This window comes from Oncorhynchus tshawytscha, linkage group LG22 (assembly GCF_018296145.1).
Source record: "Oncorhynchus tshawytscha isolate Ot180627B linkage group LG22, Otsh_v2.0, whole genome shotgun sequence".
In the NCBI taxonomy this organism is placed as follows: Eukaryota; Metazoa; Chordata; class Actinopteri; order Salmoniformes; family Salmonidae; genus Oncorhynchus; species Oncorhynchus tshawytscha.
The window spans coordinates 24,230,852-24,291,799 of NC_056450.1; the positions used below are offsets into that span (position 1 = coordinate 24,230,852).

The 60,948-nt window shown below is 42.4% G+C and overlaps 4 protein-coding genes and 1 non-coding gene across 11 annotated transcripts in view; 3 read left to right on the forward strand and 2 right to left on the reverse strand.

Moving 5' to 3' along the window:
* Window positions 1-690, reverse strand: part of LOC112221449 (neurexophilin-2-like) — a 6,220-nt gene extending 5,530 nt beyond the window's left edge. The window contains exon 1 of the mRNA XM_042303964.1: window positions 441-690. Coding sequence (XP_042159898.1) covers window positions 441-494 — 54 coding nt within the window. The 5' untranslated portion in view covers window positions 495-690. The remainder of the gene's footprint in view (window positions 1-440) is intronic.
* A 7,650-nt stretch (window positions 691-8,340) lies between these two features.
* LOC112222454 lies at window positions 8,341-8,453 on the forward strand. Its single transcript, XR_002949151.1, has one exon. It is a non-coding gene; the product is annotated as a U5 spliceosomal RNA (small nuclear RNA).
* A 387-nt stretch (window positions 8,454-8,840) lies between these two features.
* On the reverse strand, window positions 8,841-23,093 carry LOC112222143 (SH3 and cysteine-rich domain-containing protein 3). Of its 2 annotated transcripts, none has more exons than XM_042303966.1 (15): window positions 23,002-23,093; window positions 21,334-21,498; window positions 20,532-20,893; window positions 19,984-20,045; window positions 19,651-19,729; window positions 17,388-17,541; window positions 17,180-17,277; window positions 16,993-17,053; window positions 16,816-16,913; window positions 16,625-16,688; window positions 14,901-14,953; window positions 14,683-14,777; window positions 14,505-14,556; window positions 11,890-12,027; window positions 8,841-9,882 (listed from the first exon to the last, which is right to left on the reverse strand). In XM_042303966.1, the coding sequence occupies exons 4-15, from the start codon at window positions 19,998-20,000 to the stop codon at window positions 9,784-9,786; spliced, it is 1,008 nt and encodes a 335-aa protein (XP_042159900.1). In that variant the 5' UTR covers window positions 20,001-20,045; window positions 20,532-20,893; window positions 21,334-21,498; window positions 23,002-23,093; the 3' UTR covers window positions 8,841-9,783. The 2 variants fall into 2 exon arrangements, with proteins under 2 accessions (XP_042159900.1, XP_024240548.1); XM_024384780.2 differs by lacking the exon at window positions 23,002-23,093 and having other exon boundaries at window positions 8,841-9,639; window positions 9,761-9,882; window positions 21,334-21,453.
* On the forward strand, window positions 21,478-32,894 carry LOC112222144 (methyl-CpG-binding domain protein 5). 4 transcript variants are annotated; one of them, XM_024384783.2, is made up of 15 exons: window positions 21,478-21,665; window positions 22,540-22,746; window positions 23,084-23,192; window positions 23,544-23,683; window positions 23,870-23,972; window positions 24,056-24,224; window positions 26,137-27,212; window positions 27,297-28,278; window positions 28,627-29,534; window positions 29,648-29,765; window positions 30,003-30,148; window positions 30,432-31,112; window positions 31,325-31,377; window positions 31,551-31,617; window positions 31,731-32,894. In XM_024384783.2, exons 3-15 carry the CDS (start codon window positions 23,154-23,156, stop codon window positions 31,800-31,802), a joined length of 4,554 nt encoding a protein of 1,517 aa, XP_024240551.1. In that variant the 5' UTR covers window positions 21,478-21,665; window positions 22,540-22,746; window positions 23,084-23,153; the 3' UTR covers window positions 31,803-32,894. The 4 variants fall into 4 exon arrangements, with proteins under 4 accessions (XP_024240551.1, XP_024240549.1, XP_024240550.1 ...); XM_024384781.2 differs by having other exon boundaries at window positions 26,137-28,278; XM_024384782.2 differs by lacking the exon at window positions 23,084-23,192 and having other exon boundaries at window positions 26,137-28,278.
* Window positions 32,895-33,332: 438 nt separating this feature from the next.
* Window positions 33,333-55,777, forward strand: LOC112222145 (kinesin heavy chain). Of its 3 annotated transcripts, none has more exons than XM_024384786.2 (29): window positions 33,333-33,912; window positions 35,524-35,611; window positions 35,891-35,964; window positions 36,247-36,351; window positions 36,496-36,544; window positions 36,657-36,712; window positions 36,876-36,963; window positions 37,564-37,688; window positions 38,017-38,121; window positions 38,440-38,588; window positions 38,878-39,026; window positions 39,753-39,937; window positions 40,128-40,196; window positions 41,400-41,606; window positions 41,834-41,980; window positions 42,425-42,613; window positions 42,862-42,979; window positions 43,360-43,421; window positions 43,523-43,632; window positions 43,804-43,905; window positions 44,046-44,106; window positions 44,428-44,499; window positions 44,610-44,714; window positions 47,670-47,886; window positions 48,150-48,315; window positions 48,444-48,529; window positions 53,336-53,363; window positions 53,518-53,603; window positions 53,771-55,777. In XM_024384786.2, the coding sequence occupies exons 1-28, from the start codon at window positions 33,784-33,786 to the stop codon at window positions 53,594-53,596; spliced, it is 3,120 nt and encodes a 1,039-aa protein (XP_024240554.1). In that variant the 5' UTR covers window positions 33,333-33,783; the 3' UTR covers window positions 53,597-53,603; window positions 53,771-55,777. The 3 variants fall into 3 exon arrangements, with proteins under 3 accessions (XP_024240554.1, XP_024240552.1, XP_024240553.1); XM_024384784.2 differs by having other exon boundaries at window positions 33,334-33,912; window positions 43,520-43,632; XM_024384785.2 differs by having other exon boundaries at window positions 33,334-33,912; window positions 43,520-43,632; window positions 48,447-48,529.
* Window positions 55,778-60,948: the final 5,171 nt, after the last annotated feature.

A 60,948-nucleotide genomic window follows, 5' to 3' on the forward strand; every position in this document is an offset into this window, starting at 1 on the left:
TGTCAGCTGGATGGATTATCTTGGCAAAGGAGAAATACTTACTAACAGGGATGTGAACAAATTTGTGCACACAATTAGAAAGAAATCTGCTTTTTATGGAACATTTCTGGGATATTTTATTTCAGCGCATGAAACACGGGACCAACACTTGACATGTTGCCATTATATTTCTGTTCAGAAAGGTTTGGTGCATCAAAGTGGTCACTGGTCAGGTTCACAGTTTACTCACTCCTCTTCTCAAATAAGAACCAAAAGCAATTGGGCAACGTCACAGACATATGGACGGCACCTAAGCATGAATGGGCACAGAGCCAAGTACTATTGTTATTCTATAAAAGACACATGGAAAAAATACAGCCACACATTTTTACTTTAACTCTCTGAATAGCACCTGTTTATCTGAAAATTATTGCCTGCACTTGTCATGTGAAATAGCTTACCGTTGGTAGAAGCCACAGACTGAAGGTGGCAAAGTTGATTAATAGTACCCTCATTTCTTCTCTGAATGTCTTATGTTGACGTACAAATCTGGACACCGGGGCAATCAATCAAAGTCTGACAGCAATCCACTTGGAAGAAAACGTAGAACCCTTTAGACTAACAAGAAAGTCAAATCACATTTTGTTAGTGGCTTCAATAACATTTTATCGTGAGGTCCATGGCTCTGTGAAAACAGGATGAACTGGGAGGAAAGAGAACATCAGGAAATTGTTTGAGAGATCCACCCTGCTTATATTATTAGACAGCCCCTGTATTTTCATTTGCGCTCTCACGCTCTCCCTCGCACACTCTCTCTCCCTTTCTGTTTGTGCCATACATGCACATGTCAGTTTTCTTCTCATCATTGTATAATGAGAGCAAATTAGAACTCATGTAAAAGAGCATCATTTCACAAACCACCTACACTTTGTAGCTGGCATTCTTTTGAAATTAACCATGGTAAATTATAGATCATGGTCCAAAAATTACAATTGTGAAGCTATTTGGGATTAATTATATACTCCAATATGTACGCTATCAACTGTGGGCAGCATGTGAGAGCATTAAAATCATAAAGACCCTCTCATGAATCTGGTAATAAATTCCAGAGGAAATCTTACAGGATGGTGGTATGGAGGCTTGTTACCACTCTGCTACTGTCTATCTGTCACCAAACCTCCTGGCTCGTTACGACTCTTACCCAGAGATGTGACTTCTTAAGCAGCACAATTTGACAGCCTACCCCTATGTCCCTGGTTCTGCCACTGGGAGGCTGACACAATGACAGGAAATCTCTCCCTGGGGAGTGGGGAATATAAAGACAGTACCAGCATAGTGTCAGTATGTGTGCAGAATGTGGATAGTTTCTGTAGACTATTGGTGGTTGCTGCTGATTATCTTACGTACAGTCTTGGTATGTGTGTGTGTGGAAACAGCCTGATAAGGCAGGGAAATTATCGTTTCTCAATTGCCCTTGTCTTTTTTTTTACCACGTGGTCCAAATTCCTTTGTCAACATGCACTGAACCAAAATCTAAGCGCTGAAATAAAAGATCCCAGAAATACTCCATTTGCACAAAATGCTAATTTTGCTCAAATTTTGTGTACAAATTTGTTTATTTCCCTAGTGCGCATTTCTCCTTTGCCAAGATAGTCCATCCACTTGACAGGTGTGGCTTATCAAGAAGATGTTTAAATAGCATGATCATAACACAGGTACATGTTATGCTGGGGACAATAAAATGCCACTCAAAAATGTGTAGTTTTGACACACAACACAATGCCACAGATGTCTCAAGTTTTGAGGGAGCGTGCAATTGGCATGCTGACTGCAGGAATATTCACCACAGCTGTTGCCAGAGAATTTTATGTTAATTTCTCGCAGTGGAGCAGGTAGACAACTTCAAGTTCCGTCGTGAAGAAGGCACGACAGTGCCTCTTCCACCTCAAGAGATTGAAAAAGTTTGGCATGTGCCCTCAAATCCTCAAAATTCTACAGCTGTACCATTGAGAGCATTTTGCCTGGCTGCATCACTGCCTGGGAAGGCAATAGCACCACCCTTGATCGCATGGCACTACAGAGGGTGGTGCGGACAGCCCAGTACATCACTGAAGCCGAGCTCCCTGCCATTTAGGACATTTATATCAGGCGGTGTAGTAGGAAGGCCCGGAAAATCGTTAAAGACTCCAACCACCTATGCCATTGACTATTCTCTCTGCTTCCGCATAGCCAGCGGTACTGGTGCATCAAGTCTGGCACCAAAAGGCTCTTGAACAGCTTCTATCCCCAAGTAATACGCCTGATAAATAGCTAACAATATAGCTACACTGACTAGCTGAGTTAACCTTGTACAGTGAGGGGAAAAAAGTATTTGATCCCCTGCTGATTTTGTATGTTTGCCCACGGACAAAGAAATTGTCCGTCTATAATTTTAATGGTAGGTTTATTTGAACAGTGAGCAGTGAACAGTGAACAGTGAGAGACAGAATAACAACAAAAAAATCCTGAAAAACACATGTCAAAAATGTTATAAATTGATTTGCATTTTAATGAGGGAAATAAGTATTTGACACCTCTGCAAAACATGACTTGGTACTTGGTGGCAAAACCCTTGTTGGCAATCACAGAGGTCAGACGTTTCTTGTAGTTGGCCACCAGGTTTGCACACATCTCAGCAGGGATTTTGTCCCACTCCTCTTTGCAGATCTTCTCCAAGTCATTAAGGTTTCGATGCTGACGTTTGGCAGCTCGAACCTTCAGCTCCCTCCACAGATTTTCTATGGGATTAAGGTCTGGAGACTGGCTAGGCCACTCCAGGACCTTAATGTGCTTCTTCTTGAACCACTCCTTTGTTGCCTTGGCTGTGTGTTTTGGGTCATTGTCATGCTGGAATACCCATCCACGACCCATTTTCAATGCCCTGGCTGAGGGAAGGAGGTTCTCACCCAAGATTTGACGGTACATGACCCTGTCCATCGTCCCTTTGATGTGGTGAAGTTGTCCTGTCCCCTTAGCAGAAAAACACCCCCAAAGCATAATGTTTCCACCTCCATGTTTGACGGTGGGGATGGTCTTGGGGTCATAGGCAGCATTCCTCCTCCTCCAAACACGACAAGTTGAGTTGATGCCAAAGAGCTCCATTTTGGTCTCATCTGACCACAACACTTTAACCCAGTTGTCCTCTGAATAATTCAGATGTTCATTGGCAAACTTCAGACGGGCATGTATATGTGCTTTCTTGAGCAGGGGGACCTTGTGGGCGCTGCAGGATTTCAAACCTTCACGGCGTAGTGTGTTACCAATTGTTTTCTTGGTGACTATGGTCCCAGCTGTCTTGAGATCATTGACAAGATCCTCCCGTGTAGTTCTGGGCTGATTCCTCACCATTCTCTTGATCATTGCAACTCCACGAGGTGAGATATTGCATGGAGCCCCAGGCCGAGGGAGATTGACAGTTCTTTTGTGTTTCTTCCATTTGCAAATAATCGCACCAACTGTTGTCACCTCTTCACCAAGCTGCTTGGCGATGGTCTTGTAGCCCATTCCAGCCTTGTGTAGGTCTACAATCTTGTCCCTGACATCCTTGGAGAGCTCTTTGGTCTTGGCAATGGTGGAGAGTTTGGAATCTGATTGCTTCTGTGGACAAGTGTCTTTTATACAGGTAACAAGCTGAGATTAGGAGCACTCCCTTTAAGAGTGTGCTCCTAATCTCAGCTCGTTACCTGTATAAAAGACACCTGGGAGCCAGAAATCGTTCTGATTGAGATGGGGTCAAATACTTATTTCCTTCATTAAAATGCAAATCAATTTATAACATTTTACATGCATTTTTCTGGATTTTTAAAATTGTTATTCTGTCTCTCACTGTTCAAATAAACCTACCATTAAAATGATAGACTGATCATTTCCTTGTCAGTGGGCAAACGTACAAAATCAGCAGGGGATCAAATACTTTTTTCCCTCACTGTATCCTCATTGACCTTTTTGTTTTTCTCTCTATGCACACTCACCGGGCCCTACACACTCACTCCATCTGCTCACTCACCGGGCCCTACACACTCACTCCATCTTCTGCTCACTCACACATAATAAGCACATACATTTATATTGACTCTACACACACACGCACACCCATTCACATACAAGCTGCTGCTACTCTGTTTATCTTATATCCTGATGCCTAGTCACCGTACCCTTAAACATATCTACCTCCATCACTCCGGTATTCCTGCACATTGTAAATATGGTATTGGATTTGACTCTGTATATAGGGTGCTTGCTTATTTATTGTGTTGTTCATATTTTTTCTTATTTCTCATATGTTTTTTTCTCTAGGATTACAATGTTCCTGATTCTTGCATTGTTGGATTTTGAGTTTGGAATCAAGGCATTTCACGTACATGTGAACATTTGCATGTGACATTAAAACTTGAAACTTGAGTTGGACAATATTCCACAAGCCACAAACAGCCTGATGATCACCTCTAAGCAAAGGAGATGTGTCACCTGAGGCAAATGGTGGTCACACCAGATACTGACTTGTTTTCTGATCCACGGCTCTACCTTTTTGTTTTACGGTATCTGTGACCAACAATACCTGTTTTCCCAGTCATGTAAAATCCATAGATTAGGGCCTAATGAATTTATTGTAATTGACTGATTTCCTTATATGAACTGTAATCTTTAAAATTGTTGCATGTTGCGTTTATATTTTTGTTCAGTATAGCCTAACGTAGACTCCCGATGGTAGGTGCTAGATCCTATGTAAAAAATAAATAGAAAACAGGGTAAGAAAACAGTTGAGTAGCCTACCTGCTAAGAGTACTTTGTCTGGTGTAGCAGGCCAGTAAGTAGGCCTATTTATATGCAACATTTTCTACAAGATGTATTGTTACAATTTCTACGTATAGGCCTGCTATTACAGTAGCTATTACAGAAAGGAAAAATACAGTGCTATTGTTTGTTTATAGTACACAACAACAACTTTTATCATGGCAACTGGTTTGATACATTCACCTCTGAAGGTAAATAATGTACTTATATTCAGTAATCTTGCTCTGATTTGTCATCCTGAAGGTCCCAGAGATAAAATGTAGTGTAGCTTTGTTTAAAAAATACATTTATGTTCAAATGTAGGAACTTGGTTCTACAGTTTGACCCCACTGCTGTCTCTGGCTCCACACCCACCCCGCCCGGCCATCTAGATATGTGAAGGTTAGTGTATTTTCTGTAGGGAAGCTAATGATCCATCATGTATGACATTCCTGGGAGTGTGTAAACTTAATTTTTTTATTACCATAGCAATTTTGTGTGTTCTCTATAGTTATGTACTTAAAAATGCATACATTTACCATACATTTGGGCAAACTCCTGGCAGACTTGATGCAAAATATTGTGTAGTGAGGAAATTCTTCACTGGATTAGTCTGAAACTTTGCACACACACTGCTGCCATCTTGTGGACCAAATTGAAGTTATACCTAGGATCCTATCTTTTAATGTATGGCCTTTCTCTTGCATTTCAAATATGATAAAAACACACGTTTTTGGTTTGTATTATCTTTTGCCACGTCTGTGTTATATTCTCCTACATTCATTTCACATTTCCGAAAACTATGCATATCATTGCTTCATGTCCTGAGTTACAGGCAGTTAGATTTGGGTAAGTCATTTTAGGCTAAATTGAAAAAAAGGGTCCGATCCTTAAGAGGTTTTTCAAAGTAGGCTACACTTTTCTGTGAAACTGACAAATTCTGTGAAACTGACACTATCACAGCTTATTGTGAAATAGACACAAATTACTTAATGGAAATTCATGACAGGCACAAGAAAAATAACTTTCTTGTGTATTGCACAATTTCTTCACAACGCATTTCTTTTTACACACGTTTCTTTTTTTTGTAGCATATTTGTGTACATTACTCGAATTCTAATTAGTTTTGGCTAACGTTAGCTAGGGTAGCTAGATGGCTAACATTAGTTAGGCTAGGGGTTACGGTTAGCGTTTAAGGTTAGGGTTAGCTTTAGGGGTTAAGGTTAGGTAACAAGCTAGGTAAGTAGTTGAAGAGTTAAAGTTAGGAGTTAGGTTAAAGGGTTAGAGGAAGGATTAGGGGAAGGGTTAGCTAACATACATTCTTAGCTACTTTGCAACTACTTTGTAAGTAGTTGCTAAAATGCTAAATTTGTCAATGATGAGATTTGAACACATAACCTTTGTGACACCCATCCAACCAGCCAACCTCCATCCTATCGTTTGTCTTAAGTAACCTACTGTCTTTATGTTATTGAAATGCACAGTATACAAAATTGGAGGTCAATTATTTCCTCCCCTAATTCTGTCTGCTCCCCAGCTCAAATCCCGGCTTCAGCATGAATTGTGGTGTCTTTGTTTTACCCGGTTCTGACACTGTTCCTGTCCAGTTCCATGTCTGTGCTAAATTAAATGTTCAACTCTCCGTAGCTGCTTCTCATCTCCAGCGTCGGTTCTTACACCCACATTATATCAGAGTCCTAATTGTTTAAAAATATATATTTTGGCACTCTGATTAAAGCCAATTTATCATCTTGTGATTTCTTTATTCTGTATTAGCTAAAAAAAAGTTTGAAATTATACAGCATGCAGGCTTTTAGCATAGCCCCTTTTACACGCCTGCTGGTTTACCCCTGTGTAAAGGTAATTCAAATTGCAAAAATAGAAGTGTATAATTAGATTTATCAACTTTTGCATAACGACCATTTAGATGGAATATAATCAATCTATGTTATTAGATTTGTTCAACATATATTGTGCAACCTTTTACTTCATATTATGAGGCATGTCTTTAACTTGCTTCAAAGTAGCCTATAGCCAAAATCCCACCATAGAAACATTGAGGCAATTATTTTATAGACTTCCTCATATGCATTCTCCTGTTCTATTAGTTTTCTTTCAACTTTCTTTAATTGTCTATCAGCCAACGGCCTTATCCTAGTCATATTAACAACCCATGATAGTTGTTGCATCTTTAGATCTTCCCTGTTTCAAAATCTCTAACAGATATTTCCATCTCAGATATTTCCCGCAATTGCATTTTGGAACATTCGCGCATAGGCCTACTGCCATGTGCACATTGCTGTGCTTAAAATGTGAAGAAATAACAGTTTATCAACATTTTAAGCTAAATGTTCTGATCAGTTCCATCAGCCATATTAACAGATGCAGCATATACCACCACTACACTACTTTGACACGCATTTTGGGGTGAGTATTAAGAAGTGAGTATATACACAATGGCCACTGAAAAATAAGTGGGTATATGGCGTTTTACCCACGAACACCTGCTACTACACCATTGAGAGATTTTTTAGGGTGGCAGGTAGCGGTTAGCGTGGCCAGTAACCGAAAGCTAGCTGGTTTGAATACCCGACTGACAAGGTGAACAGTCTGTTGATGTGCCCTTGAGCAATGCACTTAACCCTAATTTGCACCAGGTGTGCCATACAACTATGGCTGACCCTGTAAAACAACACATTTCACTGCACCAATCTGGAGTATGTGACAATGCAACATTTTCATTTATTTTTTTATTTATCCATTATCCTTCACACCGTCACGGGCCACGGCCCTCTTTTCAGAACACCCAAGAGTGATTTACATAATTTGATAGTTCAAATTGACTTATGATAGTGTCAGTGTCACAAAAGTGACAGGGCCATCTCAAAATGGTTGAAGCCAAACTGCCACCGTGCGCGCTGTAGCGTTTATGTTGTCATGGTGGTGTGTAGTACTTAGTATTGACCAAGGCGTGTCGCTATAATTATTTGTTTGATGAAAACAGTTTGGATCATATCGATTTTGCATGAAGTTGATAAATTACCATATACAGAATGATGCTTTATAAATATACACTTATGCATAATAAAGGCTTCCAGATCTAATGAAGTTAGTTAAGGTTACGACAGACGAGTTTAGAGAACGTAAACTTTGTTTGAGAAATGCACGCACTAAAGCGGGGAGAGATGTTAGCTACACTACATAAGCATGTAAATGTGTTGAACGCAGTGGCTCAGTAAAATGTAGACGTAACGCATTTGAATTGATTTTTTTCCCCCTTTTTGAGTTAATGACCTTTATTGACAGCTATAAAATAATTCTCCAGGCATATTTCGATTGAATAAAAGTCGTTGAGTATGGGCACTGTACTATAAATATTCGAAAATTAGGAAGCGGGTGTAATAATTCCCAGCATGCCTTTCGCGCATACATTTAGGCTATTAAATATATAAATATAATAATTGTATTAAAGTGATATTGGTATGTAAACCATTACCGGGTTTTATAATAAATTGAAGTGTGAGGGAGCCGTTTCCTTTGTTTTGTAGTACACTCTAGTTTCTTTTCAGATCCCTTACATTTTTCGCCTTTTACTAACGATTTCCGTGGAAAGGAACATTGAGTATCAACACATTTTTTGATGTCCGGCCGTATGGTTGCACATTCACTCTTGTGAATAAACGATTGGTCGTTTGTTGAGGTATATATACATATGTGTTCTAACCATACGATGTTCTGTTGTATGTCCGTCTATTCAAATTGTCACCATTAGAGCCATGCTTGCGTGTGAATATATAATAGTATTAGATATCTATATATTAAAATATTATATTTTGAATAAATGTAAGACACTATTTACAATAATTCCATGTGACACTGCTAGCATTCACACAGGATAATGAAGGCTGCATTGTCCCCATCACAGGATCAATACATGACACAAGTAGTATCTGTATTGACTATTTTGTAGACAAGCTGAACTGATTCCCTCTTTAGGTTGGACACAAGTCATGAATCATGGTAGACAAAAAAAATCAGTGAATGCAAAATACTGATTCAAAAATAGAGGACTTTATTTCGAATTGTGAATTGATTTCACCACTATGGTGGTGTCACAGAGGATGCATATCAAGTAAGACAATAAATGGGAAAAGCCTGCACTCCGCTGTTAGTACATAAATAGTAAATTCATAACAAATGACTGTTGCATAATGTTACAATATTGTATCAATGAATTCAACTTAATTTGTCTGGCAAAAGTTTGTGGGTCTCTGTCAGCCAGGCTTACATTGTCTATTGCTCTAAAAATACAACGAATACACAGCACACTGTTATGTTAAAGATGATAAAAGATCGGCCCAAGCTAAAATAAAATTACAACATGCACTTTAACAAGCCCTCTTGAACATTTGCATCAAGGGGAAAATGAAGCACTGGAATTTCAGCTGACTATATATAAAGGAACTACTACAATAAGAGTAAGCAATACATTAGCCTCCAAGACAATTAGGTTTGCATAACAAAAACAATGTAAAAATCCTAGTTACTTAATAGATACAGTCAGTAGTTACAGCCATTGGGTTTAGAAACTTTTTTTGCTTCAAGTTTCTGAAGATGTAGTTTCAGGTTGTCCGGTTTTGATCACATTAAAATGGCACAAACATGTTCACTTTTTAGGTGTCCACCACACACTCCTGGTCCTTACGTCACACGTCTCTGTCCAGATCGGATAGCATGGATAGCTGATCCAGTTCACTAGGGTGGGTAGGCTGCAGTATTAAGTTACACTCAACACAATTTACAGAGCTCAAACAGCTTACACATTCACCAGATCAGCTCTATAGGCCCCTAAAAGTGGAAAATACAAGTGTTAGTGTAAATGTTGTGTTAGAAAATGTTGTGATCATGTGTTTAGGTCTTGGGTTTGGTGTTATGTGGTTATGGTCCTGGTGACGGTGTGACTCTAGACCTGTGGTTGTGATCTGGTCAGGCTCAGATCTCCTGGAGCAGGTCAGTGGGAAAGAAGCCCAGCTTGCGGCCTGTGCTGACCTTCAAGTAGCCATTCACCTCCTCTCCCTTCTTCACCACGATCTGCAACACAAAGATAATGGAGGACAGTGTTATGGCAAAGTACTTAAGTAAAAAATACTTTAAAGTACTACTAAAATTTTTGGGGTTTCTATATTTTACTTTATTTTACTATTTCAAGTACCAGCCAAAGGTTTGGACACACCCACTCATTCAAGGGTTTTTCTTTATTTTTTGCATTTGAGCTAATCAGTTGTGTTCTGACAAGGTAGGGGTAGTATACAGAAGATTTGGTAAAAGACCAAAAAGACCAAAGAGAAATGACTGTCCCTTTAAGACATGAATTATCTGGCAACAAGGTTTCTTCAAGTGCAGTCAAAAACATAAGCACTATGATGAGATGAGGACTACCCAAAGTTACCTCTGCTGCAGAGGATAAGTTCATTAGAGTTAAATGCACCTCAGATTGCAGCCCAAATAAATGCTTCACAGAGTTCAAGTAACAGACACATCTCAACATCAACTGTTCAGAGGAACCTGTGTGAATCAGGCCTTCATGGTAAAATTGTTGCAAAGAAACCACTACTAAAGGACACTAATAAAAATAAGAGACGTGCTTGGGCCAAGAAACATGAGGAATGGACATTAGACCAGTGGAAATCTGTCCTTTGGTCTGATGAGTCCGAATTTGAGATTTGTGGTTCCAACCGCCGTGTCTTTGTGAGACGCAGAGTAGGTGAACAGATGATCTCTGCATGTGTGGTGCCCACCGTGAAGCATGGAAGAGGAGGTGTGATGGTGTGGGGATGCTTTGCTGGTGACACTGTCAGTGATTTATTTAGAATTCAGGGCACACTGAACCAGCATGGCTATCACAGAATTCTCCAGCGAATACACCATGCCATCTGGTTTGCACTTAATGGGACTATCATTTGTTTTTCAACAGGACAATGACCCAAAACACACCTCCAGGCTGTGAATGGGCTATTTGACCAAGGAGAGTGATGGAGTGTTGCATCAGATGACCTGGCCTCCACAATCACCCGACTCAACCCAAATGAGATGGTTTGGGATGAGTGAAGGAAAAGCAGCCAACAAGTGCTCAGCATATGTGGGAACTCCTTCAAGACTGTTGGAAAAGCATTCCTTATAAAGCTGGTTGAGAGAATGCCAAGAGTGTGCAAAGCAATCAAGGCAGATGGTGGCTACTTTGAAGAATCTAAAATAAAAAATATATTTTGATATGTTTAACACTTTTTTTGGTTACTACATGATTCCATGAGTGTTATTTCATAGTTTTGATGTCTTTGCTATTATTCTACATCACTACATTCCTAAAGAAAATAATGTACTTTTTATTCCTTACATTTTCCCTGACACCCAAACGTACTTTAGAATGCTTTTGCGTGACAGGAAAATGGTATAATTCACGTACTTATCAAGAGAACATGCCTGGTCATCCCTACTGCCTCTGATCTGCTGGACTCACTAAACACACATTCTTTGTTTGTAAATTATGTCTGAGTGTTGGAGTGTGCCCCTTGCTATCCGTAAATACAAATGACAAGAAAATGGTGCAGTCTTGTTTGCTTAATATAAGGAATTATAAATAATTTTACTTTATGTTTACTTTTGATACTTACGCATATTTAAAACCAAATACTTTTATTCAAATAGTATTTTACTGGGTTACTTTCACTTTTACTTGAGTCATCTTCTATTAAGGTATCTTTACTTTTACTCAAGTATGACAATTGCATACTTTTTCCACCACACACGACCAGACACACACGCACAGTAGCAACAGTCATTACAGTCACTGTCCACATGCACACATTCATCCATACTGCTCATGATCATTAATCAGTTGACATCAGTTTCCTGTGCAAAGAAAAACTAAGAAACATTATTTTCATAGACAGACAGCTGACCTGGGTCAAATACTTGAGCTGGGCTTGATTCAGTGTGACCAGCAGTAGCTAAATAAAGCACACCTCAGTTACACTACTTTCAACTGCTGTATGCGATAGTATTTGACTCAGGTCTGATACAGAGACATCCGTTTCTTACCTGGTCTTTTTTCAGTGTTATCTGACCCATCTCTCTGTTTCCCACGACGGAGCGCGTCACCTTGAACACCCTCTCTCCTGTTTTTATTCTAATGATGTAATTGGTGGGGAGGTAACCTGTCTTCTCCCCAATCTTCCCCTGAGAATAAAAAATTGCCCTTATTTACCATGGTGACAATAAAATAGAAACTAGATCTCATGAGGCAGTATTTTTTTTTTTTTTTTAATATTTCACCTTTATTTAACCAGGTAGGCCAGTTGAGAACAAGTTCTCATTTACAACTGTGATCTGGCCAAGATAAAGCAAAGCAGTGCGACAAAAGCAACAACACAGAGTTACACATAAACAGAGTCAATAACACAATAGAAAAATCTATGTATAGTGTGTGCAAATGTAGAAAAGTAGGGAGGTAAGGCAATAAATACAGTGGGGCAAAAAAGTATTTAATCAGCCACCAATTGTGCAAGTTCTCCCACTTAAAAAGATGAGAGAGGCCTGTAATTTTCATCATAGGTACACTTCAACTATGACAGACAAAATGAGGGAAAAGAAATCCAGAAAATCACATTGTAGGATTTTTAATGAATTTATTTGCAAATTATGGTGGAAAATACGTATTTGGTCAATAACAAAAGTTTCTCAATACTTTGTTATATACCCTTTGTTGGCAATGACAGAGGTCAAACATTTTCTGTAAGTCTTCACAAGGTTTTCACACACTGTTGCTAGTATTTTGGCCCATTCCTCCATGCAGATCTCCTCTAGAGCAGTGATGTTTTGGGGCTGTTGCTGGGCAACACAGACTTTCAACTCCCTCCAAAGATTTTCTATGGGGTTGAGATCTGGAGACTGGCTAGGCCACTCCAGGACCTTGAAATGCTTCTTACGAAGCCACTCCTTCGTTGCCCGGGCGGTGTGTTTGGGATCATTGTCATGCTGAAAGACCCAGCCACGTTTCATCTTCAATGCCCTTGCTGATGGAAGGAGGTTTTCACTCAAAATCTCACGATACATGGCCCCATTCATTCTTTCCTTTACACGGATCAGCCCCAAAGCATGATGTTTCCACCCCCATGCTTCACAGTAGGTATAGTGTTCTTTGGATGCAACTCAGCATTCTTTGTCCTCCAAACACGACGAATTGAGTTTTTACCAAAAAGTTATATTTTGGTTTCATCTGACCATATGACATTCTCCCAATCTTCTTCTGGATCATCCAAATGTTCTCTAGCAAACTTCAGACGGACCTGGACATGTACTGGCTTAAGCAGGGGGACACGTCTGGCACAGCAGGATTTGAGTCCCTGGCGGCGTAGTGTGTTACTGATGGTAGGCTTTGTTACTTTGGTCCCAGCTCTCTGAAGGTCATTCACTAGGTCCCCCCGTGTGGTTCTTGGATTTTTTGCTCACCGTTGTTGTGATCATTTTGACCCCACGGGGTGAGATCTTGTGTGGAGCCCCAGATCGAGGGAGATTATCAGTGGTCTTGTATGTCTTCCATTTCCTAATAATTGCTCCCACAGTTGATTTCTTCAAACCAAGCTGCTTACCTATTTCAGATTCAGAGGATAAATAGCAATATGGGGATGAGGTAGTTCGGTGTGCTATTTTCAGATTGTCTGTGTACAGGTACAGTGATCGGTAAGCTGCTCTGACAGCTGATGCTTAAAGTTAGAGAGGGAGAATTAAGACTCCAGCTTCAGTGATTTTTGCAATTTGTTCTAATCATTGTCAGCAGAGAACTGGAAGGAAAGGTGGCCAAAGTAAATGTTGGCTTTGGGGATGACCAGTGAAATATACCTGCTGGAGCGTGTGTTCGGGTGGGTGTTGCTATGGTGACCAGTGAGCTGAGATAAGGCGGGGCTTTACCTAGCAAAGACTTATAGATGACCTGGAGCCAGTGGGTTTGGCAACGAATATGTAGTGAGGGCCTGCCAACGAGAGCATACAGGTCGCAGTGGTGGGTAGTATATGGGGCTTTGGTGACAAAACGGATGGCACTGTGATAGACTACATCCAGTTTGATGAGTGTTTTGTAAATGACATCGCCGAAGTCAAGGAAGTCAGTCAGTTTTACGAGGGTATGTTTGGCAGCATGAGGGAAGGAGGCTTTTTTGCGAAATAGAAAGCCGATTCTAGATTTAATTTTGGATTGGAGATGTTTGATGTGAGTGTGGAAGGAGAGTTTACAGTCTAACCAGACACCTAGAATATGTGGACAACTACAAATACCTAAGTCAGAACCATCCAGAGTAGTGATGCTGGATGGGCGGGCAGGTGAGGGCACCAATCGGTTGAAGAGCATGCACTTAGTTTTATTAGCATTTAAGAGCAGTTGGAGGCCACAGAAGGAGTGTTGTATGGCATTGAAGCTCGTTTTGAGGTTAATTAACACAGTGTCCAAAGAAGGGCCAGATGTATACAGAATGGTGTCGTCTGCGTAGAGGTGGATCAGAGAATCACCAGCAGCAGCAAGAGTGACATCATTGATAAATACAGAGAAAAGAGTCTGCCCGAGAATTGAACCCTGTGGCAGCCCCATAGAGACTACTAGCAGAGTCATTGCTAGTTTTGATCATTGTCAGCTTGTATGAACATTTTTCAGGAACACTTACCCTCCACCATTCCTCATTTGCATCATCAATTATAGTGATTCGATCACCAGGACTGAAAGACACAAAGGTTTATACATTTTTATCAAATTGTATCAAATGTTTCATATTACCACAAGACTGAAATGTTTGACATAAAACCTAATTCATACAATATAAGGAAATGTATTGGTAAACCCACTGGAAGTCAAGGTCGTCTTTCTCAATAGCCTTGAAGCGATACAGAGCCAGGTAGTAATGTGACTGATTTCCCATGTTTCCCATCTCCTTCTTTTTCTGTAGCAAACATACACCAATGTTTATTTAACTACTAATTGTATTGATGTACCAGACAGGGTGTTATTATTGATATTTACATGGTTAGTGTATACATGATGTCAGGCATTTACAGTCCCTTACCTTGTCATCTGCTTTGTCAGCCTTGTCTCCTTTCTTATCCCCCTCTGGCTTTCCTATAAGGACATCACACAGGGTCTTTGTAGAGTTTCAATACAACAATGGTCAACTCCACAACTTTATAGTCAGTATTACATGAATTTTACGTTGCTCCTTGACATTCAGCGTAAGATACATTTTTTGTTCTGTACTGGATGTCATTCTGGTTAGTCTGGGAAAAGGTTGACATACATACAGTACCAGTCAAAACTTTGGACACACCTACTCATTCCAGGGTTTTTCTTTATTTGTACTATTTTCTACATTGTAGAATAATAGTGAAGACATCACAACTATGAAATAACACATGGAATAATGTAGTAACCAAAAAAGTGTTAAACCATTTAAAATTTTAAATATTTTAGATTCTTCAAAGTAGCCACCCTTTGCCTTGATGATAGCTTTCTACACTCTTGTCATTCTCTCAACCAGCTTCACCTGGAATGCTTTTCCATCAGTCTTGAAGGAGTTCCCACATATGCTGGGCACTTGTAGGCTGCTACCTTCAATCTGCGGTCCAACTCCTCCCAAACCCCCTCAATTGGGTTGAGGTCGGGTGATTGTGGAGGCCAGGTCATCTGATGCAACACTCCATCACTCTCCTTGGTCAAATAGCCCTTACACAGCTTGGTGGTGTGTTGGGTCATTGTCCTGTTGAAAAACAAATGATAGTCCCACTAAGTGCAAACCAGATGGGATGGTGTATCGCTACAGAATGCTATGGTAGCCATGCTGGTTCAGTGTGCCTTACAATCTTAATAAATCACTGACAGTGTCACCAGCAAAGCACCCCCACACATCACACATCCTCCTCCATGCTTCACGGTGGGAACCACACATGCAGAGATCATCCGTTCACCATCTCTGCATCTCACAAAGACACGGTGGTTGGAACCACAAATCTAAAATTTGGACTCATCAGACCAAAGGACAAATTTCCACTGGTCTAATGTCCATTGCTCGTGTTTCTTGGCCCAAGCGAATCTTTTCTTATTATTGGTGTCCTTTAGTCGTGGTTTCTTTGCAGCAATTCAACCATGAAGGCCTGATTCACGCAATCTCCTCTGAACAGTTGATGTTAAGATGTGTCTGTTACACATCTGTGTCTGTTACACAACTGATTGGCCAAAACGCATTGAGAAGGAAGGAAATTCCACAAATTAACAAGGCACACCTGTTATTTGAAATGCATTCCAGGTGACTACCTCATGAAGCTGGTAAAGAGAATGCCAAGTGTGTACAAAGCTGTCATCAAGGCAACGGGTGGCTACTTTAAAGAATCTTAAATCTAAAATATGTTTAGATTTGTTTACATTTTTTTGGGTTACTACCTGATTCCATATGTGTTATTTCATAGTTGTGATGTCTTCACTATTATTCTACAATGTAGAAAATAGTAAAAAATAAAGAAAAACCCTGGAATGGGTAGGTGTGTCTAAACTTTTGACCGGTACTGTATATTGTTTAGCAACTGCTTGACAACCAACCACCCCTTATGCTTCGGTTTATTTATCATTCACTTTGATGAGCTTCAATATCATTTCATATGGCACAATATGTTTAAATAAAATACATTGTTTTAAATAAATAAAGTGTATTTTTGTATAGTTGATGCAGTGGAACCATAGATGGCATCACCTTGAATTGTCACATGCCTCAATATGGACATGCTCATCCTTTTTCAATACCTTCTGCCTGCTCATCTTCTTTGGGTTGTTGGGATTCCTCTTCCTCCATCATCATCATCATCATCTTGGAGGGAAAAAAAGATGGTTAACATGCCATTTATGATCCCTATGCAAATGGTTGTCAGTAAATTACACCACTTATTGTCATTAATTTATTTTTTGGCTAATATGGACACGAGGTCCACACTCACATTCTTCTTGTCCTCAGACCCCTTCTTGCGCTCCTTGTTTGCCATGACGACCCCAACCCGCAGGGTGTCAAACACAGGGTCGTTACGGTTGGAGTGGGCTAGACAGGAGGGAAGCAGCAGAGAGAGCACATAGTAAAAAAATAAGTTGAACACTTGTTGAGATGGTTAGTGTCTTACCTGCATCTGTCTGGTCACTACTGTATAGAGGGGAGCTGTAGGCCCGTCTGAAACCTGGGGGCTATAGGAGAGACAGCAAAATGAATATGTAGAATAATTGTTGTTTTTGGCAACTGCATGCAATGGCAACTTGATCATAGTCATTATAATGTCAGAACATCTAAATTATGAATTGAAAATGTCTTACAATTTTGCCAAAGCACTTCTGATACTCGACATAGGACTGGCATGAGTGATGGATGTTGGTCTTGCAGTTTTTGCACCGTAGAGCAAACTTGTTGTTGACTGAAAGGTTGAAAAGTCAACTATAAGAAGCTAGTCAGTATTATTAAGCTTCAGCTTTACAGATACTATTAATAAATACAAGAGCCACTGTGGCCAATGTTATAACTTACGGACTATCATACGAGCACAGACGTCACAGAACTTGGGCGTCTTGCAGTAGTGGTCCTTGAACTTGTGTGGTTTGTCATTCACCAATATAACAACGGGCTCAGGCTCGGGCTCCTTCTCCTCCACTTCCACCTCCTCCTCATAAATAAAGTATACCTGCAGAGAGGGTGCCTATGTCTCAAGACTTTTACAGATTTCCTTCCTTTCCCCTGCCTAGTGACCGCTGATTGGATTGGTATATATTGGATTGGTATATATATATGTTATATATTTTTTCCTTGCATTGTTTTACTTTTAAATCTGTGTATGGTCTAAACATTGTTCAATATTACTGCACTGCTGGAGCTAGGAACACAAGCATTTCACTACACCCGCAATAACATCTGCTTAATATGTCATTTGATTTGATTCAGCAACAGTAGAACATTTTTATTGAAATCCAAAAAATCAGTCTCATCAAAACAATGATTTCCTATCATGATTGTTATTTATATCATACAGTGCATTCGGAAACTATTCAGACCCCTTTCCTTTTTCCTCATTTTGTTATGTTACAACCTTATTCTAAAATGTATTATATTAGTTTTTCCTCATCAATTTACACACAATACCCAATAATGACAGAGAAAACAGGTTTTTAGAAATGTTAACAAATATACTAAAGATAAACAGAACTACCTTATTTACATAAGTATTCAGATCCTTTGATATGAGACTCAAAATTGAGCTCAGGTGCATACTGTTCCCATTGATCATCCTTGAGATGTTTCTAAGACTTGAGTCCACCTGTGATAAATTCAATTGATTGGACTTGATTTGGAAGGGTGCACACCTGTCTATATAAGGTCCCACAGTTGACAGTGCATGTCAGAGCAAAAACCAAGCCAGGAGGTCAAAGTAATTGTCCGTCGAGCTCCGAGACAGGATTGTGTCGAGGCACAGATCTGGGGAAGGGTACCAAAAAATGTCTGCAGCATTAAAAGTACCCAATTGTCATACCTAAGGAAAAGTAAAGATACCTTAATAGAATATTACTCAAGTCAAAGTGAAAATCACCCAGTAAAATACTACTTGAGTAAAAGTCTAAAAGAATTTGGTTTTAAATGTACTTAAGTATCAAAAGTAAATGTATACATCCTTTCACATTCCTTATATTATGCAAACCAGACGGCACAATTTTCTTGTTTTCAACATGTATGGATAGCCAGGGGCACACTGCAACACTCAGACATCATGTGTTTAGTGAGTCCGTCATGCATCTGTGTTTAGTGAGTCCATCAGATCAGAGGCAGTAGGGATGACCAGGGATGTTCTCTTGATAAGTGTGTGAATTGGACCATTTTCCTGTCCTGCTAAGCATTCAAAATGTAACGAGTACTTTTGGGTGTCAGGGAAAATGTATGGAGTAAAAAGTACATTATTTTCTTTAGGAATGTGTTAAAGTACAGACACACCAAAAAATCTACTTAAGTAGTACCTTAAAGTATTTTTACTTAAGTACTTTACACCACTGTCAATAACACAGTGGCCTCCATCATTCTTAAATGGGAGAAGTTTGAAACCACTAAGACTCTTCCTAGAGTCAGCCGCACGGCCAAACTGGGCAATCAGGGGAGAAGGGAGGTGATCAAGAACCCGATCACTCTGACAGAGCCCCAGAGTTCCTCTGTAGAAGTGGGAGAACCTTACAGAAGTGCAACCATCTGCAGCACTCCACCAATCCGGCATTTATGGTAGAGTGGCCACTCCTCAGTAAAAGGCTCATGACAGCCCAAATACAGATGTGCCAAGCTTGTAGCGTCATACCTAAGAAAACTTGAGGCTGTAATCGCTGCCAAAGATGCTTTCAGTGTTTAATTTTTGATACATTTTCCAAACATTTCTAAAGAGTAGTTTTTGCTTTGTCATTATGGGGTATTGTGCGTAGCTTGATGAGGGGAAAACCATTTTTTAAAATCAATTTTAGAATAAGGCTGTAATGTAATAAAATGTGGGGAAAGTAAAGGGGTCTGAATACTTTCCCGACTCCACTGTAGAAACATTTCCATTGAAACCATTATTTTACTTCTGGAGAGTAAGTGGCAAATGAAAAAGGCTCTGTGGATTTAGCCCACAGTGTCACCTTACTGCAGAATATAAATAGGGGAGCAGAGAGCCTCACATATTAAACTGAGGTTACTGTATTCTGACCATCCTAGTTGGCTGCTATTTTAAACTGTTTGAGGGATGGTGTTACCAACAGTGGCAGATTGTCATGCTACTCACAGTATTGTCTTCTTCTTTCACAATATTGTCAGGGGCTGTGGGGTTATCATGGATATCCACAGAATGTTTATCTTCAAGTCTAACTCAGAGAAACGAACAGAGACCATTAAGCAACATCAACAAACAAGGATATCTGACATATATTTAAGGGTGGATATTGCAGTAGTATTGTTACGGTGGCTGAGCTTTACATTTTTACCAAGTTTTACATGTCTATTGCAATGAATAATCTAATACTTAAATCTTTCCCTCGATGTTTTGTTTAGAACCAGGTAAATCTATTAAAAAGGAATATCCTATGTATTCAGTTCAGCAACAGGAGAGCAGACTCACTGGTCATATTGGGCCATGGTGTAGTGTGTGAGCTCTCACTCTCGTCCTGCAGTGCTACCCACCTAAGACAGAATACAGTTTAGGGGAACAGAAACACTGGCTCTCAATTTGAATGGGACCATTTTAATGAGACACGTGACCCAATCATGTCCTCTCCTCTCGCATGTAGTAAAGGGGGGAGGGGGAGATGATTTACTCACACAAGCCTACACACACACACACACACACACACACACACACTCCAAAATACACTCGTCCACTCTACTATTTTGGGGCAGGGTAACTCAATCTCATCATGGCTAAATTTGGGTGCCTTGCCAGACTGGGCATGAGCTGAGAGATTCTGAAAAATTACAATGATATAAAACCAGAATCAGTCGTAGTGAGAATTTGACATTTCAGTCCCCTCTTAATAATGAAACTTAAAGAATTTGCTATATATCTAAATGATAAAATATATGATATCTATTTAGAAAAGGACTAAGCTGAACAGATCACACACATACACAAAAAAAGGGGCATGCAATATAGTTACAGTTTAGACATACTTGTTCCTACTGGTTGCTAGTCCAGTCAATGAAGAAATGAAATCTGGTATGTGGATGTATGGTAAAGGCTTTCTTCACCAGTTTGCTTTCATGTGTGATGAGCAACTTGTCACACCGGAGGCCTCCGAACCATTCCAACTCTTGATATGTCCCTTTTCAGGTTTATGCAGGTAAATTCCAAAAAGCGATCCAATGGTTAGTGGTTAGAGCAGAGGGGTGAGTGAGTGAGGGACTGTAAAGGCAGGCATCAGTTTGAGTGAGTGAGACAGCTGGGTACCGGTGACGAGGGGAAATCCGATACTCACACCCATTCCTTGGCCCTGTAGATCAGTCATGGCTAGATGGGATCCAGCTTTGTCTCACTAAAATGGGGGGAAAATTACTTTTGATGTTAATTTGACACAAGCTGGATCCCTTCTAGCCATGACCCCGCAGACCCCTGTCACAGCCTGAGAGGACAGGCCAAGACACACACAGCCAACTGTTGACTTACTGTACAAACTGCAGGCATAATCAGTATTGTTTTAGTTGCTCTCATTGTTGTCAACATCATTATGACAACAATTATATTTCTATGGAAAATACTGACAAAGGAATGGAAATAGGCTATGTTTATCTTTATTGTACTGCCAGGTTAAAGAACATTTAAAGAACATAAACATAAAGAAAAACTTGTAGTTTATATATAAGGAGAGGATCTACATAATATATTAAGTACAGTACTGTATTGTGAAAGACTGAAGGTAGTAGAGGTAGCTAATCCATGGAAGAAAACATGACATTCTACAAAATACTATTTTACCCTAGCCCAGTTGAAGAACAGAGAACCATGGCCAGTTTATTCTTCATTTGGGGGGTCGCGTCGGCTACCACTACAAAGGTCCGGTTGCATTGTGGGTACAATAGTCCCTCGCCGCCCCAGTGCGCATGCTCCATAGAAAACTCCATTATTTTTTTTGCACGGAATCTGCAAGAAAAAATAATAACTGTGAAATAGAGATTAAAAGGTGCATCGGATGAGCTCCATTTCTGCTAAACATACACCAGCTTGATCGAACAGTGTCTGGAGATAACGACTGAATAATTTGGCGACACGATCAGACATCCTTGGGTCTTGGGACACTCCAGAATCAAGTAAATTTCTGTCAACGCTAGCTAGCCATCTAACGTTAGCCTAGCCCCGAGATCATAGGCGCAGTAAAATGAAGCATTATTGTCCTTTGTTTTTAACGAGACGGGCAGATGCAGCTAGACAGACTGATAGTTGATTGATGGCGCAAATCATTTGCACTGGAGGGTCGATCACCACTTTGTCTGTCTAGATAATGTTAACATCCAAAACAATTTAGCGTTAGTAAGCCAGCTAGCTAACTCTGTCCGGGGTTCTCCCGCGAGCTTACTGGAGAAGACTCCAAAAACTTCGCGACCTTGTTTGAGAACAGAATGGTAGAATACATTTCGCACAATTGCTAAGAGCTAGCTAGCATGCATGACAATATATAAACAAAATTCTCCCAAGTTCCCATTTTTGAAATGTTACTATTTTGCAAGGTGTGTCTGTCAAGCTGTTACGACACTTTAGACTGCAACATTAGCTAACTAACGTTAGTTGGATAAAGGTAGCCTAGCTAGCTATGTAGGACAACCATTGCTGTGACTGTGATTTAACTTTATGTGCCGTTTCTGTAATGGCTATATTATAAAGTATAGTGTGCATGTGGGCTAGATAACTATTATCAAGTTACAAATGCTGTTTTCCCTTTCAATTTCAATATCCAGCTGCACACACCACCAGTCTCATTTAGCTCGCTAACTATCTAGGTAGCTATTTGATAATACGTCACTCAATTGAAATACCACTACTAGGCCTATCCTAATATATGCATCCCCTTCCTCGAATGCTATGTGGCTGTGTTTCAGAATCGAGAGATTCTTTTTGTTCATCATTTTCACGTATTATTTTTTTTAGGGCTATCTAACGTCAGGTCTATCTCAATCTTCTTTGCAGTCAAACTGTGGCCTTAGTGTCAGCTGCAGAGTTTTGGAGGAGTTGACCTCTGAAGCAGGGCCAGAAGACTTAACGTTAGTTCTTGGAGAGTTCTGCAAGGTGTTGGGGGGTGGTTGGCAGTGTGTGTGTGCTTCTCCCCTGACACAATGGCCTTCACACGGTGGATACCATAGCCAATAATATATTTGGCATTTCAAAGATGACAAGGTAGGCTTGAGAACATGATATCCTTCCTCACTCATCAGGCTAGCCCAATAACAGGCAAAAAGAGCCTAACGTTACTCCAAGTCCAAGGACCTTACATGTTCTTTTTAGAGGCGAAATGCCACTGGCATCCAAAACAGCTAAATACTCCATCTCAATGTGAATGGATTCTCAGTTGCGGTACGATTCTAGAAACATAATGCCCTCTACTTTCATATCACATCAAAATAATTTCACAAATGCAAAATATATACTTACTGTTTTAACTGGTTTTAACACAGTTGCAGCCAGCAGTATTTTTCAGTGACAAGTTTGTGGCGTCCGTCTTCCGTTTACACAGGTGTTCGGAGACGCAGATAGCTAATTAGCACAATTGGTCGACTCTGTTTTCCGTAAACAGACGCTGTAACATGGAAATATGGCCGTGTGGGAACCCCAACCCTATAAAGGTGTGTAGTAATTTAACCTTCTTTTTTTCCTAACAGATATGAAAGATAAGATATGTTTTCAAAACCGTACCGTAAGTGATGTGTGTAAACGTTTAGCACAAGCTTAACAAAACTCCCCTGGCCAGAAGATACTATCCACAATAGGTGCTAAAGGTAGTTAGCATTGATGAATGGGCTATCATCAGGCATGCTTTATGTTAGAGACTTTATATTGGTTTCTACGAGTTGGAACTCTGGTTGTCTTTTTTGTGGGAAAACATTGGTGTCAGAATCTCAGTATAGTGGTCGTAGTAGTTGTTCATCAAAGCATGTATTCATTCTACATTTGTTCCTGCTTCTTCTATCCCAAAGGTGCTGCAAAGCAGTTTTTACAAAATGATGGGAGGCAGTGAGAGTGGCAGTGGAGACAAGGATGGAGTTCACACTGTGGCAATACAAGTCCCCATTGGCTGGCAGAGGAGAGCGAAGGACGGGCTTGTGGTGTATGTCAGGTAAGCAAGTTCAGTAACACAGGCGGGTATAATACTTTTTATACTTGTGTTATAAGCATATATGAGCCATTTATAATGTTTTCATTTCCCAAAAGCTGGTCTGGAGCAGGGAATTGTAAAATATATTGGATTTCCCCTCCCCTTTATTTCATCACTCATCTCCTGCATCCCTGTCCATTCCTACAGTCCAAGTGGCGCAGTCCTGTCCTCACTGGAAGAGGTTAAGTCATATCTGTTGACCGATGGCACATGCAAGTGTGGCCTCGAGTGTCCGCTGGTCATCCACAAGGTGACTCCCTCTACATCTCACTTATCGTCTCACAACCGGTTTTGACTGGGGTTTGCTGAATGTATGTTCCTTTGTCTCTGCAGGTGTTTAACTTTAGCCTAGGGGTCAAAATTCAACAGCACAGCCAGCCGGTGGGGAAGGCAGAGCAGGACATGACAAAGCTCTGTAACCATCGGAGGAAAGTGGTTGCCATGGCAGCGCTCTGTCGCAGTATGCAGGCTTCACAACTGCCCTATGTTGCCCGTCACACAGGTAAATACAGTGCCTTCAGAAAGTATTCACAACCCTTGACTTTTTCCAAATATTGTTCAAAATGGTATTCAAATGGACTTAATTGCCATTTTTTTGTCAACGGTCTACACAAAATACTCTGTCAAAGTGGAAGAAAAATACTAACATTTGAATAAAAAAATAACAATAAAACACTCGTGATTAGATAAGTATTCAACACCGTGAGTCAATACAGAATCATGTTTGGCATCTGTAATCACTTTCTCTGTAAGTCTCTGAGATTTGCACACCTGGATTGTACAACATTTGCACACAAAAAAACGTTTTTTTTTCTTCAACCTCTGTCAAGATGATTGTTGATCCTTGCTAGACAGCCATTTTCAAGTCTTGCTGTAGATTTTTAAGCTGATTTTAAGTAAACTGTAGCTGGGCCACTTAGGAACATTTAATTTAGTCTTGGTAAGCAACGCCAGTGTATACTTGGCCTTGTGTTTTAGGTTATTGTCCTGCTGAAAGGTGAATTTGTCTCCCAGTGTCTGTTGGAAAGCAGACTGAACCAGGTTTTCCTCTAGGATTTGACCTATGCTTAGCTCTCTTACGTTTATTTTTTATTGCAAACAGGATGCATGCTCTGGAATATTTGCATTCTGTACAGGCTCCCTTCTTTTCATTCTGTCAATTAGGTTAGTATTGTGGAGCAGCTACAATGTTGTTGGTCCATCCTCAGTTTTCTCCTATCACTGCCATTAAACTCTAACTGCGTTAAAGTCACTATTGGCCTCATGGTGAAATCCCTGAGCGGTTTCCTTCCTCTCCGGCAAGTGAGTTAGGAAGGACACCTGTATCTTTGTAGTGACTGGGTGTATTGATACAGCATCCAAGTGTAATTAATAACCACCATGCTCAAAGGGATATTCAATGTCTGCTTTATTTGTATTTTTACCCATTTACCAATCGGTGCCCTTTGGAAGTTATTAGAAATCCTCCTGGGTCTTTGTGGTTGAATCTGTATTTGAAATTCACAACTCGACTGAGGGACCGTACATATAATTGTATGTGTGGGGTACAGAGATGAGGCAGTTATTCAGAAATCCTGTTAAACTCTCTATTGCCCCGAGTTCATGCATTTATTATGTGACTTGTTAAGCAAAGGTTTACTCCTGAACTTATTTAGGCTTGCCATAACAAAGGGGTTGAATACTTTTTGACTTATTTAAACATTTTGAAAAACATAATTTAATACATTTTAAATTTGGGCTGTAACACAGAATGTGGAAAATGTCAAGGGGTGTGAGTACTTAATGAAGGCACTGTGTCAGCGCCTAAAAAATGAATAGATCTAATGTAACAGAAATGAAGTGCTTTCAGGATCATTAAACGGCTATTGATGGTCAGGTACCAAAACATTTTTACATTGTGCTCTTCAAATAGTACTCTCAGAAATGTCATTAATCATGTTGGTTAGGGCTGTGACAATATGGGATTTTGAGTAACAATTAATTGCCATGGTTATTGTTGTATGGTTATTATTTTTTGTGAAAAATGTTTTGAGCTTGTAATGTGTTATAATACTGCATCTTTGAAAATGAGCTACGACGTACCTATGACACAACACAGCTTTGGTGACACCCGTCTCAAAACAAATGGTTATGACCACTTTTAACTTTTGGAAACGAAGCTTCTACTCCTGACCATGCCTTTTTTCTCGTAAAATGATTAGGCTACCAACTTTACCCACTTCATGTAAAAATGATTAAAAACTGCTATTGGGTAAACTATTTCTACTTGAAAAGGAAGTTGAATCTCACCCCCTACTAATGTATTAAGAATTATGAAGGAAAATGTGAGTTCATGGTTATTGCCCATAATTGTTGGTAACACTATTATACAATTATTGTGCAAGCTCTAATGTATATTTTTGTTGTTGTTGCAGAGGTCACCAGTGGCATTATGGAGAACAGAGATCCTAAGAGGATGAGAGTGGACAGGGAAGAAAAAGAACGTGGCACTTACACCTCCAAACACCATCTAGTCCAGTCCAGGCCCAACAATAACCTCCACCCCAACTCTTGTGGCAGTCCTAAAAATTCTCCCCAACTTGTGTATTCTTACAATGGCTCCTCACCCCTCTCACACAATAGCACTAACTCTTATCACACGCCTGATATTTTGAGGAGACTGCCACCTCCTCTCAATCTCCCCCCCAACACCTCTCCATTCTCCAGCTATGGGGCAACTCAGAGGTCCCCACGCACACCAACGCCTCAGAATCTCAGTCAGGGTCAGAGGGCACCACAGACTCCAGAAGCCCTCAGATCTCCTCATATGAGGCCCCTCTCTCCCCCTCCCTCCTCCCCTGGAACACTGGGGAGGGGAGGGCAGAGTCATCAACATGGTATCATCGTTGGGTCTCCCCTGTCCCCCTCATGTTCCCCCTCTCCCTCTGTGAGTATGAACTGCCCCTCTCCCCGCCAGCGCTCACGCCACCCCTCCACCTCTTCTGCTCACTCTGAGCAGGGGGTGGGAGGGGTGGTGCTTGGTGGCTACCCCCCCAGAAGGATATCCTCTTCCTCCTCACACTCTCCTATACCAGGGGGGTCCCCTATCCTCCATTTCTCAAAATACAAGCTTGAGGACATCTTAGAGCAGTTTAAGAACTCTGGCAACAGTAGCACTAATAATCACATCCTTCACCCAAACTCACTGAGCAACCAAAACAATCCTCATATCCTCTCTCTAGCTCTTGAAAAGGTTGGGATGCCCACAAAGGCACCTGCTTCTGCCTCAGGCATGGAGATCAGTGCTGGTCCTTCTGGTTTGCCTCTTGGAAAGTTCTTGAACCACCAGAAGCAACCCCACCCAGCTTCTTTTCCTGCCAGCAGTCTCCTCTCGGCAGCAGCCAAGGCCCAGCTGGCCAGCCAGATGATTCACAACCAGAGCTCCAATTCGCGCAGCATCCTCAACTCAGCCCTCTCTTTGGAGGTCTCGAGGGAGTCTAAGCAATTGAAGGTAACAAACAGCACTTTACACAACAGCCTTCCCTCAATCGCTAGGCCCCTGTCTGCAGCCTCCCCCCTGCTTTCCCTCTCCCAGCCCCTAGCCTCCAGTCCCCTTCACCTCTCCCGTACGGACCGGACATCCCACAGGAAGCGGCAGCGGCGTTCGCCCACAGTGCTCAGCATGCTGAAGGAGTCCCAGATGACCGGTCCCAGAACCCCCGGCGAGGTGCTCAACCTCTCCTCGCACTCTCAACCCTCCTCTACCTCAGCCTCGCCCTACCCCGCCATGTTAGAGAACCACCTCCAGGCCTTAAGGCTCTCAGTCCGGCACTCTGGCACACTCGCAGGGCCCCAGAAGCAGCCTGACGGCGCCCTGGATTTCACAACAATCATGGCAGGTCAACCGGATCCCCCCACCCAGCCTCTCTCTGCTCTGCTTCACCTGCTCAGTGTGCAGAACGCTCAAGCCACTGGAGCCCAGCCCGGCTCTGGACACTGCACAGGAGGCATGAGGCAGAGCCCCAGGCAGTCTCCCTCGCCCTCCCATTTAAACATCAGACCATTCCCCGTGCAGTCCCCCACTAATCACAGTACCACACAAGGCCCATCACAGCCCCTCTCTCCCTCTCAGTCAAAGTCCAGGCGAGGTAATGCACAGTCTCCGTCTCGACCACATACGAGGACTAGTCCCAAACAGAGACGGTCTCCTTCCATGGCCCTGTCCAACGCTCAGTCAGCACAATATTGCAGTAGCCCCTCGCCCACCCCACACACCCCTAATAGGCTGTGGCAGGCCCAAAACCAACCTATGGATGCCACCACCATCCAGTCACCCATTGGCCAGGCCTTTCCTGAAGTCAGTGAATCAATGGAGATGGAGAGCATGTCAACACTAGGCCCTGGTCTCAACAGCACCTCCACCTCCAACCATAGCAGCAGCGTCACCAGCTATAGCAGCACCACCTCCCCCAGACCCCTGGATCTCAGTAACCACATGCTGGCACTGCTGGCAGCCTCTTCCACCACACCTCTTGGGGAGGGGGGCCTGGACAGAACCACCGGCAACAACACTACAGGTGAGGATGAACCTTTAAAATGTTGTATTGTCACTTACACCGACCGCATAGGTGCAGTGAAATGTGTTGTTTTACAGGGTCAGCCATAGTAGTACGGCTCTACTGGAGAAAATGAGGGTTAAGTACTTTGCTCAAGGGCACATCAACAGATTTTTTACATTGTTGTCTCAGGTATTCAAACCAGCGACCTTTCAGTTACTGGCCCAATGCTCTAACCGCTAGGCTACCTGAGGCCTAGGAAAATACATACATTTTTCATTAGACATGTTAAGATTTGTTGAGTACTGTCTGTTTTGAAAAAGAACCTTCCTCATGCCGTTAATCTTGGTTCTCTCCAATCCTCTCTAGGGGTGCAAGAGCCTCAGAGTGTTGATCATCAGGGCTCCACAGTGACCAAACCCCCGGGAGGCTGCAGCCCCCAGGCCCTGGGGGACTCCACTTGCTCCTTACCCCTGGCTGAAGCCTTCCCCTTCATGAGTCAGGAGCAGCTTCTCCAGCTTCTATCTGCCACGGCCGGCCTGCCCTCCCTCCTGGACCCCACCATCCTGGGCTCTCTGCCCCTGGGCCTGTGGATTGGCGGTCAGCAGGGTCACCTCCCCATCTCCAACACACCTCAGCAACACCATCAACTGCCCGATCAACAACTACTACAACAATCAGAACAACAACTACTGTTACAGCATGAGCAACAGCAGAAACAACACCAGACTGCCCATCTGAACCACAACTTTCCATTTAGCTTATTCCCCTGTCTAATGGGAGGTCAGGGAGAGCTGCCTCTGAATCTCCTGGGTCTGTTGAACCCACTGCTACCCCCTTCTGCTGCCCCTACCCCAGGCCAGGAGTGTGATCTGGGGATGGGGGAGAAACTGGGCCTCCAGGCTCTCCTCATGGCCTCCCTGCTACTAGGCCAGCAGCAGACTGCCATGTTGCCCCTGTCTGGGCTTGGCCAGCTGAGCCTGGACCTCCCCTTCCGGCAGCACATCCCAGCCCTGTTGGACGGTTTGTCTCTGGATAAAGGGTCTGGACTCCTGGACCCGTCATCCCTTCCCGGCCCTGGGCTCCTTGAGGCCCTCCAGGGCCTGCTTCCCCCAGCTGATGGGCACCTCCAGGCCCTGCAGTCGCTCCTGCTCTCCACCCCCCTGCCTCCCCCGGCCTTCCTTTCCCTCAGCCCTGATCTGCTAACTGCTGCCCTGGGCTCTACTGGCCTCCCGCCTGCCCCTCATCTCCCCCTAACACAGCAACCCCCACCTCAGGTAGGTTCTCTCCCTTAGCCTGTTCCTCTACCCTGTAGTTTTCCCTTGTCAAATAGTTAACACTATCTCTATTAGAGATGTCAGTTTGATGTTTTGATCCTGTCTCCATCCAGGTCTCAGCTTCAGGCCATGATGGGGGGATGGAAACTCTAATCCCCCTGTCTGTCCAGGGAAAGGACAACCCTGTCCTCCACCAGTTACTGCCTACTCTCCTCAACCCAGGGGTTCTAGGTTAGTCACAGCAACATTCATTTACACTGCTATAAATATCAAGGTTTTGTTGTCAATTACAAATGCGGAATCATAGTTAGTCTTTTCTATTACATTTCACTTTATGAATAGTGAATTATTTACAAACTTGGAACAGCTACAACAAAACTATATCTTGTACATTACCCACATATTGCTTAGAATGTCACCTTATCCCATTCACAAACTGTTTTAATGATGAACCATGTGTATTTGTAGGAGACCTGTCTGCTCTGACCAGCCTCCACAGTCTTCTGGGGCTAGGTGCAGGCCCTCTCTTCCTGCCCCCCGTACAGGCCTCTGCCTTGGGCATGCCTCTGCTCCAGGGCCCTGATGGGGCCATCAACCTCCTCAACAACATCCAGGTACTTGTTGTGTTCCACTTATTTTTTTAGGAGTGGCGCAGTCCCACTCCTTTTGTACAATTTTTTGATTTATTGAAGAGATGGTAGTAAAGTGTTTGAAAGGCCAAGGGAAGGAGGGGGAGTAAAATGCCAGTGTGACGGATTCGAACACAATGCCGACTCTGGCATACATGTGTGCCAGGATCAACGGCTATAACCACTGGACCACACAGGCCATTGTTTTCCACTCCTGACACAAGCCTTGTCCTGTGATTTTTGAAATATCTGTATCTTCCTTCTTCAGCTCAACATGGCACCACCCTCAGAGGGAGAAAAGCCAATCTCCTTACAGGAAACAGACAGCTCCACCCTTCAAGAGGATATTCCAGCCAATCGGCTTACCCCAGAGACTGCGCCCAGCCCCTGTCCCGCCCTGGCCCCCGTGTCCCAGCGTGGAGAGGGCTCCGTGGTGAGCATCCTGGACCCCTACGCTTCCTTCATGGACACTATCTACACCTCCTTCCTCCAGGTCAGTGCTAAAGAGCAGGAAGCAGTTCAGTCTGGGGCAGATGCCTTCGGTGCCTTACCGCCCTCCTACCCTGGGGAGCGCCGTTCCCCCTCCGCTCTCCTCCCTCAGGTCAGTGCCCCCCTCTCCCTAAGCCCTCGGCAGGCCTGCACCCTGAGGAACCCGGACCTGTCTCGGCTCAATATGGAGGCAGCCCACTCCCCGGCTCAGGGCACCCCTAAACCCAGCAACGATGGCTCCAACACGCCCCCGCAGAACAAGTTGGAATTCCCAGAGTGTCACACTAACCCTCCTCTGCTTCCCATCTACCTGGAGGAAGCCAAGACAGACTCGTACAGCCAGGCTGTGTCAGATCGGCAGGGGGACAGACCCCAGGCAGGAGGGTACCAGAGTCCCAGAGACGGGAGCAGCTGCCCCAAGGAGGAGACTGGGGGTCTACAGCACACGGAGCAGGGCAGGGTGAGTCTGGCTGCTGTTTCCTTTAGTTTATTGTCCTGATTTAAACACAGTCATAAAGGATCCCTAAATCCATCCTCCAAGCCCAACGGAGGTCATTTTGTTTTACCACTGTATGGCTAAAAATGCCATTTAGACACAATATTGCATTACAAGCAGTGAAAGATTGATGTAATTTGTGCCTTATTGATTACAGTGTCCCTCCTCCCTTTCAGAACCAAACTGCACAAATGGGGGGAGCCAGAAGAGGCAGGAAAAGGAAACAAACGTGAGCTCATTTTGATTCTGTACTTGAATATTTGATAACGATGAGCACCGATTTACTATTCTGCCCATCTTCTCGATGGCACTTATAACACTGCCACTTTTCCAAAGAACAAGGAAATGTAATACCAGTGTAAATATACTGATATTATTGTGTGTTTAAAAAAACCAAATCAGGCTACAGAATGTGCTAGAGGACTTCAGAGAACTGGATTCTCCAGCCCTAGAGGAACCTAAACCCAGGGTAAAACACTAGACCACCCCACAACCCTTAACTTCATTGGACCTAATTATATCAGTTTGTCCCTTAGTGTCTGCTGTCCAGACTGCTAATGATGATGTGTGTCTGTGTTGTAGGTGGTGCTGCTGAAGCCTGAGAGGTCGGTCCGGGGCAGGAGGCGGCGGGGAGCCAGGTCCCAGAGACAGTGACGGGAGCAGTTTCACCCCAAACCCCGCCCCTATCACTGCTTTATATTGTCCAAGCTCCCCCACTCTGTTTTTACACTGCACTAATATATTGTCATGCCAACCTCTTACCTTTTGAATGGGAGTGATCTAGATGAAAAAATGAAAAATAGTTATGTGGATGCTTTCACTTAGGTCCTCTCTTAAGTCTGTGGTTGCTTGACATTGTGATTGATTGAGATCCGTTATGTGTTAGAATTATGTCTACAAAAAACTGCACTGTTTCTCAGTGTGTTTACTGTGAGTCAGGATAAGAGTATCTACTTGAATGACCTACATTTGCGCTCTGTTTGAGATTGTATGATGTCTGTGTGCGTGTGGATTGTGCACATTTGGGTGTTCAAGATGCTCAAGGTAGAAGTTGCCCCTGACCACAGATCTAGAATCAGATTACCTGGGGGGGGGGGGGGGGGGTTGTGTATCACCAAGCAGATGAGTTAGCCAGCTAAGTGTACTGCCTAAATAATCTGAAGTCACATTTTCAAATTCATAAAGATAGATGTGAAATTGGCAAGACTCGACACTTCCAACAACCCACATTCAAGATAAGCTTTCTTATAGAACCTGCTCTATAAAGTGGTCATGGTTTGTGATACACCCCTTTGTATGTTCTCTGTGGTGTGTTTAGTAAACGATGCACATTTCAATTAGGTCCTTTCACAGGGGAATGGCTGATGAAAAAGTGTGAGCTATGTGTGGGTTTTTAACTCTATGTATTTTTGGGTGGGATGTAGTTGTACTTTCTCTCATTGTCCTTCGGATCGCTGTGCTATACACTATTACAGCCCAGTAATGCTGGCATATCTTATTTAAATGAAAAGAAGCAGATTATGCAATTTCTACACATGGAGATTTGTAAATATGTACAGTTAATGTGTTTTATTTTATATTGTTAGAGACAATGAATTGTGAATTTTCGGGGAATTGTAATTAAGTATTTTCTCATTCTACCCTTGCTTTCAATACTTATGTTAAAAGAATATTAAATTGTTGACTGTAGCTTTCTTTTTATATGGGAGTCTTTTTTTTATTTAATATTAAACTATTTACAGAAAATGTGCCTCCTTGTTTGATGTTGGCAGCTTAAATCTACTGAATTGTCTAGCAAGTAACCACCCTCTTATTTGCAAAATTATACGTGTTGCATCAGTAGAAAGGACCACGAGCCCAAACTCCGCTTTTGATCAATACATGTAATTCCTTCCCATCGTGAATGTGGTTAGCTTTACATTCCGGGAAGAATGCCTTCCTAGCAGAGAGAAGAAACAATCCAAACGACAAAACGTTCACAATTGAAAAAGCAACATAATTTACTTAAGTCTTGGTTGCATATGAAATCTTTCATTTATATATAGTTGAATCAAGCAGTTGATTCCATAAAACGGAATAGGCCTACGTAAATTACGTGGTGATGCTGCTGATAGGCTACATCCGGTGCCTGGATGCTGATATGGATGCTGAGGCGGGTACCACTTTAAAAAAAAAAGAGGCAGACCACGCCCTACGCTCCACACAGTAAAGCAGTCTCACCTTCAACCAGCCTGACCGACTGTGCCGCCATCTATCTGACAACGACGCATCTGAGAAAAACATCCGTGACTACGTCCATCTTTCAAGATTTAGCCAGAGGAGGAATTGAGCAAAAAATCTATATATTCTTACAAGGATGTAACCCATTGCGATTTTAATTAGAATTTACATGGCCTATTTTTGCTGCGACATGCTCGAAGCATCATTTTTGGCCTCTAAATTGTAGTTTATCTGTTGTCAACTGTCAAGCGTTACTTCTGAGTTGAAATATTGTTCTACCTTTAAGACATACGTTTAAGGACGTTTCTGGTTGCATCTTAGCAGATCGTTCATTATTTTACGATCGACGGGCTGCAAATTGCTTTAATCTGATTCTCGATTAGTTTATTCTAACCCCATCCATTGAATTTGCGCAATGGCCGATGTAACCTCAGAATGTAATATCAAAGTTTTGTGTCGCTTTCGCCCCCTGAATCAATCGGAGATTCTGCGTGGGGATCAATTTATCCCTACATTTCAAGGAGATGACAGTGTCAACGTTGGGGTAAGGCGCTTTGTTTCTCATATGCTCATTAATAAATAATTAACCTGTTATAATTAACCTGTTATGTTTTTGTTTGGACTGCCAATAATAACAATGATTTGTGATTTAAATTAGGCCCTACCTGATTATTTACAATCGTTATTACTGTGTAGCCTAGCCTGTAAAGGCAAATGTGATTCTATTCAGTGCAGTCGGCTCAGTGTAGGCCCATTTCCTGGTCACGTTTTATTTTCTGCAGTTACATCGGCCCCCATAAAATCGACACCAACTTACATGAACCTTTTCCCTGCTTAGGCTATGAATAACATACATGAAAACGGGCTGAACATACTACACGCCTATTTAGGTGCTCAACCTAGCCTGTCTATAACACCGGTGTAATGAAACAGGCAGGGAGCAGGTCTCGAACCCTCGACCTTCTAGCCCGGGGTCCGGTGCGCTATCGACTGTGCCGCAAAAGCATTCTCGTGCGGCAGAGTCGATTTCCGCGCTCCCAGGTTCGTTACACGATTGCTTTGATTATCGGGAAGATGTTCAGGATAAAACATTCAGGCTGCTGTTATTCCTGTTGTAATGAGTTGGTTCGTAGGTAATGACAATGGTACATTAGATGTATGTACAAGGAATGTAGATACTGTAGGCCCAAGATCAATGCCAGTACATAAAACACAGTGCCGCTTAATCAGTCCCTCTTCAGACAGGCCTACTAGTCTTTATGGGTCGATCAGGGCCAGGACAGAGTGGAAAGAGATGGTGGAAACCTTAGACTGACCTCTTCAGTCATAATTCTTAACAATGGGCCAAGAACCTGTTCTCTTATTGCACATGGAGGAGAGGATCAATATCATTCTACTGTTTAGAACGGATCCACTCTCCTCTGTGCCAGACTGACTCTGTGGACAATGATTTTGTCATGGGGATGCGTCTGTAGTGCTAGTGATCAGATACTCTTCTGTTTTCTAAAAGGATTGAGATTCAATATATTATAGGCCTACAATGCAAGTTTGAAGGATCCTACATGCATTCTGAATGATTTCCATATTTGAAGACCTGCTGTGTTAAAATCCAGTCTGAGTCAAGCTCTTGGTTATGTGTCATCTGCTTCAGTCAATGATAACCTATATGACATCATTTCCCAAAGGCTTACATGACTAACATGTGGTGAAGAGACAAGCAGGGTTGCATTCAAGATCACATCCTTGTGAGATGATTCTAAACCTTTTTGGTAGGCACGCAGATTAAACACTATGCCCTCCAAACTCTATCCTAGGATGTTTTGGAAACAGGATTTTTTCTCTACGGTTTTGGTACTTATTGTCTCTGACCTTTTTTCATCTGTCCCTTTAATTGATTCAGTGATTGACAAACATATATTGCCTATCACTATCCATAAATAAGGAACCAAGAACAAACTTGATTGCATTTCCATTGTTTGTTTGTTTGTTTGGCATATACAGTATACATGAAATAACGATGCTAATTGGAAAGACAATTGGAGACAAGAAAATGTCCCTCGTTATGTCTAGGCTATATCTTGCTTCATCCTGGTCTGTGTAGTTACAGCTACCATTTTTGGTTTACAAAATGACCTAATGTCTTTGTGTCTCCCAGGGGCGGTCCTATGTGTTCGATCGGGTTTTTCCCACCAACACCACTCAGGAGCAGGTCTACAATGCCTGTGCTAAGCAAATTGTCAAGGGTAAGGACCAGATACTGTCAACAATGGCAGAACAACATCCACATGCAGTCTATGGAGGTGTAGAGAGAGAAAAGAGAAATCGACATGGGGTTTTGACTCATCAATTGATTAAACCAGTCGGTGACATCACACAGTATTACTTGCTGCCGTTGTTTCCCATAACTGTGTTCATATTAAATGTTGTTGGTGTTTTTCTTATGTTCAGACTTGAAGGCCTGAAGAAATTCTTTCATTTGTATAATTTCCTCAAATGATCTTGGTTTCCCTCTGTTTATATAGATGTGCTGGGTGGATACAACGGCACTATTTTCGCATATGGACAGACTGCCTCTGGGAAGACTCACACCATGGAGGTACAGTGGGAGTCATTACAATGATGAGGAAAACTAATATACATAATCCAGTATTTTAAAATACTTTTTATCTTCTTAAAAAGTGATGATCTCGCATTATGAAATAACTCCATAAATCAGCATAAATATGGCTTCAGTTTGGTTTCAATCAAAATGTAATACCCAGGATCTTGCTTTGGGGGCATTTGTACCCCGTCTGGTAAATCTTTTTGGAAAAACACTGCTTGTAATGATACGAGGATTTTAAACACCAGAGACTGACTGCACAGTATGTCTTTATAGGGAAAACTGCATGACCCCAATCAGATGGGCATCATCCCCAGGATTGCAGAGGACATCTTCAACCATATCTTTGGCATGGATGAGAACCTGGAGTTCCACATCAAGGTTTGGATTCATCTCCATCTCCTCAACCAACTTTAGGATGATACCACAATGACTCAGTGACAATAAGTATTGCTCTTACATGAAGCCACAGCATGTTTGACTTTTGATTGTGATTATCTTATCTTTTCTCTTTCCTCTTCTAAGGTTTCATATTTTGAAGTCTATATGGACAAAATTCGTGATCTCCTGGATGGTTTGTACACAGTTACTGAAATGTTATATACCAAGTCCACATCCAATGCCATTACTGAGCCAAATCTTCTTCAAAGACTGTCTGCTCTAAAGGTTATTTATTTATCTTGTAGTGACCAAGACTAACCTGGCTGTTCATGAGGATAAGAACAAGATCCCATATGTAAAGGTGGGTTTACCAAGGCCAACCATACCTAACTACCCCAACATCTGTTTATAACTGTGCATTAGATTTTCCAATAAAAAAGGAGCATGCATATTCATTATTAACCCTTTATTATCTCACTCCTCTACCATCCCTGTCTCCCCCTTCCCCACTCCCTGTGATGTAGGGTTGCACTGAGCGCTTTGTGTCCAGCCCTGATGAGGTCATGGATGTCATTGACGAGGGGAAAAACAACCGCCATGTTGCCGTGACCAGTAAGCCTTCAGAATGTTTCATTCCACCACTATCCATCTAAGAAGATAATCCAGTGCCATGTTTTTCTGCTAGCAGGAGAGTTGCATGGTTAGTGAAGTGTCTGGTGACAGTTCAGCCATGTGACTCATTATGGCTTATATAGTATCACTTCTTCCCACTTGTATTCTACTTACAAGCACTATCTCTACGTATATGGAGGACCTTCTCAATTACAAGGGTCCAACTGGGTGTCTGCTGGCTAATGTAATGCTGACTCACTGTAGCATAGTCATAACACTGTAATGGGCTCAGGTCTGCTGATAATGAGTTGGTACTATAAGATAGGAGCAGCTTACTAACATGAGCCTTTATTCTGGGCACTGTAGGTCGCATCAGGAGAATGACTCCGATATTGGTCCTACCCTGAAATGGTTTTTATAGAGTACATTGCGTACTCTCATTTGCATCGTATATCAGTGAGAAACTTGCATTATTGATCCAGAAAAACATTGATTCTGCCCATCAAAATAAACAAAACACACGTAAATCCCTTAATACACTATAGGCTTATTTTGTGCAAAGATGCTCATTCGACTCCATGTTGTTCTCTCTCCCCATAGACATGAATGAGCACAGCTCTCGCAGTCACAGCATCTTCCTGATCAACATCAAGCAAGAGCATACGGAGACAGAGCAGAAGCTGTGTGGGAAACTCTATCTGGTGGACTTGGCTGGTAGTGAGAAGGTAAGACCTGTCTGTCTGTCTGCCTGTCTGGGTTACCTGGCTGGGCTATGGTGAGAGAGACTATGGACCGCTAAAGCCATTTCTCCTCTGTATCCTCCATTGTAGCAGCAGCATTTCTCCTCTGTATACTCCATTGTAGCAGCATCGGCAGCAGCATTTCTCAGAACCAAGAGATGATGTATGGAGCTATGTCCACAAGGACAGCTTTTAGTGACCTTCCAATGGGTCATTAAGTCACAGTCGGTAATTCAGTTTCTCCATCTCTCCCTCTCTCTGTTTCTCTCTCTGTTTATCCCTTTGTTTCTCTCTGGCTCTCTCTCTCTCTCAGGTCAGCAAAACCGGTGCTGCGGGCGCCGTCCTTGATGAGGCCAAAAACATCAATAAGTCTCTGTCCGCTCTGGGCAACGTGATATCTGCTCTGGCTGAAGGGACGGTGAGTCCAGTACACAGCCGTCCACCTTACTTATCATTCATCCCAGCACCTCCACACATCCATCCGTATCAACTTACTGCACATTCATCTCCAAGCCACCAACCCAACCCAACCCCTGGACCTGCTAATGAAGGTTCACAACTCAGTGCCAACCCATCTGAAGCCTAGTCAATGCCAACTCACTACTGACCACACACACCAATGCCAACCTTCTCCTGGCCTTACCCTGCCAGCAAGGTTAACTGGATGCTGCATTTGTACTCCTACTTCCCCTTCTCTTACTCACTGTATCTCTTCTTCCTCTGTTTTATTTGGCAGAAAACTCACGTGCCGTACCGTGACAGCAAGATGACCCGTATTCTGCAGGACTCTCTGGGGGGAAACTGTAGGACCACCATGTTCATCTGCTGCTCCCCCTCCAGCTACAACGATGCCGAAACCAAATCCACCCTGATGTTCGGACAACGGTAACAAACACTCAGCCCACTCTGTCTTCTCCCTACACTGATAATGTACTCATTTAGCAGGTTCTACACTCTGCTCACAGTTCTACTCAAAAACGGCCAATGTGTTATCATGTCCCTAGTCAAAGGATTTTGAATCAGTATTTCCTAAACCCGTATTCATAATCTATTGCTCCAGAATAAATATATAGTATATACTGTATAAACCTGTATTATATTATCTCCACTATAATGAATACAATCTGTGACTGCATCATCATGGCATTAACCCCCATTCGCTCTACTTTCGCAGTGCTAAGACCATCAGGAACACGGCGTCCGTCAACCTGGAGCTGACGGCCGATCAGTGGAAGAGGAAGTACGAGAAGGAGAAGGAGAAGAACAAGACCATGAAGGAGACCACCCAGAGGCTGGAGGCTGAGCTCAACCGCTGGAGGAACGGTTAGACTTACTGAGAGATAAAAGAGTTTACTGGATTGAAACATTCTATAGGTCATAATTACATTCCTAGTTTATTACATTTGATTCTTGTTAATTACAGTATTTTTCACAATGTTGATTAATTTACAGTTGTAAAGGTATGCGTAACTGGCCGCACGGAAGTCAGGCGCAGGAGAGCAGAATTGGGTAGCAAACGGAGGCCTTTATTATGGCGAACAGACCCCCGGCACTAAGAACAATAAACAAATACGGGTTGACATAACCTGGCGCAAACCAGTCTGATGTGCACATACACGTAACAACAAACAATTCCACACACAGACAGGGGGGGAAACAGAGGGTTAAATACACATCAAATAATGAGGGAATGTAAACCAGGTGTGCGGGAAAACAAGACAAAACAAATGGAAAATGAGAAGTGGATCGGCCGATGGCTAGAAGACCGGCGACGTCGACTGCCGAACGCCGCCCAAACAAGGAGAGGAACTGACTTCGGCGGAAGTCGTGACAACAGTCTTAATATACTTTGCCTTGCAAAATGCTTGCCTTGCATATTCTTGATACGATGGGAACAAGGCACATCGTGTCAGCACACTTATGTTCCAGGAAAAAGCTTGTCTTAGCTTCTCTAGACAGATGAATAGGAAGTCCATTCTCTTAAGAGCTGACATAGGCTGCTGACCCATCATCCTTTCTCCATCCTCTCCACTCTTTATGCTCCTCCAGGGGAGAACGTTCCTGAGACGGAGAGGACCACTGCTGACGTGGTGCGTCTGGAGTCGGTGGAGGAGCGGAGCCCCGTGTTGATCCTGGACAACGACACCTCCTCCATCGTGGTGCGTATCTCCGAGGAAGAGCGTCAGAAATACGAGGAGGAGATCCGCAAGCTCTACAAGCAGTTGGATGACAAGGTTAGTGCCTGTTCAAACACACACACACACACACACATACTCATTGGAGGGTGTGGAGATCTACACATGCACACACTGTATACGAAAAAAACAAAGTAAACCAGTATCCTTTAAAACAAACAGTACAATGTCCTCAATTCATTTCCACCAGTAAACCGAGTGACTATAGTGTGTGTGCGTGTCTCCACAGGATGATGAGATCAATCTGCAGTGTCAGTTGGTTGAGAAACTGAAGGAGCAGATGCTGGATCAGGATGAGGTGAACTCTCTTGGACACACACTGTTCCCCTCTCTGTCTGTATCTATGTTCACCTCTCTGTCTGTATCTCTGTTCCCCTCTCTGTCTGTATCTCTGTTCCCCTCTATGTCTGTATCTCTGTTCCCCTCTCTGTCTGTATCTCTGTTCCCCTTACTGTCTGTATCTCTGTTCCCCTCTATGTCTGTATCTCTGTTCCCCTCTCTGTCTGTATCTCTGTTCCCCTCACTGTCTGTATCTCTGTTCCCCTCACTGTCTGTATCTCTGTTCCCTTCTCTGTCTGTATCTCTGTTCCCCTCTCTGTCTGTATCTCTGTTCCCTTCTCTGTCTGTATCTCTGTTCCCCTCTGTCTGTATCTCTGTTCCCCTCTGTCTGTATCTCTGTTCCCCTCTCTGTCTGTATCTCTGTTCCCCTCTTTGTCTGTATCTCTGTTCCCCTCTCTGTCTGTATCTCTGCTCCCCTCTGTCTGTATCTCTGTTCCCCTCTGTCTGTATCTCTGTTCCCCTCTCTGTCTTTATCTCTGTTCCCCCTCTGTCTGTATCTCTGTTCCCCTCTCTGTCTGTATCTCTGCTCCCCTCTGTCTGTATCTCTGTTCCCTCTGTCTGTATCTCTGTTCCCCTCTCTGTCTGTATCTCTGTTCCCCTCTCTGTCTGTATCTCTGTCCAGGCATCTCTTGGCCATGCAAAGGTCTTCTTCACAAATGTATTGTGATTCAAATCTTGATTATCCTGAATCTAAACATGTTGGTAATATAGGTAGTATTTAGTGCGCTTTGTGTTATGGACACTAGGGGGAGTTGTGGTAGAGGTGACGTCTAATGGGGATTCAATGTCAGTGCATGTGCACTAGGTCCATACAGAAAGTAGTAGAATTATAACCAAGCAAACAAATAGCCTGGGATCCTCTACATATAATACCCAATATATGTGATAATCTGATACGTTTGACTGTATAAGCCATTTCCTACCCTTTCAGTTAGCCAACAAATCTCTTTCAATAGATCAGTTGTCATAGCAGCAGGGATGACTCTGCGCCAGTTCTAAATCTAGGCCATCTGTGTGTGCCTTGTGTGTGGTTGTGTACGGTATGTGTACTGTGTGTGAATATTACTTATATTGTGTGTTGTCTGTATACTGTGTTCCTACATATGATCATGTTTGTGAGGCTGTGTTTATGTGATCGTTATCACTCTCTCTGTCTCTCCAGCTGCTGGCATCTTCTCGTGGGGATGGGGACAAGGTGCAGGCAGAGCTGGGTCGTCTACAGGTGGAGAGCAGCTGTGCCAAGACAGAGGTGAAGGAGGTGCTGCAGGCCCTGGAGGAGCTGGCCATCAACTATGACCAGAAGAGCCAGGAGGTGGAGGAGAAGGGCCTGCAGAACCAGCTGCTGGCCGACCAGTTGGCCCAGAAGATGGTGGGTCCACAGGGCATAGAAATACATGCCATAGAGTGTACAGAAAGTCTGCTATGAACTTCTATAAGGTCTTGTATGGATTCTTTGCTCTACTTGAAATTACCAGAGTTCTGCCAACGTGGTGGCATTACTTAGCTGACATTTTTGCATAAGTAAATCTGTAGCCTATGTCTCTCGTTTATTCCACTCATCCCTCCCTCCCTCCTTCCATCCTGTCTGCTGTGCAGGCCAGTCTGATGGAGCTGGAGGCGGAGCTATCTCACATGCAGGAAGTGAGTGGTCAGCAGAGGAAGCGCATCGCTGACGTCCTCAACGGCCTGATGAGGGACCTAAGTGAGTTCAGCACCATCGTGGGCAACGGGGAGATCAAGCTGGTGAGTTAATTACATCTAATACTGCTCTCCTCTGGAACTGCTGAGTGGTAGAACAATTAGGTAGATTAGTAGCAGAGGAGGTTGGTGAGGGAAGGACAGCTCATAATAATGATGGAATGGAGTGAATGGAATGGTATGAAACACATCGAAAACCAGGTGTTTGATGTGTTTGAGACCATTCCATGCATTATGTTCCAGCCATTACAATGAGCCCTACCTCCCAATTTATAGTGCCACCAGCCACCACTGATGGGCAGATAGAGAGGTTTTTGTATACAGTATACTCTTCAGCTTAGGAGCCACCGCCCCATCATTAAAATCCACCCTGTCCGCCCCTTTCTCATCCCTGCATCTCTCTCTCTCTCTGTGTACCTTTCTTTCAATCCCTCTCCCTCATTTTCTCTAATCTGTCATTCTCTCTCTCTCTCTCTCTCTCTGCTGTAGCCGGTGGAGATCAGCGGGGCGATTGAGGAGGAGTTCACGGTGGCCCGTCTCTACATCAGTAAGATCAAGTCGGAGGTCAAGTCCATGGTGAAGCGCTGTCGCCAGCTGGAGAACCTGCAGCTGGAGTGTCATCGCAAGATGGAGGAGACAGGCCGCGAGCTCTCCTCCTGCCAGCTCCTCATCTCACAGGTCAGCCTCCAGCTCTACTGGGCACCTCAGTATCAACATCACAACTTGCTAGAATGACTATACACAGCATATGTGTAGAAATACATAGGGTATGTTGATACCGTGTATACATACAGTAGATACACTATGAAAACATTCTTCCCTCATGTCATTGACAAACTTTAGAGACTTTGTACATTTTCTAAACTATATAGATGGGAGTGTAGTGTGCCACATCAGCTGAGTGACTCTGTTTGGGGTGTTCGCAGCATGAAGCCAAGATCCGGTCTTTGACGGAGTACATGCAGAGTGTAGAGCTAAAGAAGAGGATGCTGGAGGAGAGCCACGACTCCCTCAGCGAGGAGCTGGCCAAGCTGCAGGACCAAGGTAACACATCGCTATATACCTGTACACACCCTCCACCCTCACTTCAGCCAGGCTACAGGACTCAGGTAACACACCTGTACACATCATCCAGCCTCACATCAGCCAGGCTACAGGACTCAGGTAACACACCTGTACACATCATCCACCCTCACATCAGCCAGGCTCATGGACCCAGGTAACACAACTGTACACATCATCCACCCTCACATCAGCCAGGCTACAGGACTCAGGTAACACACCTGTACACATCATCCACCCTCACATCAGCCAGGCTACAGGACTCAGGTAACACACCTGTACACATCATCCACCCTCACATCAGCCAGGCTCATGGACCCAGGTGGGAAAACATATCTTATAGATCTCTTTCTATGTTACAGATAACTCTCTGCTTGAAGAGAAGGATGGAGAGAAGGGTGAGACAGAGGAGGGTAACGTCAAGGTAAACAAGGATTCCAATAATGCTAATTATGTCACCCAGTAATGACTGAAATCAAATGAAACCGGCAGTGTGATTTTCCTCATTGTTCGGTGGTTCAGAAGGTTCCTCGGCAGCAGGGGGAGGAGTCTCACCGTGGTCTACACCACATGCAGATGGCCCGTCTCCGGGATGAGATCAATGAGAAGCAGAGGATCATCGATGACCTCACTGAGTCAGTGTCATCAGAACTACTGGAAGCCTCTTCATTTATGTGCCATTGATGAGATAAAACAAAACAATGATGAAAACATTCACTTCAATTTTAAAAACATTCAACATTCAACTTTTTCTCTCTCTCTCTTTTATTAAACATTATATTATTATCGGTCTTTCCCGCTCTCAGTCATAACCAGAAGCTGCAGATTGAGTTGGCTCAGGTGCTTGCCGACTTTGACCGTCTGAAGAGCGTGGACAGCAGCAAGAGCGAGCGGCTGGAGGAGCTGTCGTAAGTCTGAACACACACACACACACACACACACACACACACACACTGACACAATGTGAAGTCACTTCACAGTTTAACAAAGTTAAGAAATGTGTTCTGATTTTGATGTTGCTGATGAGGATGTTTTCTCTTCCTGTCAGATTTCTACATGAGCGCCATGAGCAGACCAAGCAGGATCTCAAAGGGCTGGAGGAGACTGTCGTGAGTGGCCCTCTCTCTCTTACCCTCCTTTTCTTCCTCTTTCGCTCCCTCATTCCCCCTATATCCCTTTTCTTGTCTCATCTCCCTCTTTCTTCTCTCTCTGATTTAGCTCTTATTTTCTGCACCTTCTCCCTCTTTCTTCTCTCTCTGCTTTAGCTCTTATTTTCTGCACCATCTCCCTCTTTCTTCTCTCTCTGATTTAGCTCTTATTTTCTGCACCTTCTCCCTCTTTCTTCTCTCTCTGCTTTAGCTCTTATTTTCTGCACCTTCTCCCTCTTTTTCCTTATTTGACTTATTTTCTTCTACATCTTTGTTTTTCAGGCCCGGGAGCTCCAGACCCTCCACAACCTGCGCAAGCTGTTCGTTCAAGACCTCACGTCGCGGGTTAAAAAAGTGAGTGAGAGATGGAGAAAGAAAGACAGAATATAACCCTATTAATAACTATGAAGGGTACAAACCCCCCTTTCCTCTCTCTCTCTGTTCCTCCCTTCATTCTTACACAGAGTACCGAAATGGAACCTGATGATAGTGGGGGGTCTTGCACCCAGAAACAGAAGATTTCCTTTCTTGAGAATAACCTGGACCAGCTTACAAAGGTTCACAAACAGGTGAGAGCCTCACAGGATAGTCGTGTTGTCTGACTTGTTTTGATAAAGTAAAACCTAACTAGAAACCTCTCTCCAGCTCCAAGTGTGAACACCTCACAACCTAGCATTGTCCCTTTCCCCCTTGCACAGTCAACTCTCTACCCTTCCCACTGGGCACAGATGTGAATTCAACGCCTGTTCCACATTGGTTCAATGTCATTTAGTTGAAATGATGAGGAAACAACGTTGATTCAACCAGTTTGTGCACAGTGGGTTGGCTCCTCTTGGCTCTGTTTCACTCACTCTTTTTTCACCTCTTGCCCTTGTGCTGTTTTGTGTGTGTGAGCATGGATGTGTGTTTGTGTGTATGTGTGTGTCTTTGTGTGTTTGTTTCATGGGTTTCTGTTGTTGTTGTTATTATTGTTGTGTGCATTGAGAGCACACCCTGCAGATGATGGAGTGTTACGGACAGGTACAGGCCCTCGCTTCTCCTTCGCCTCCATGCATCCCTTTTTCTTCTTCATTTTTTCAACGTAAAACTTCCCTCTGCTTTGGGCACTATCCATTAGGCTTCTAAAGGGACACAAACGGCTCGATGCTTCCTTAACACTCTTTCTTTGCATGCAATATTTTTGATGAATCTGAGAGATGTTTGAAAGAGAAAAAGAGTGAGTTGTATGTGAATGTGAGTGCTCGTGTGATACAATACTCACAAAGATGTTGTCACGTGTTATCTGACTGGTTTTTAGCTGTTTTAGTCTGGCATGAACCAAAAGAAGAGGAAAGGTTTCACAGTATATTTACTAGAGGTCGACCGATTATGACTTTTCAATGCCGATACCGATTATTGGAGGACCAAAAAAAGCTGATACCGATTCATTGAAATTTTTTTGGGGGGGGGCATTTGTAATAATGACAATTACAACAATACTGAATGAACACTTTTATTTTAACTTAATATAATACATCAATAAAATCAATTTAGCCGCAAATAAATAATGAAGCATGTTCAATTTGGTTTAAATAATGCAAAAACAAAGTGTTGGAGAAGAAAGTAAAAGTGCAATATGTGCCATGTAAAAAAGCTAACGTTTAAGTTCCTTGCTCAGAACATGAGAACATATGAAAGCTGGTGGTTCCTTTTAACATGAGTCTTCAATATTCCCAGGTAAGAAGTTTTAGGCTGTAGTTATTATAGGAATTATAGGACTATGTCTCTCTATTCCATTTGTATTTCATATACCTTTGACTATTGAATGTTCTCATAGGCACTATAGTATTGCTAGTGTAACAATATAGCTTCCGTCCCTCTCCTCGCCCCAGGGACACATCGACCACAGCCATCCTCAAAGCATCGTTAACCATCGCTCCACAAAAGCCGCGGCCCTTGCAGAGCAAGGTGAACAACTACTTCGAGGTCTCAGAGCGAGTGACTAACTAGCTAGTCATTTCACATCGGTTACACCAGCCTAATCTCAGGAGTTGATAGGCTTGAAGTCATAAACAGCTCAATGCTAGAAGCACAGCGAAGAGCTTCTGGCAAATGCACGGAAGTGCTGTTTGAATGAATGCTTACGAACATGCTGCTGCCTACCATCGCTCAGTCAGACTGCTTCATCAAATATCAAATCATAGACTTAATTATAACATAATAAATCAAATCAAATCACATTTTATTTGTCACATACACATGGTTAGCAGATGTTAATGCGAGTGTAGCGAAATGCTTGTAGTGTAGCGAAATGCTTGTAGTGTAGCGAAATGCTTGTGTAATAACACACAGAAATACGAGCCTTAGGTCAATAATATGGTCAAATCCGGAAACTATCATTTCGAAAACAAAATGTTTATTCTTTCAGTGAAATTCTTTCAGTGAAATACGGAACCATATTTTATCTAACGGGTGACATCCCTAAGTCTAAATATTACTTTTACATTGCACAACCTCCAATGTTATGTCATAATTATGTACAATTCTGGCAAATTAATTACGGTCTTTATTAGGAAGAAATGGTCTTCACATAGTTCGTAACGAGCCAGGCGGCCCAAACTGCTGCATACACCCTGACTCTGCTTGCACGGAACGCAAGAGAAGTGACACAATTTCCCTAGTTAAAATAAATTCATGTTAGCAGCCAATATTAACTAAATATGCAGGTTTAAAAATATATACTTGTGTATTGATTTTAAAGAAAGGCATTAATGTTTATGGTTAGGTACACATTGGTGCAAAGACAGTGCTTTTTTTGCGAATGCGCTTGTTAAATCATCACCCGTTTGGCATCGATTATATGCAACACAGGACAAGCTAGATAAACTAGTAATATCATCAACCAATTGTAGTTAACTAGTGATTATGTTAAGATTGATTGTTTTTTATAAGATAAGTTTAATGCTAGGTAGCAACTTACAGTGGCTTCTTGCTGCACTCACGTAACAGGTAGTCAGCCTGCCACACAGTCTCCACGTGGAGTGCAATGTAATCGGCCATAATCGGTGTCCAAAACTGCCGATTACCGATTGTTATGAAAACTTGAAATCGGCCCAAATTAATTGGCCATAGATTAATCGGTCAACCTCTAATATTTACCTTTGAATGATATCATGATTTTATGCCAAGGGATATGAGAGAAGAAACATTTAAATTCAAAATACTTATGTGATACAAGATATTCAGAGGACACAAAAATATTGAAAGAAAACTAGCTCATGTGGGTAAATTTGCCATTTGGGGAGTCATAAATGCATAGTTTTATGCCAAGGTCAGTATCCAGTCTCCTCTCCTTCCCTGTTGTTAATACAATCTCCTTTTCCCCTTTATTACCCAGTCTCATCCCACCCCTCTCTTACCTTATCCATCCCTGATCAATAAATATTCAGGCAACAAATCTCTCTTCCCTTGTGTCACTCTTATTTCTTCTCACTTCCTCTCTTCTCTCTCTCTCTCTCTCTCTTTCTTTCTGTATTTCTCTGTAGCTGGTTCGTGACAATGCAGATCTGCGCTGTGAGCTTCCAAAGTTGGAGAAACGTCTTCGGTCTACTGCTGAGAGAGTTAAGGCCCTGGAGACGGCACTGAGGGACGCCAAGGAGGGCGCCATGATCGACAGGCGTCGCTACCAGCAGGAAGTGGACCGCATCAAAGACGCCATGAGAACCAAGAACACTCTGAGACGCCCCCATGCAGCACAGATCGGTAGCGCACCCACCCCAAATACAGTTCTACTGACTGTGCTGACGTGTCCTCTGTTTATGGATGGAGAGCTTCATAGACAGTCACTGATAAATAGAATACATGATCGGAATGACACAGAACATTTTGAAAATAAAATAGGCGCTTAGACATGGGTCAAATATAGCTATTTTAAGTAACAGGTGGTATATATATATCTGTTTTTTTAAACATAATTTACCTCTGTATTGTAATACTGATTGATTGGCCTCTGTGTTACCCTGCAGCCAAACCAGTGCGCCCGAAGCAGCTGCCAGTGTGTTCTCCTACCAACCCGTTCTACACACATGTCAGTGAGCCGGCCAACACCTACTGTAATGCCCTGTTCCAGAGTGCCATCACAGAACAGACCACCGTACCTAACTCTCAGCTCAGCTCCGTCCAGACAAACATGTGAGTCCCATCTCACACACTCATATTTATATAGAGCAATCCTTTAAGTAAATTTAGCTTTAAATAGTTTACTTGTATTGGTGTGTTATTAGACTCAGGAGTGACTGTGTTCTATTGTCTATGTTAAGCAGAGTGTCCACAGGACTGGGTAACAGAGCAGTCAACCCCACAGACATGCTCGAATCTTACCCACTCAACATAGACAGGGATAACGGTGAGTACCAGAGCCATACAGTTCACCCATCACCCACACCAACAGTTCTGGTTTTTACTGTATATTACATTTTACCGTGGTTAAAAGCTTGTAATTAAGTCATTGAATGTCAGAAAAAAATATTGTAAAAAGTTTAGACACACCTACTCATTCAAGGGTTTTTCTTTATTTTTTAAACTATTTTCTACATTGTAGAATAATAGTGAAGACATTAAAACTCTACAATAACACATGTGTTTGAGCCAATCAGTTGTGTTGTGACAAGGTAGGGGTGGCATACAGAAGATAGCCCTATTTGTTAAAAGACCAAGTCCATATTATGGCAAGAACAGCTCAAATAAGCAAAGAGAAATGACAGTCCATCATTACTTTAAGACATGAAGGTCAGTCAATCAGGAAAATGCTAAGAACTTTGAAAGTTTCAAGTGCAGTCACAAAAACCACCAAGCGCTATGATGAAACTGGCTCTCATGAGGACCGCCACAGGAAAGGAAGACCCAGTGACCTCTGCTGCAGAGGATAAGTTCATTAGAGTTATCAGCCTCAGAGATTGCAGACGCATCTCAACATCAACTGATGAGCTAAATTACATCTATGCTCGCTTTGGGGCAAGTAAAACTGAAACATGCATGAGAGCATCAGCTGTTCCGGAGGACTGTGTGATCACGCTCTCCGTAGCCGATGTGAGTAAGACAGGTCAACATTCACAAGTCCGCAGGGCCAGATGGATTACCAGGATGTGTACTTCGAGCATGCGCTGACCAACTGGCAAGAGTCTTCACTTACATTTTCAATCTGTCCCTGACTGAGTCTGTATACCAACATGTTTTAAAGCATGTGCCCAAGAACACTAAGGTAACCCACCTAAATGACTACCGACCTGTAGCACTCATGTCTGTAGCCATGAAGTGCTTTGAAAGGCTGGTCATGGCTCACATCAACACCATTATCCCAAAAACTGACCCAACAGATCCACAGATGAGGCAATGTCTATTGCCCTCAACACTGCCATTTCCCACCTGGACACTGCCCCTTCCCACCTCAACACTGCCCTTTCCCACCAAAGGAACACCTATGTGAGAATGCTATTCATTGACTACAGCTCAGCATTCAACACCATAGTGCCCTCAAAGCTCATCACTAAGCTAAGGACCCTGGGACTAAACACATCCGCCACGCTGATCCTAAACACGGGGGCCCCTCAGGGGTGTGTCCTTTACTCCCTGAACACTCATGACTGCATGGCCAGGCACGACTCCAACACCATCATCAAGTTTGCCGATGACACAACAGTGGTAGGCCTGATCACTGACAATGATGAGACATCCTATTGGGAGGAGGTCAGAGACCTGGTCTTGTTGTGCCAGGACAACAACCTCTCCCTCAACGTGATGAAGACAAAGGAGATGATTGTGGACCACAGGAAAAGGATGACCGAGCACACGCCCATTCTCATCGATGGGGCTGTAGTGGAGCAGGTTGTGGGCTTCAAGTTCCTTGGTGTTCTCATCCCCAACAAACTATCATGGTCCAAACACACTAAGACAGTCGTGAAGAGGGCACGACAAAGCCTAATCCCCCCCAGGAGACTGAAAAGATTTGACATTGGTCCTCAGATCCTCCAAGGTTTCTATAGCTGCACCATCGAGAGCATCCTGACTGGTTGCATCATTGCCTGGTATGGCAACTGCTCGGCCTCCGACCGCAAGGCACTACAGAGGGTAGTGCGTACGGCCCAGTACATCACAGGGGCCAAGCTTCCTACCATCCAGGACCTCTATACTAGGCAGTGTCAGAGGAAGGCCCTAAAAATTGTCAAAGACTCCAGCCACCCTAGTCATAGACTGTTCTCTCTGCTACCGCACGGCAAGTGGTACCGGAGTACCAAATCTAGGTCCAAAAGGCTTCTTAACAGCTTCTACCCCCAAGCCATAAGACTCCTGAACAGCTAAGGTCTACCAGACCCATCTTTTACGCTGCTGCTACTCTCTGTTTATTATCTATGCATAGTCACTTTAACTCTACCTACATGTACATATTACCTCAACTACCTCGACTAACCAGTGCCCCCGCACATTGACTCTGTTCCGGTACCCCCTGTATATAGCCTCGCTATTGTTATTTTACTGCTGCTGTTTAATTATTTGTTACTTTTATTTTCTACTTATCTATTTTTTTTTACTTAACACTTCTTTTTCTTAAAACTGCATTGTTGGTTAAGGGCTTGTAAGTAAGCATTTCACTGTTGTATTCGGCGCATGTGACAAATCTATTTGTTCAGAGGAGACGTGAATCAGGCCTTCATGGTCCAATTGCTACAAAGAAACCACTACTAAAGGACACCAATAATAAGAAGAGACTTGCTTGGGCCAAGATACACGAGCAATGGACATTAGAACGGTGGAAATCTGTCCTTTGGCCTGATGAGTCCAAATCTGAGTCCAACCGACGTGTCTATTTGAGACGCTGAGTAGGTGAATGGATGGTCTCCACATGTGTGGTTCCCACCGTGAAGCATGGATGAGGAGGTGTGATGGTGTGGGGGTGCTTTGCTGGTGACACTGTCAGTGATCTATTTAGAATTCAAGGCACACTTAACCAGTATGGCTACCACAGCGATACACTATCCTATCTGATTTGCGCTTAGTGGGACTATCATTTGTTTTTCAACAGAACAATGACCCAACACACTTCCAGTCTGTGTAAGGGATATTTGACAAAGAAAGGGAGTGATGGAGTGCTGCATCAGATGACCTGGCCTCCGCAATCACCGGACCTCAACACAATTATTTTTTGAAAATGTTACCTTTATTTAACTAGGTAAGTCAGTTAAGAACAAATCCTTATTTACAATGACGGCCTAGGAACCGTGGGTTAACTGCTTTTTTACCTTGTCAGCTACGGGATTCGATCTAGCAACCTTTCGTTTACTGGTCCAATGCTCTAACCACTAGGCTACCTGCTGCCGCAATTCCTAACCATCTTTAGTAATTGAGATGGTTTGGGATGAGTTGGACCAGAGTATGAAGGAAAAGCAGCAAACAAGTGCTCAGCATATGTGGGAACTCCATCAAGACTGTTGGAAAAGCATTCCAGGTGAAGCTGGTTGAGAGAATGCCAAGAGTGTGCAAAGATTTCATTAAGGCAAAGGGTGGCAACTTTGAAGTACTTTGTTTCACACTTTTTTTGGTTACTACATGATTCCATATGTGTTATTTCATAGTTTTGATATCTTCGCTATTATTCTACAATGTAGAAAATAGTAAAAAATAAAGAAAATCCCTTGAATGAGTAGATGTCCAAACTTTTGACTGGTACAGTATTCAAAAAGTATTCAGACTCCTTGACTTTTTCCATGTTTTGTTACTTTACAGCCTTATACCCTCATGAACCTACATACAATATCCCATAATGACAAAGCAAAAACAGGTTTTGAAAATTTTAGCAAATGTATAAAAAATATTACATTTACATAAGTATTCAGACCCTTTATTCAGTACTTTGTTGAAGCACCTTTGGCAGCGATTACAGCCTAAATTCTTCTTGGGTATGACGCTACAAGCTTGGCACACCTGTACTTGGGGACTTTCTCCCATTCTTCTCTGCAGATCCTCACAAGCTCTGTCAGGTTGGATGGGGAGCGTCGCTGCACAGCTATTTTCAGGTCTCTCCAGAGATGCTCAATTGGGTTCAAGTCTGGGCTCTGGCTGGGCTACACAAGGATATTCAGAGACTTATCCCGAAGCCACTCCTGTGTTGTCTTGGCTGTGTGCTTAGGGTCGTTGTCCTGTTGGAAGGTGAACCTCCGCCCCAGTCTGAGGTGCTGAGGGCTCTGGAGCAGGTTTTAATCAAGGGTCGCTCTGTACTTTATTCTATTAATCTTTCCCTCGATCCTAACTAGTCCCCCAGTCCCTGCCGCTGAAAAACATCCCCACAGTATGATGCTGCAACCTTTATGCTTGTCTTTTGGAAAACTCCAAGCAGCCTGTCATGTGCCTTCTACTGAGGAGCGGTTTCCATCTGGCCAATCTACCATGATTGGTAGAGTGCTGCAGAGATGGTTATCCTTCTGGAAGGTTCTCCAATCTCCATAGAGGAACTCTGGAGCTCTGTCAGAGTGACCATCAGGTTCTTGGTAACCTCCCTGACCAAGGCCCTTCTCCCCCGATTGCTCAGTTTGGCTGGGGGGCCAGCTCTAGGAAGAGTCTTGGTGGTTATTAACTTCTTCCATTTAATAATGATGAGGGTACACTGTGTTCTTGGGTACCTTCAATGCTGCAGACATGTTTTGGTACCCTTCCCCAGGTCTGTGTCACGACACAATCCTGTATCTGAGCTCTACGGACAATTCCTTTGACCTCATGGCTTGGTTTTTGCTCTGACATGCACTATCAACTGTGGGACTTTATATAGACAGGCATGTATCTTTCCAAATCATGTCCAATCAATTCAATTTACCACAGGTGGACTCCAAGTTGTAGAAACGTATTAAGGATGATCAATGGAAACAGGATGCACCAAAGCTCAATTTGGAGTCTCATAGCAAAGGGTCAGAATACTTATGTAAATTGTTGCTGATATTGATATTTAATACATTTGCTAGAATTTCAAAAAAACTGTTTTCCCTGTGTCATTATGGGGTATTGTGGGTAGATTGCTGAGGATTTCTTTTTATTTAATACATTTTAGAATAAGGCTGTACCGTAACAAAATGTGGAAAAAGTCAAGTGGTCTGAATACTTTCCAAAGGCACTGTACAGTATATACACACTAATCCTAACTATTCCCTGTTATATTCATGAACAGGAAACACCGTAGACATCAATGACAACAGGTAAGCATATCAGCGTCTCAATTGTATATTTTAAAAGCATTACAAAGAGACTAATATTACTCCCACTTCTACCTCTGTTGCTCTATCATTACTACTACTACCAGTGCTACTTCTCCCACTCTACAGTACTGAACAGTGTAGTGTGTGTCTGCAGGAGTGATGGGCACTGTGGCAGTGAGGTGGAGGACCCAGGCAGACTGTACATCATTCAGCAGGAGACTGCTGCAAGTTAATGCCATGGTAACTAACGCGCACGCACACAGGCGCACACACACATTAACTCTCTCATCAGATGCATTGTTTACATTCACAACAAATGATGAATTCAATATACATGTTGAAGGATGAATTCCTACTCCTTGTTTGAAATGCATCTCCTAACGACCTATTTCCTTTTCTTTCCACAGATGACCAAATACTGTATTCAGGACCGCTCCCATATATTTGCATGCAGCCGTCTAGCTTCCCTCCCCCTGCACCCATACCTGGCCATGGATTCTCCCCTGTAGTCCCAAGCTCAGCCCCATGCTCCCAATGGCGACCACCCTCACACTCCTGTGATTAGAACACATCGTAATGTATACTCCTGTAGAGGTATTGACCAGCACTGTTTCTGTGTATGTACAGTTCCACTTTACTCTACAGTGGCATCATAATGCTGACCTATAGCACCGTCATAACCATGCCCTGGCGCCTCTCCTATAAGACGTTATGCCAGCCTACAACAAAGGATCTCACTCTGCATGTTGCCCAGCTAGCTGAGTAGCCAACTAAATCTGTGCATGTTTCATGACAGTGTTACTCAATTTGCTTTAAACTGTCATGAACCACCACGGTGGTATTGACAGATGTCATGTAGAGTTTATGATGCTGTTGTATTAGCTGTATGATGTCATTGTCCAGTCAGTACTGAGGCATGTGGAACTCAGCCATGCCCTATGCCCTTTAGAGTCTAACCCAGCCTTAATAATAATGACAGTTGATTTCACATGATCATAACATGCAGTCATGTGTGTACATATATAGAAGTACAGTATCTGTGTATTTACTACCTCTGGATCTACTGATACAACTTATCAACTTAAATCATTATTCCAACATGTTGTTATATTAGTGGATTGTAAAGGCAGTGAAGGGAGCTGTTATGTCCTGTCAACTGATTTGTTTGTACAAAGATTCCTCCTCCTAAACATCATGAAGTAAGGTATGATGTTATTGATGAGATAGTCACATCTCTATTTTAAAATGGTACCCCTTCTACCTGCTCTGTGTATTCTGTTATAGGGCACAACATCCTGCCAACATTTCCCAACCCCTATAAAAAAAAAACATTATTCAATATACCACAAAACACCTCCTGGATGTGTTTTTAAACTGCTCCCAACCGAGCTGCCACCAGTATGGGGTTTGAAAGCATTTTATTTGATTGTAACAGTGGCATGTTAGTAATGGCAGCTTACCAATGTGAACTTTACATGGTCCTGTGCTCTGCTGTGTTTTCTCAGTCAGAATCCTGATCAACCAATCGGGACAGAGAAAACCAGCAGCTGCTGGAGCTGTGATTGGGAGACCAAGGTCTTTTGACAAGTACTGTACAGTAGAGTTGGTTCACTAACTAGCCAGACTGTACAGTGTTTACTTCAGGTCTATCTAACAGACACTATGACCTAGAATTTGGCCTGCTAATGACTGACACCTAGAGCACCTCAGGATCTCTGATTGATAACAGTGTGTTGTGGGGCCAGGGCCACTTATATCTTTCAAATCCTTTTGGCTGCATAATTGCTAATTACTGAAGAAAGTGATGAGATAAAGTAACAGTTTGAAAAACTCATTATCCCCTCCACTTGGATAAATTAAAGACTGAATTATTTCAAACCAGACCTGCCCCCAAAGATTATTTAGATTCCCATTTGAGGTCATTTTTGGATGTAACAAGTTTGAGAAATTGTACCAGATATTCGACTGTCTGACTTTAGCATATCTAAAATATGTGATTATATTGTTAAACTTGTAAGCATAACAGCATATCATTATGTAGTAAAATGAAAAAATGACACACATAATATTACTTTGTTAGGGAACCATAATGTGTACTGTATGTATTTATATATTTCTGTAGGCCTATATGCTCATTGTGTGATTCATCGTGCGACATGCATATTTTTGTATATACTCATTAAAATATGTGAATCATTATGTTGTAGTTGGCAGAAAATAAACCCTTACAGAAATAAGTTCATAGAAGAAAATCATGTCCAAAGAATCATTGTGTTGTGAAAACTTTTGGACTGTGTATTGTGTGAGCGAAGACTGTCCGAATGGTTACTGAGTGAGTGCACAATACAGTGCATTAGGAAAGTATTCAGACCCCTTGACTTTTTCCATATTTCGTTACGTTACAGCCTTATTCTAAAATGGATTAAACTGTTTTTCTTCCTCATCAATCTACACACAAAATTAGAAAATGTAGCAAATGTATAAAAATTAAATCAATTAAATATCACATTTACATAAGTATTCAGACCCTTTACTCATTACTTTGTTAAAGCACCTTTGGCAGTTGTCATGACGTTGCCCTCTTTGGGTACAGCAAGCCCATCCCCCTCTCCCTGCCTCCTTCAACTAGGCTGCTGTGGTCAGAGAGAGGTCGTAAATTCCTGAGAAGACCCTGCCTCATGGCCACACAGTGTAAGAGACAGAGTGAATTTTCATAGAGAGCAAAGGAATTTCTTCCACCTCACAGAACTTGAGGTCAAAACAAATTTCATGTTCCGGACAAGGTATAAAAGATCAGGGAAGAATCCAGCTACGAACTGGTCCATTTGTTACATTTTGGGGAAGACGGTGGGAGATGGTGTGGCCACATTGCCATATTTACCTGGGGTGGCAGGGTAGCCTAGTGGTTATAGCATTGGACTAGTAACTGAAAGGTTGCAAGTTCATATCCCTGAGCTGACAAGGAACAAATATGTTGTTCTGCCCCTGAACAGGCAGTTAACTCACTGTTCCTAGGCCATCATTGAAAATAAGAATTTGTTCTTAACTGACTTGCCTAGTTAAATAAAGGAAGAATTTTTGTTGTTGTTTATTTAATAGCCTCAGATACTGTATGAGGTTTACATCTAATTGTTGTATAAGATGAATGAGTGAGTATGATACTGTTTGTGAAATTGTGTGATGTCATTTTAGACTGTTTAATGAAGGAAACTCCTTTTGAGTTTAACTAAATCAGAGGACCACCCCTGAGCCCAGTTAGGGTCAGGCATCCTGGGACAGCCTTTTTCTGCAATTCTGAATAAAACCCAACTTTGAGAAATTATCACCAGACCATGTTTTTCTCCATTACGAGGGGATGAAGGTTGCAGACCATTGCTGAATCTTTTAACCATACCACGTGGTTAAACTCTTAGACTACCGATACCGACAGAATAAGAACAAGTCTTTGATATTAATTACTAGTCTGCAGCTAGGAATTCGGTATCATTGAACACGAAGAACGACAACCACCGAAACATTCAACCTATAACAAATTAATTAATGTCACTCTGAACTATCCCCTCTAACCAAGACAGAGAGAGAGAGAGGACGAAACTCTCCAACAGAAACAAACTTTTCAACAGCGATCAAGACGACACACTGAGCGTAAATATATATGTTCCCGAATGAGTGAGCGTTCATGTGCAAATTATTAGCATTTCAATTGTTATAATTATCACTCTGTAGTGACTTCTCAGCTGACTCCCCCTTTTGTCCACCAAGCCGCGATGCCGGTTTAGCCCACTAGGGCACATTCCCCTATCATTTCTTGTAACCATATTTACCTTGTTTGTTTGTTTATGCATTTCTGTGCCCTGACTTCCTAGTTAATTACAGTTACATGATGAATCCGTTTAATCGAGTAATACTAATTACAGAGAATCTTTGATAAAAACTAAAAGTCTTCATTTAATGAAAGTAAAGACATGACACAGTGATTACAGCCTCGGGTCTTCTTGGGTATGACGCTACAAGCTTGACACACCTGTATTTGGGGAGTTTCTCCCATTATTCTCTGCAGATCCTCTCAAGCTCTCTCAGGTTGGATGGGGAGCGTCATTGCACAGCTATTTTCAGGTCTCTCCAGAGATGTTTGATCGGGTTCAAGTCCGGGCTCTGGCTGGCCCACACACAGACATTCAGAGACTTATCCCGAAGCCATCCCTGTGTTGTCTTGGCTGTGTGCTTAGGGTCGTTGTCCTGTAGGAAGGTGAAACTTCACTCCAGTCTGAGCTCCTGAGTAAATAAGGTATTTCTGTTTTTTATTTGTAACATATTGCTCTTTGTCATTATGGGGTAAGTGTGTAGATTGGGATTTTTATTTATTTAATACATTTTAGAATAAGGCTGTAACGTAACAAAATGTGGAATAAGTCAAGGGGTCTGAATACTTTCCGAATGCACTGTATATGCTGGGAATATACACTGAGTGTACAAAACATTAAAGACACCTTCCTAATATTTAGGTGCACCTTTTGCCCTCAGAACAGCCTCAATTCGTCAGGGCATGGACTCTATAAGGTGTCAAAAGTGTTCCACGGGGATGTTGGCCCATATTGACTCAGTTGTGTCAAGTTGGTTGGATGTCCTTTGGTTGGTGGACCATTCTTGATACACACTTGATACACGCGCTGCAGTTCTTGACGGTGCACCTGGCACCTACTACCATACCCAGTTCAAAGGCATTTAAATCTTTTGTCTTGCCCATTCACCCTCTGAATGGCACACATGCACAATCCATGTCTCAATTGTCTCAAAGCTTAAAAATCTCTTTAAATGACGTTCAGCTTATAAAGCCTTCATAAACACTACATAAATGTGTTTCAAAGCATCTATAACCTTATATCATGCTTTATAAAGGGTTCATAAATGTGGCATACTTGTGTGACATAACCACCAATGTCAAATGTTTCATAACCCACTATGTCAAATATGACATAAACCTGTGCTTTATAAAGGGTGGCATAAGCTCCCCTTAATAAAGGCCTTATGAATCATATTAAATTGAGGCTTCACAAAGCATTTAGAACCCTGTCATGTATGTTGGTAGAGCATTGCATGGCCAGGATATTGGGTTTAATTCCCTGGACCACCCATACGTAAAAATGTATTCACACATGACTGTAAGTCGCGTTGGATAAAAGTGTCTGCAAAATTGTATATATAATATTATATTTCACTAAAACACTTCTAGGATGGCCAACCTATTTCCCTCTTGGGTGCATAACTAATATTGGACCTCACCTCAACTTCACTCAAAATGCTGTGCTGAAGGATGACACACACTTTATAGTACAGAAAAAAATGCTTCCTTCTGTTTGATTTGAGATTTTTGAGTGTAGTTTCCCATTAATTCAGTGAGCTGCACTGTTGTTTGGTTAGCGTATTTTCTGTAGTGTGGTAAGCGCATGTGATGTGATTCGGCAACCAATGGAATGGCTGGAGTAAAAGGCCAGCAACAGCAACACTCCCTATTATTCAGAGACCCATGAAATGACACCATATTTACATTCTACAGACCCTACTCAGTATTCCCTACAATATTTACTGCTGATCCCGGAATAGTTCTTGATTTAACCCAATCTGTATTCCATATACAGTGATTCGCATAGTGGGCATTTATTTGACCTTGGAACATGTTTTAAAACCCAAGTATAATGCAAATGTCACTTAAATATGAACAAATAGGAATCATTCATGTTTAGACAATTCTATTTTCATATCATCAACGGTTATTGACACTTTTCTACTATTGTGTGGTCTTCTATTTAGAACATGTCTGTCATTCCGTGACCCAGAAGTACATTTTTGTGTGTTTCTGACGAGATACTGATCATGTGATGAGTTTGCCAATCAAATGCCCCACTTGTGCAGCCACTGGGCAGCGAAACAAGTAAGTTAAGCTTTATTTATTGTAATTTAAATTAGTTTGTAGTAGGTACAGTTCAAGTCGGATGTTTACATACACCTTAGCCAAATACATTTAAACTCAGTTTTTCACAATTCCTGACATTTAATCAGAGTAAAAATTCCCTGTCTTAAGTCAGTTAGGATAACCACTTTATTTTAAGAATGTGAAATGTCAGAATAATAGTAGAGAGAATGATTTATTTCAGCTTTTATTTCTTTCATCACATTCCCAGTGGGTCAGAAGTTTACAAACACTCAATTAGTATTTGGTAGCATTGCCTTTAAATTGTTTAACTTGGATCAAACGTTTTGGGTAGCCTTCCACAATAAGTTGGGTGAATTTTGGCCCATTCCTCTTGACAGAGCTGGTGTAACTGAGTCAGATTTGTAGGTCTCCTTGCTCGCACACGCTTTTTCAGTTCTGCCCACAAATGTTCTATGTCTTGAGATGTTGCTTCAATATAGCCACATAATTTTCCTTCTCATGACGCCATCTATTTTGTGAAGTTCACCAGTCCCTCCTGCAGCAAAGCACCCCCACAACATGATGTTGCAACCCCCGTGCTTCACGGTTGGGATGGTTTCTTCAGCTTGCAATCCTCCCCATTTTTCCTCCAAACATAACGATGGTCATTATGGCCAGACAGTTCTATTTTTGTTTCATCAGACCAGAGGACATTTCTCCAAAAAGTACAATCTTTGTCCCCATGTGCAGTTGCAAACTGTCTGGCTTTTATTATGGTTTTGGAGCAGTGGCTTCTTCCTTGCTGAGCGGCCTTTCAGGTTATGTCGATTATAGGACTCGTTTTACTGTGGATATAGATACTTTTGTACCTGTTTCCTCCAGCATCTTCACAAGGTCTTTTGCTGTTGTTCTGGGATTGATTTGCACTTTTCACACCAAAGTAGGTTAATCTCAAGGAGACAGAATGCGTCTCCTTCCTGAGCGGTATGACGGCTGCGTGGTCCCATGGTGTTTATACTTGCGTACTATTGTTTGTACAGATGACCATGGCACCTTCAGGCGTTTGGAAATTGCTCCCAAGGATGAACCAGACTTGTGGAGGACTACAATTGTTTTTCTGAGGTCTTGGCTGATTTCTTTTGATTTTCCCATGATGTCAAGCAAAGAGGCACTGAGTTTGAAGGTAGGCCTTAAAATACATCCACAGGTAGACCTTCAATAGACTATCAGAAGCTTCTAAAGCCATGACATAATTTTCTGGAATTTTCCAAGCTGTTTAAAGGCACAGTCAACTTAGTGTATGTAAACCTCTGACCCACTGGAATTGTGATACAGTGAATCACAAGTGAAATAATCTGTCTGTAAACATTTGTTGGAAAAATTACGTGTGTCATTCACAAACCGACTTGCCAAAACTATAGTTTGTTAACAAGAAATTTGTGCTGTGGTTGAAAAACAAGTTTTAATGACTCCAAACTAAGTGTATGTAAACGTCCGACTTCAACTGTAAGTGTTGAGTTAGATTACACAATGTAGTTACCTCAATCATTATTTCAAATAATTTTGGTGACTTCACAGCAATTGTGTGAAGATGAAATGTCACTAGCTAGCAGGTTCAGCTAAATACAAAGCCCCTAGAACCAACCATGTCACATCATGAGATGTGTAAAT

Excerpts from the sequence above, each read along its gene's own strand:
- LOC112222145 (XM_024384784.2), top strand. The coding sequence starts at position 33,784 with ATGGCCGATGTAACCTCAGAATGTAATATCAAAGTTTTGTGTCGCTTT. Across the intron at positions 48,530-53,335 it reads CAACATAGACAGGGATAACG|GAAACACCGTAGACATCAAT; the intron begins GTGAGTACCAGA and ends ATTCATGAACAG. Across the intron at positions 53,364-53,517 it reads GTAGACATCAATGACAACAG|GAGTGATGGGCACTGTGGCA; the intron begins GTAAGCATATCA and ends GTGTGTCTGCAG.
- LOC112222144 (XM_024384781.2), top strand. The coding sequence starts at position 23,154 with ATGGAAATATGGCCGTGTGGGAACCCCAACCCTATAAAG. Across the intron at positions 23,684-23,869 it reads GGGCTTGTGGTGTATGTCAG|TCCAAGTGGCGCAGTCCTGT; the intron begins GTAAGCAAGTTC and ends CCATTCCTACAG. Across the intron at positions 30,149-30,431 it reads ACCTCCTCAACAACATCCAG|CTCAACATGGCACCACCCTC; the intron begins GTACTTGTTGTG and ends TTCCTTCTTCAG.
- LOC112222143 (XM_042303966.1), bottom strand. Across the intron at positions 16,914-16,992 it reads TAGTGACCAGACAGATGCAG|CCCACTCCAACCGTAACGAC; the intron begins GTAAGACACTAA and ends CCTCCTGTCTAG. Across the intron at positions 14,954-16,624 it reads AGAAGATGAGCAGGCAGAAG|GAAAGCCAGAGGGGGATAAG; the intron begins GTATTGAAAAAG and ends ATGTCCTTATAG.